The 63,939-nt window shown below is 41.2% G+C and overlaps 1 protein-coding gene across 1 annotated transcript; it reads right to left on the bottom strand.

Moving 5' to 3' along the window:
* Positions 1-11,877: 11,877 nt before the first annotated feature.
* Positions 11,878-40,707, bottom strand: TXLNB (taxilin beta). Its single transcript, XM_032185248.1, has 10 exons — positions 40,584-40,707; positions 39,978-40,409; positions 37,973-38,064; positions 32,746-32,916; positions 26,057-26,251; positions 24,262-24,381; positions 18,960-19,034; positions 14,164-14,256; positions 13,861-13,956; positions 11,878-12,729 (listed from the first exon to the last, which is right to left on the bottom strand). The coding sequence occupies exons 1-10, from the start codon at positions 40,705-40,707 to the stop codon at positions 11,938-11,940; spliced, it is 2,190 nt and encodes a 729-aa protein (XP_032041139.1). The 3' UTR covers positions 11,878-11,937.
* Positions 40,708-63,939: the final 23,232 nt, after the last annotated feature.

The following is a 63,939-nucleotide window of genomic DNA, read 5'->3' as shown; positions in this document are numbered from 1 at the left end:
CATGACAATCTGATCCTTTGGTATTCGTATGTTTTGGAAGCATAATTCTATTAATAATGCTGTTAGCACAAGACACATACTAGCTGAGGATATTCTGCGGCTCTGAGCTGAGCTCTTCCTTTTCTGTGTCTCCTACAAAACCTGCAGGCAGACAGCACCTCTGAGACCTGAGACAATAGGAAGATCAAGAAGCTGAATCAGAATCAAGGATCAACATTTTAATAACAAGGGAATTTTTTTTTTTCCTTAAAGCTTTGTTTAAATGATTGCTATGGTTACAGGCCCGGTAACCAGGATACTCTAGTTACACAAATAGTAATTGAGTTTAGCCTGCTTTTAATCTCAGTTTTCTGCCAAAGAATATATTGAACCGTGTGGGAGTCTTTCCTCATCATCGGGCAGCCTTTCCATTCAGCGCAGCCCGTGCTAGGCTGGCTGGCGGCGGAACAGGAGCAGGCCGAAGACCTTGGCGCGTGGTAATGAAGGACATCAGCAGCTAATGGGCAGTAGCAACACATTGCCTGAGCTGTAACTCACTGCTGAAGTCAGTGTGGCAGCCAGTTCTGTTGAGAGTGCAAGTCAAGCGTTGTTCCTAATGTTTCTGTAAGCAGTCCTCACTTAAAATGTGGTAGTGTTTGTTGAATTTAACTTCCCCATCAGTACCTCTGGGTGCATCTGGAAGGGTCCCTGTTCCCCTTCTGCTCCTCTTTCCTCGCACCTGGCCTGGCTTAGGGCCAGCTGTGGTAGGGCCAAGGCAATGGTTACAGCTGGGAAGAAGGGCCTGGCTCCTTCCAGACCCACTGCGCTGGCTCTGCACCTCCAAGGCGCTGAAGCAGGCGCAGGAGAGAGCCAGGGTGGGTGTGAATTATTCTGCCTCTGTGTTCTCCCTCCCTCACCTGTAATGTGCTTGTGACATGCTTCCGAGGACTTTTTATCTTAAAGTTTACGTGGAAAATGAAAGGGAAAAAAAGAACATTTAACTGCCTTCCTGCCACATGTTGACAACGTAATACCTGTTGCCCATGGGAATGAAAAGCATTGTGAGCTTGCTCAAGTTCCCCACATCACAAAGCTTTCTGGTGAGGTTTCTTCCGTAGTCATGTGCTGGAATAGGATCAGTGGGGATGCACTCCTGTGTCTGTGGTTTGACTGCTTCAGCTGAGGTGCCTGGAGGCTGAGCAGCTACATGGTAGGTGCAACAGGAGCCCAAGCCACCTTTCTACCTGTGGAGGTCTTTATAGATGTAGTTTTGCTCATTTGTGGCTAAAACAAATAAAAAAGGTGTAGTCTGCAGCAGAGCCAGGAAGCTAAGCCAGGATTTTGGCAAAGTAGCTGCCCTCTCTCTTCTCAAGTCTGTGGAGACGGTGGTGTGCCTGTTTAAGGCAGAAGAGAGTTTCTGCTAGTGCTTCAGTTTGTTAACTGCTGGACATCAGAAATTCACAGTACTAACATTGCAGAGAGTAAGTGATGTATAAATTGGGAGATTTCTTATTAACGTAGAATTCTTAATAAGAATCATAATGCTGTTACTAATGAGGAATTACACTTGTAAATCCCTTTCATGGGAAAAAAAGTCTCAGAAGTCTGATTCACAGGGCAAGGTGAGGACGTTTGGCTGAAGGCATGCAGACCAAAAGAGGTGATGGGAGAAATGACATTCCAGTTCCCCTTCTGGGCAGTGTACAACAGAGCATGGTGAGAGGGAATGCAACAGATGGGGAAAAAAAGGTGGAATTAGCGTTTTGGTGAAGACTGGGAGATGTTCAAACAAGGCATTTGTTGCCTAGATTAATTTACCTGCAATGAAAAATTTAGCTTTGGAGAAACCCTTTTCAAATCCAAGAGGCTTGCTTTGATCTCTTCTTGCTGTCATTACCGTCATTAGAGCTGGCATGGGTTAACACTGTAGTATTTGGCAGAGGCCATTGAAGAGTGCCTTGAGAAGGGAGGAGAGCCTCTGGGTTTCACTCTGATTTTGCATAGGAAGGTGGCTGCTTTCTGTCTCTCTCCTCCTCTGGGATGGCGGTGTTGTCAAAGCCTTGCTGGAAGTTTGTTATTTGTGTGGATTTTGGCACGCTCTGAGTCTGACCTTCTCTGATGAAAATGTACTGGCAAGAGAGGAGTGTTGCATAGCCCAGCCCTTCTCTGCTCCTGGGCTGAAAGCTCTGCCATTCACCACACAGGGGCCAAGTCTGTGCAAACACACACCTATCCTTAAAGCAGCTGGACTCTCCTCTTTTCCTCCTGCACTCAGATGCTTGCTAGTGGAAACATAGCTCTGGGAGCCAAGCCAGAGAGACTGGGCCAAACTCTGAAGTGGATGTGTATAATCTCCAGGAAAAAAAAAAAAAAAGGTATAACTGTAAACTCTCATTTTCTTCTGATTGCTTTGAAAAAGGTCAGGGCACAACAAACAAGCATGTAAGAACTTGAACTGGTTTAGCTGCATCAGTTTGAAAATGGATGGGCATGAACAAGACCCAGAAACTCCTGTGTTGCACTTCTGAAAACCTGTGGTGTCAAAGGGAGCCTGACTTTCTTCCCTAGCCCCATATCCCCCTCCGACTGCCATAGCTGAACACTGCACTGGCACAGTGGAAGGTACCTTGCCAGGTTTTGACTCCTGGGGTCAGTAGTGCAAGGGCACAATGCATATGAACTTACTCATAGTGTCTTAACATTTCTCCTGGCTTTTGGGACCAAGTAGCAGACACCTCACAAGTCTTACTAGCTAAATATTAATTAATTGTCACTTGCTAATCATCATCTGTGAATGAGACTTTTAGCTAAGTTATTTCAGCAAAAATTTAAAACGAAAATGTATCCAATGGTCATCATATGCTTACTGTTTAGACTCTGCTGGCTGGAGTAGCCCTGGGAGATGTACAGCCTGGCATGCTTTCTAGAATGGCTTCTCTGTGATAGGCAGGTATAACGAGACTGGCTTTTGTCTTTATGGGACTGACTTAAGCTTCTTAACCTCCGAGGTTTATAAAAGGCTTTTGCTTGCTTTATCTAGTTGAATGTAACGTGTATGTGTAGGCTTTCCTCAAGTTCTCAGTGATGCTACAGTTTGCTTTGTATTAATCTTTGTGACATTTTGCATGGCAAGTAAGAACAGAACATGTGGGAAGTTCATACACCTGTGTAAATACTGTTAACAGTTACTACTCTGCTGAGGATTTGGGATGTTTTGTCAAAGCCTCAGGAGAACTTCATGAAGTGTAGGAACCTGAGCTGGTGGGAGGTGGAATCCAAGTAACGGATGCTGTGCCACGTGTCCTTTTGGAGCTGCAGGTGCAGGGGGTGAGGAGTTTGCGTTCCTGGTAGATCTGGATAAACACATCCACTTGCCAAAGGTTGCTCCTCTAATCTGCCAGCACAGCTGCCCCATAAGTCATCCCACCAAGCAAAGCCAAGTGAAGATGATCTGATTTGCTTCAGCATTTTCATACTAAATCTAAAGCCACCTGACACAATTTTACCAAGCTGGGTTAGGAAATGATCATGTGAGCTGTTACAATAGCAAAATCAGGGGTTAGGAAGGGGAGGTGACCTCTAGAGGTCCCTATCAACATGAAGTATTCTATTATTGTAGATTTTTTATGGCTCTTTATGTTGGATGAAAGCAATTAATCTTACTGAGAAGTAAATGTTGATAAGCAAACTTGCACTCCAAATAACTAGCGACCAGGTGTGTTGTCCCAGTTTTACATGCAGGAAGCTGAGGCAGAAAGATCATTTGGCTGAGACAGGGAGGCCCTAAGAGCAGGGATTTTGTATATAATACAAAGATTGCAGGGGTTCCAGGTATGCAGCCTGGAATGTCTCTGTGCCTGCCATCTGCCAGCGCTGATGAGGCTGTGTAGGGTGCCACCAGGATCCCAGGGCATCCCTAAGTGGAGCAGCAATGCTGCAGCTTCTGCTACTGCTGCTGCCCAGGAGGTTGCAGTGTACCCCTGCAGCTGAGGTGTTACAAGGCTGGAGGCACATGTTACAGCTCTGCAGGTCTATATGCTTTATAGCTGTGACAGAACATGCTACATGAATTACATGTGGTGTGTTACATTAATATATAGTTAAGATGTTAGTATACGTTAATTCACTGGTAGCTGCAGATGGAAGCTATGTTCCATCAAGAACCTAAACTAGCATGTGTTTAATATAGATGTAAAGATAGATAATGGCAGACAAAATAAACCAAAAATGTCGAGGGCCTGAGTGGGTAAATGAGAGCCGCTGTTGTGCTCACACAAAGTAAATAGGGTCCTACTTTAGAAGGAGAAGTTCAGTCTCCCTTCTGGTGAAGCCAACTGTTTGTAAGTTGAGGTTATTTTGATCTGTATTTTAAAGTGATGTGGGTGTATTGAATGATACTGAAAACAATAGGTGAAGAGGAATGGGTTGACCTAGGCACTTGGAGAGAAGTGCCGCTGACTAAGACATCTTTGTGGTGGCAGGTACCTCTCTTCCTGACCCTACATCATGCAGCTATTTCTGTCAGCAAGACTGCTGTACAGGCTTTAGCTGTATGGAATAGCACCAATCAAGTGTGGTTTGGTGCAAGAGTCTGGCAGTCTAGCAATGGTCTAGCAGCTCAAATTTAAAACCAACATGGTCTCCAGTTGAGGTCATTCATCTGTGACCCTGATTTCAGGAGGTAACACACAAAAAAGGTTGCTTCTAAGACAAATACCATTGACCACACCATTTTTTTCCCTTTCCTGGGAACAAATGCCTCATCTTCTTTCCATTACATTCAGTCTCTGATGTAATAAAAAGACAAGTCTTTGGTGTTCTGTGGTCTATAGACATCGATTTAATGACATTTAGCAGTATGATAAGCAAAGAAAGAAAGAAACTCAGCCCAGGGTGTCTGCATCAAAGCATGATAGTTTTTATTTCCTGTACCATCAAAAGATGCAAAGAACAGCCCCAAACTGTGTAGTTGCTCACTATCAAAGCAAAATGTATATTGCATTTTCCCTGTCTTTTGTATAGCATAAGATTCATTTTTAAAATACAAATTTCCCTCTTCAAATTCAGTTTTCAGTCTACAAGTAGTGGAGGTTTCTGCAAAACAATCAATGGAAATGCTAGTATTAACTCTGAGAACAGCACTATGCTCCAGAGTTGACATCCAAATAATGCACAGCTGCATACATTTGCCTCCACTTCTTTGATGGAAAGACTGATGAAGTTCAATTAGCAGTTACTTTGACCAGAATTTAGGTCATAGCTTCACGAGATATTTTAATTTAAAAGGATAAAAAAAAAAAAAAAAAAAAAAAAAAAAAAAGAACCTGCTATGATCTGAGTTAAAAAATAGCTCTTCTTGATATGTGGGGGGAATTTTTAACCCAGATTTTTTGGGTGACCTAGTTGGAGTGCAGCCACACATCAGCACACTGGGGAGGGCAGGGGGTGTAGTGCACAGGCAGGAGCAATGCCTTGAGTGGGGCAGGAAGCTGCAAGTCACATTACTGTTAATGCCAGTGTTTCATTCTTAGTTCTGGGGAACGGGGTGGAAACACCAGGGAAGAGATGGTAGCTGCATAACACGATGGCTAGTACAACTTGGCTTTCCCCTTGGAACTTACTTAGGGTTTTCCTTTGTAGAAGTGCTGTGACACTGGAGGTGTTCAGCTTTTAACATTTTTTTCTTTCTCCTTCCTCCTCCCACCAGAAACTGAACTACCTGGCAGTTTGTAGGCTGCCCTGGTTCACAATCTGGAAGTGATGTGCAATAAGAATGATCTGCTGGGGGAGCAATTCATGACCTTTCGTGACCTGTTGTTGATACGCAGGGTCACAAGAATGCTCAAAAGCCCTTGGCTCCTTTCAGCTTCTTTGCTGAGCGAGGCACTGGCACTCTAACCACATAGTAATCCAGTTTAGGGAGCTACATTAAGAATTTGTTTATTTATTTACAAAGTAATGCCATAACCTAGTGAGAGGAGCAGGACTTCCCCCTTCATGGTGTCAGTGAGTTGTTGCATCTGTAAGCTCAAACCATCTCGTCAGACTTGACCTAGATCTGGTGTGAAATGAAATCTAAAACTAATCATATTTTGGTCTAATATTAACAAGGTATATCCAGCAAGCTTCAGTAAGCAGAATGGGTTTAGACTAGTCATTGGGTGGGAGAAGCGTGAGAAAGAATGAAGCGCTGCAGGAAGTGGTTATAGTGGTTCACGAAATTGTGCTCTGTCCTTGATTGTCTTTGAGGAAAGGATGTTAGCTGGAACACAGAAGCGCTTGATGTTTGGATGAGCTGCAAGGCTGAGGCCATGGCCACCTGTGGTCAATAAAGATTGCATCTTGGCACTTTTACTAAAATAGGTTCATTAAGTGTGACATGTTGGCCAAATTCTAATTGAGTAAATCCATTCTGACTCTCTCAGGGCCCCTGAAATATCAACTGGGTAAAATGTTCACTCACAGGAACAGAGAACTTGCTAATGGCTCAGTAATTCAGTAATTGGAGTATATTCTCATTTGATGTTAATATGTGTTGCTCAACTGGCTCCAAAGGAGCTGCTCTGACTTACGCCTGCAAAGAGTTGGACCTTTGTTTTCTGCTGATAGCAGTGCCAGAATTATCAGAGCAAAATGCAAAAAAAAAAAAAAAAAAAAAAAAAAAAAACAAAGGCAATTAGGGAATAAACTGATCATTGCAAATGTTTCTTTCTGATACCAGGCAGGTACTGGTTGGGTTCTGCTCTGAAGGTTTATATCTAATAAGAGCTTCTGCCCAACTCTATTTCTGCTGTGCACTGCTGCTGTATTACAGCCCAAAGCAGGTGGCTCTCCAGCCTGGAGTGAAGTCATTCCTCAATGCTTACAGCTTGAAAAGCATTTTAGGCTTCTCTGAGATGAAAGGCACTCCATGACATATTTTGGGAATCAATGTATGAAATGATTCATGCAAATAAGAGGGCTTTCTGAACACCTTTTTTTTTTTTTTTTTTTTTTTTCTTCTTTCATAAGAAGGAATATTTTACTATTTCAGAACTTTTTTTTTCTTGTACTTACACTTGTTTTTTATTTTTTTTTTCAGCAAATGTGAGATGTTTTCCTCATCTTTTCCTTTTCTCATGACTCATGGCTGCAAGGTGTGACATTTTAGTCCAACTCCACAATCTTTTTTTATGCTGAGCATATCGTGTTTTTCTAAGGCTGTCCTTATTTCAAGCTGGATTGCAAGTGTTTCATCTGCATCTCAAAGCTGAATCCTAATAACTTTGTCAGAGACAGACTTGCAGTTAAGCCTCTTCCTGATTTATTTATCTTTTTAAGCATAAAAATATTTTCAATCAGATATACTAAGAAAGTAAGCTACTTTGCTGGTGTAGAATTGTACATGAATGGTGTGCTTCCTGGCATCTTTCTGGCCTTTCTCCCAGGGCCGGCTGGTGACATTTCTGGGTCTTCCTAGAGGTTTGACATAGCTGTTTTCTCCTCCTCCATCTTTGAAAGTGATGCACTAAGTCTTTTCTCAGTAGACAAGACAGCATTGCACAGTGAACTGTTAGTGCAAGCTGTTGAGGGCAAGAGGAGTGGCAAACACCTTTTCTCCATCTGCCCTCCATACTTCCTTGTCCAGCCTCCTCCATTCCCTCTGTTTGCCCCTTTGCTAAGCAGAGGTAATGGTTGAAGGTTAGTGTGAATGGCAATGCAGTGTTAATCCGTGGGCCCAGGAGAGAAACGAGTCCTGTTGTAATTCTCTAACAGAGCAAAAAGCCTAAATGCCATACTGATGAGTGCAACGCTGCTCATTGCAAAGAGAGAGAGGTGGCATGAACATCATCTGTGCCTGGCTGCAGTCTGATTGACTGTGAATTTAAAGATGTTGTTAACAGTGAAGCTTATGAAAACATTGCCCCATATTATATTATATTATATATCCCTGTTCTGCGCTGCCTATATTGTTGCTGAAGTTCAGTCATCTGGATTATATATTTCCATGCCTGTGTCTACTTCTGTTCAGTTTTTGTTGGAAAAGTTAAGCTGTTTCTGAGACCACAGTTAAAAACTATTTTTCCTGAGCTGTAATGTTTCTTACTAATCTCTGGCCAACAAGATTTACCATTGCTGCGGTCTGCCACAGTGATCAGAAATTAGGTGAGAGGGCTGTGTTAGCATCATGGATGTGATTTTAGCTGTCGTCATGAAAATCCCCTCACATTTGGATAAATTATGGGTTGTTGAAAAATGTTGTTTTACATGTTCAGCAGTGGAGCTGTTAAATTTTTGAGGTGACAAAGGTCAGGCATGCAGAATAGAGAAATATTATGCTTCTTCATTTGCAGCTTTTGCAAATCAAAGGCCGTGGGTGGTTTGGAAGCACTGCAGCAATGGGTGGTTTTAGCAAGGATACAGAAGGATACAGCTACCATAACCCTTTCCTCCCCAAAAATCTGTGCTGGACGGTATGGGAAAAATTATGTGAAATAAAAGGAAGACTAAAAGAGGGAACCACAGCCCGCACCAGCATTGATGAGACTGGCAATGTCAGTAGGAGAATGATGATAGGAATGAACCATGGGGAAGTTACACGTGTCACTGCTACTTACTGCCTTCAAGTGACCACAGAAAGGTGCTGGGGTTTCTGTGTCTTGAGTCCAGAGGTAACCAAGGGATGTGCAGCAGAACTGCTGTACTGACTGCAATCCCAGAGGTTTTTCAAGATGACACTGCTACCATGCAGAGGCAGCTTTTGTATAGGGCACCAGTACAGGAAGAGAGCAAGAGGAGGCCGGCAGTCAGCATTGAAGAAGAATTTGAGAAAATGGATTCATGCACGGGAATCTGTGATGGTGATATTGGCTTAAACTTCAGTCTGATGCAACAGATAATGAACAGGTACATGGCCAGATTTTCTAGACTTTCCCTGCTGAGGAGGCTCCCTCCCACAGACCACAAGATTACAGACAAAACACCCCCCTGGTGTGACTGTAAATGCTCCGTCCAGCCTGGGGTCAGTCAGAATCTCCCCTGCAACTCTTTCTGCCATCTCTTGTGAACACGAGGCCAAGTTCTGAAAGCAGGGAGATGGCATCTCCTGTGCTTTCAGTGTTGTAAGTATTGAGTACGAAGAGGAAACTGCTGGGATAAAGTGCAGAAGCAACAGGTATGTGGGTAGAAAATCATGGAGTAATAAGAATTGCAGGTATGTGAGTGCAATTTTAGATGCAAATATTAAAAAAGGCCCAAATGAAGAAGGAGGGATTGAGTGGGAGTGATTTTCCCAGAAGGTTGTGTAATTCTTCATGAGGGATGAAGCTGTAAGAATCGATCATGACTATGTAGGAAGGTTTTATCTGTAGGATCCTCACCTCCCTGCTTGCTGAAGTTGGAAGGTATGAGATAACTATTATATAATTAAAGACGTGGCTGTAATGATTAATGTAAAATGGAACCGAGTTAAAGTTATGAGGACATGTTGATCATTATTATTATGTAATTGAATATTTGACTGTATGAGAAAACTCCAACAATTAAAGGTATTCCAAGGGCCTACTTAAAGAAAAAGAGGTTGGTTACATGCTGGCTAATACCACAATGGCAACAGAATCAAACAAGACCAAGAAAGGAAAAAAAAAGTCATTTAAATTGAATTAATTTTAAATGCCACCCTAAAACCAAACAAAACTTATAATTTAAACTAGATTTCTAAAAAATTAAGTTAATAGAAACTAAAGTAAATAAATCAAGTGAGTATAGTTTTCTGTTTTAGGATAAAGACTTGTTACAAGTTAATGTTTTCACAGGCACACAGGCTTTCATTTCAGAGGATGATTTGCTTAGGGCCTTGAAGCTGAATGTCTGGTGAGATTCCTCTTGCCTTTTTTAGACACCTAATAATCATCATTTTTAATTTAAGCTAGTTGTCTTAGGCTAGCCCTAGAATCATTGAAGAGAAATGGCACCTTCAGAGAGAAAGTCACTTTGCTCTGTCTTGGATGCCAGTCTTACTGTAAGATGACTTGCCCTTAAAAGATGCCTATTCATCTCAATTACTTATAAAAGGAGCTTAAGATAACTAAGACTTGAATAATCCACTTTCAGGTGATTAAAGACATGAAATAAATCCTGCCAGTCTTGGTATTGAACATAAGGCATCTACATTTTTAAACTGTAGCCCAAATAGCTACTTTGTAAGGCCATATCAAAACAACCTACAGTTGCAAATCATGGTCTGTATCCTTGAAGGGTTAGCTCTTGAAAAGGTTGGACTAGCAGTGCAGGCACATGTTGGCAGGAAGCAAAGATTCAAACCTTGCTTTTGGTGGTGTGCAGGAAGGACTCTGTGAATTGTCTCCCATGCTTTGCCAAAGTGGCATCTTTTCTCTTGGTTCAACTTTGGGATTTATCTCTAAACATGTGTTTGTTTGATTGTAACATTTCTCTTTCCAGCATACGGACATCCCATGTAATTGCCCTTTTCAGGTTCTTAAGCTGTTCAGATCAGGATCCAAAACACCTAGACTGAATTCGGAAGAAGGGGATGAGATACAAGAAATGTGCCAGCAGGATTTTTTAACCTTTTTCTCTAAAGCCTTCTTACTCTTCTTGCTTGAGACTGTACAGCTGTCTTGGTACGTGCACTCTCTTACCTGATTCCTTCCTCACCCTTGTTCTAGATGCCAGAATCAGCATTTCTGGCTTGGCAGTTCTGACAAGGTGGCAAAACTGTTTGCTAATGGTGTGCTGGCAGGCAGATAGGAAGGGCTGGTTAGACGAGAGAGGGGATGGGAATGCAGCTGGTTTCCCGAAGGTAAGAGGGATTCCTGCTTTCATGGTACCTATTCTCTTATTTACTTGGACAGGGTGACAGGCCTTTCTCCTGGGTGCATCAGTACATGCAGCAGGGACAGAAGAAAGTTTCACTGAACATGTGGCTGTGAGGAAGATTCACTGTTCATGTGGCTGTGACCGGGAGGGATCACACTCTCCTGAAGCACGCCCACAGGGGGTTCTTCTGGAGTACCTCCTGGTACCTTCTTGTGTAGTTTGGTTCCCTTTTCTGCCCCTGGCCTAAGTTCCAGGATCTGCATGCTACTTCTGAACTTCCAAACTTGTTTGCTGGCTGGAAGAAGGCATGCACCCCTCTGTTGCAGCTGTGATCTCAAATGGTAAAACAAACCAGAAAACTAGTTTCTGTTGAATGCAGGAGAAGGGTTGTTATCCCTATCTTTGGAATTGCCATCAGTTCAGAAGTTGCTGTTGTTTTCAGACATTTTATGAAGAATATAGAAAATATATTTTTCCTTCCCCCATTGTTCTGTTGGTAACAAAACCTCTTTTTGAGCACTAATCAGAAAAAACAAATCCAGAGTAAGGCTAAGGGTTTGTGGTTGTAGAGTCCACATAGCACCGAGTGGTAGTTTACACTTACAAAAATTCCCCTTTTGTTTTTACACATCACCTTGGAGCTGGCTGACCACATCGATGGTTTCACTATTTTACTTTATAATCACAGATTTCTTTCCCCTCATTTATTGAGATCTCTACATTTCCAAGTAGGGCATCTTTTATGCAACATCAAACCGAACAGATACAATTAATTCTGAGACTTTAAATATATGTATGAGAATTGCAATGACTTTTCAAACATGAAACTTCAACAATTCAAAATTATTTTGCTGAATGAGATGACTCATTGTGCCTGAGAAAAAAGATACTGTAATTTTGTTGTATTTTCCTGTCATTAAGAAAATATTATGCTTCAAGCAGATGAAGGACAGCAAAATATGCAGACTCAATATTAAAGGATAGTGGTAGCAAAGAGAAGCACTTTACGTTCGCTCACAGGTATGTATGAGTGTGCTTTAGCATCTACTTTTTGTTTCTTTAGAAAGAAAAAGATACCAATCTTGGGGAACAAAGTAGAGCTGTGGTTTGTGAAAGGCAGGCCTGAACACATCAGTGTCTTCAATCTACCGCTTCCATGTCTGTATCCCCTGTTTGTTCTGCAGGCTGACCTTGGGCAGACTGCTCTGCTAGGTCTTCCATACGTTCTGCAGCTTTTGGTGGACTTGTTGTGGTTGCTGGCATATTCCCAAAGGGAGCAGGTATGTTTTGAGTGGGTGTTGGCATGCTTTCAGGGGTTGCTGGCATGTTTTCAATGGGTTTTGCCTCATTCCCAGTGAGAACTGGCATGGTTTCGGGAGGTATTGGCACACTTTCTGTGGGTGCTGGCACCCTTTCTGGGAGTGTGGGCATGTTTTTGGTGGGCTTTGGCACATTCTTGGTGGGCGTTGTATTTTCAGTGGGTGCTGGCACATGCTCAGGAGGTGTTGATGTGCTTGTGCTGGGCTGCTCATGGAGATTCCCAACCTCTGACCATGGGGTGAGATGAGAGGGGAGCTCTGGCTCTGAGATGTCATTACATGTTTGAGCATCATGAGGCTCTGGGTTGCTGCTGTTGCTTGGGAGGGACTCATCCACCTTGTGGGACACCCTGAAAGCCTCAGCCAGCTCCTTTAGCATGCTATCATCAGTGGCACGCAACTCAATGCTTGCCTGCTCAGAGGAGGAAGGGTTTGTATCAGCATCATCTTCTTCTTCTTCTAAGATGTCATTTCCATTCACCTCTTCAGGGAACTGTGCTTGTTTTATTTTTTTGTACAACTCATTCCTTTCTTCCTGCAGAGCTCGGCAAAGGTTCTCTAGTCTCTGGATTTTCAGCACAAAGCACTCATATTCCTTGGTCCTCATGGCTTTCTGTGGTCAAAGACATTAGACAAAGGCATGGGCTAAGTTTGTGTGCATGCAAATCATTGGTGGAATTGGCAATTAGAAAATAATTTGAGATCTAGGCAACCCTCACAGGACTCTTTGAGGTAGCTGGCTTTCACTAATTGCTCTACAATAACTATGATCTGAGGCTGCAAGAGGAAATTCACCCCTGTTAGTATATCAAAATTCTCCATACAGATTTAGATCAATTTCATCCCCAAATGTTTGAAGGAATACCCTTTGATAACCTGTACAGATGGAAGAACATACTATATGTTCATATAGATATGCACCCAAAAGCCTACCTGGGTTTCTGGTGGGGCTGGATGTGAATTTGGAAGGGGGGTGGGGAAAAGTTGTGTTACGTTTTTATTATATTTTTCTTCTGGGTGCTGTGAGAGTAGCCTGAAAAGGAGTATTTTCTTGCTTTTACACCCAGTGAGGAACCAAGAGATACAAAAAAATCCATAAAAATAAATATAGAAAAGAGCTTCAGGCTAACCAGCAAGACCTGGCCCAAGTTTAGTGTAAGTCTGGAGTGAAACTTCAGGCAGCTTCTTATCTTATTTGAATGAGTTCCAGCATGCTTACTAATTTCCTCTGCACCGCCTCTGTAAGAGCATGTTTCAAATTACAATGAGCCACAGTGCTTGCTTTTGGCTCTTAGAGTTTGTCTACACCAGAAGTTAACGAAAGGTGTGAATGTAAAGTTCATTAGGGCACGTTAATTCCCTGGGTGGATGCTCTTATGCAAAAAGAAAGTAGCATGAAGTGAACTAATGCCAATTTGCTTCTCTGTTACAGTGTTCACAGTTATGCATTTTTAGAGCACTTAAAATTCACAGTTACATAATTCAGTTTCTCATGGACATAATGCATATTTCTGCACAGTCTAAAAGTCTCAGCAGATGTGAATTTTGTCTTTCTCTTTAAAGTGATCTTATTATCAAGGTAGCTTGGAAAAACAACAACAACAACAACAACAACAAAAAAAAACAACTCTTAGAATCAAGAACAGTTTTAAATTGACTTTTGGCAGTTTCAGATCATTGCATTTCCCAGTTAAAGCATTATATGGTGGAAGGGGTGCATCATGAGAAGAAAAAGAACACTCACCTCTTCAATCATGTCCAGTAATGCTCTGTTACAGTTCTCAAACCTGGATTTCCATGTAGCAGTATCCTTTTCCAATTTCTTCATTTTCTTTGTCATCTATATAGAATCAGGAAGAAAAGCTAAATCTCAACAGGGATCCCACACTGCAAATGTAATTAGGGCAGCCCTTTGGCTGTACTCATAACTCTGCTCTCCAAAATATGCAGAAATGTCCTCATCCCAGATGAAATTATTGCAGTGAGAAATACCAAAATTTAAAAGGAGAGAGCCAAGTACAGAGCTCAGATATGAGCAGCTACTCACTTTCTCCATCTCCTGTTTGAAAGTGGCAAACACTTCATTGCTTTTGGTCAATGTTTTCTGAAATTCTTCAAACCTTTCAGAGTAGAGAGTGATCTACATCAATGGGAAAAATAAAAACACAGAGTGATTCCAGAGACACCAGAACAGTGCACTGAATGATGATACTTCGCTTTGTTAGATAATAAAAGGGGTATTGTTTTTTGCCATGTAAATGTTTGGAGACCACGAAGCACCAACAACATAAGTGAACTGAAACTCTGTATCTTTTTAAGGTGGCAAATTATTATGATGCCTCTGTTGCAGAAAGACAATCTGAGGAAGAATAGAAAGACACAGGCCAGTGATTTTAAAAAGACCTGGTAATTATGCATGCTGTATGTGAATTTTTGCAGCTGTGGTGCCTCTGTGCAGGTTGACCAGAAATGAAAACTTCCCTAGAAGTGGAGACTAGTGGAAACATTTCCCTAAGTAACTCCTTGGAGACTTCAGGAGGACAGCATTAAATCTGAATGGATTTTCATTCCCTTGCTTTCCTCACAAGTCCTATATGCAATTGTGGCTGAGATCTGCAGGAGAAGACTCCTAGGATGACGTACTGAATCAAAGACAATGTGATAACTGAGCCATCTCTGTGGGTGCACTGGACTACTGGAACATGGGCAGGGACTATCCTGAGCTGTTCTGACCACTAATGCTGTGCAGGACCAGGCAGTGGGGTTAGCTCCAGGTAAGAGTCAGAGCTGTGCCCGAGCTAACATTAAGCCCTGCTTATCCACCTGTTCACCCAGCATCTCGATTACCTGACAAACCAGGCTGGGAGCTATGTGCCAGCCTAGCTACACTGCTGCTGACATCTGAACAATCTAGGGGTGAGGCATCCCTGCATCATGTTGCAGCCACGGTTTCCCCTCTCTCCAGTCCCCATTTGCGGAACAAGTCATGGACAGCAGTGGCATCAGGCAGCGCTTGATGCTTCACTGGACAAGACCTCAGAAGGAAAGCATTTCTGCTCTCCTCCTGTGTTATCTGACATGGGGTCAGCCCTGCTGCTGAGTGAAGCCCACCTTGGCATCATGCCACCATGATCCTGCTCTGGGTGCTGCTGACCTGCATCCCAGCACCATGACACAGGAGAGCCGGGAGGGCACCCTGTCAGCTCTGCTTTGCAGCCTGTGTGTGTGCTCCAGCTGCAGGCAAGGCCAGCAAAGGTGGAGAAAATAATTTCTTGGCAACCTCTTCTGCCAGCTTCAATTCACTTCATAAAGCAGACCAGGAGAAAAAAAAAGAAAAAAAAAAAAGTTTTTTGTTTGCGATGTGCTAGCATTTAAGACTAGTAGGGGTCTGTATTTTGCTTATCAGTTTGCCTCTGGTAGCCATGTGAAAATTCATCTGTGGCTGCATTTTGTCAGTAAACCATACTTCCATGTTCTTCTATCTAAAATCTGTGGATGTTTTTGAATAATCTGTTCTGAAGATCTGAGACTATTTTTTCAAAGTACTCTCAAAGCTCCAAAACCATGCAGGATGCTATATAAAGTACATCTGTCGGCTTTTCTGAAAAGAAGACGACCAGTCCCAGCTCAAACACTTCATCCTGGTTCCCAGGCATGCCCAGCAATGCTGAGGTGATCAGACAGTTTGTCTGTCCAGCCTGACAACTCTCATTAGAGATGGTGAAACTGGCATGGCACACACTGCCTGGGACAGGGTGGACGCAGAGGAGACGGGGACTCCAAGCAGCCAGGGAGCTGCCACCCATGGGGAGCTGATGAAAAGATTAACTGGGAGCTTTATTTCCTGTGGTGCCAGCCAACACACACCTCCCCTGGCACTACTGTTCAGTTACTGAAGAAAAGAGGATGTAGAAAGTGCTGCTAATAATGGGGTAGGCTTAGTTCTGATTTTCAGACTGGATATAGTTATGTTATGATTTATGTTCATTCTGGTTAGCTGTTACAGAGCCCCTGGGAACACGTCATTGCCATAATTGCAGTGTTGCGTGGATATGCCCGAGCTAAGCTTAAACTGGGCAATTAGGGTCTCGGTGGCTGTGAACGCTCCCTGGCTGCAGCCCTTCCCTGCCAAGTTGTGTAAATGCATGGGAGGTTAATCACTGCCGAGCTCTGCGCTGCAGAAAATGGAGCTCGCTGACATACAGCGTACCCCTGAGTATTTATGTGAGGCTGTAGCCAGAGCTGGGACACGTGCATTAACAGAAACTCGGAGACATTTACTTTAGCAGCCTGGGTGGGACCTGATACCAAGCAGGCCATTTTCAGCAGACTGGCTGTCCCTATAGAGTAATGCCTGGTGTGAGGTGATGGAGCTGGGGTGGGAGGCAGCCCAGAGCCCTTGTCTTGAAAAAGCTCACCTCAGTTCTGTCTCTGCTTTTCCCTCCCAACTTTCACCTATTGTTTAATTAGATAAAAAAACCTGTCAGGTTTGAACAGGGCCAGCTCTGATCTCAGCTGGGGCCCTAGGCAGTACCAGGGCACAAAGAATAGCTGCTGCACTTTAAATTTGAATAATAAATGAATGAATGTTTTTACAGTGGCTGGGAGCAGGCCAAGGGAGCTGTCTCTTACAGGAGCGTGCACTCACGCTCCATGGTCTGGAAGACAAGGGCCAAGCAGCAGATGAGGACCCCTCCAGCCCTTTTGTGAGGTTCGTGGGCAGAGCAGAGGGAGCACTGCTGCAAGGGGCAGCTGGTGAGCACATGGCTTCAGGAAATGGTGGTGTTTGCACGTTTCCATGCTCTGAGGCTGACCCTGGTATGTTGCTACAGTGAGGGCTCCCCTTCATCTCCTTCACATTCCTCTCAGCTGACATAGTCCTGTAGTTGTGTTATGCTGGCTACCAAAACTGGAAGGCCTTGGCTGACTTTTATCGTCTTGCCTTGTTTCAAAACATGATGCTAAAGAAGTCCACATAAGCAATGTTCCTGGGGAGGGTGTGCATCTTCTGGGAGGTGCCACCACAGTTTGGGTGTATTCCTTGAGCTGGCGCCAATGCCCTGCAACCATTTGGAGGGCTGGATTCGGCTGTCTCAAACATGTTGTGCTGACCAGAGACAGGACTGCATGAAGCTGTTGTCCTCAGGTTCCCTTCAGCTCAAGGAAGAACAGGGTGTTCCATCACCTCCTCTACGCTGGAGCGTTATCTCACTCAGCACAGCAGGCAGCAAGAGCTATATTAGGGCTTCTAATTGCCTCATTGACCAGGATCTTCTCGTAAAGTCCATGCAGTCATTTCTCTATTGGTTGTTTCATGCTGTTTGCATCAAGGAGCTCTTTGTGTTTTTTCTGTTCTGCACCTGTACAGCACCTTGCACAATGGTGTCTGGTCCGTGTGGGAGGCCCTTTGGTGCTGCCAGGCTGTAAATAATGCTAATTATTGTTATTATTCCCAGTAATTCCAAATGGAGGCTGCTGTGTAAGTGACAGAGTGTGCATGCGTGAACAGAACACCTAACTGCATGTTTCATTTCAGCAAGTGAACCCCTTAATTTTCATCTAAACAGGTCTTCAAGGGGCACATGTATTATCAACGCCTTTGCACACTTGTTTGACTGGATTTTTCTAAAAACGATTTTACCATTTCAAATGTATGCTTAATATACTGTTTTTTATCGATATGTTCACCTTCATTAAACTGGCTACAGAGGTCTGCCTGCATGCAAAACTCTTTTTAGTTGACCATAAAAGTTTAATTAAAACCACTCTGAGAAAATTGGGACTGTGTTTGGGACTGACGCAGCCAGAGGTCTTTGAGGTTTGATTGCAGAACCTGTCCAATTGGTGTCAGCAGCAGTTCACCTGATATCCTTCGGTGTGCTACCTGCTTATCTTAGCCTTTGAAACACTACATAAAGGACAACATATTTCCGGGTTGTCATTTTAACAGTAGCCCATCTTGACTGATCAACAGGTAGGAGTTAGATTATCTACAAGAGCTAAACTTGAACAATTTAGCAGTATGCTGAACTGTGAGCAAGGGCTTTGAAAGTACTTGCTGGTGGGTGAGGAGCTGAGTGGCTGCAGGACTGACTGCCCCAAAACTCTGCTGGGAGGGACCATCCTCACAGATATGTAGATGAAGATAAGAATCCATGACAGTTCCTGTAAGTGCAGGAAAATCTACTGGTGCTGTCTTGGTTTGTTGTGAAAGTCTGTCATATCACCTAGCTTTCTCATTTGTATTCAAGGTTGAATTACTGCATTGCTTTTAAAGTGAAGGGGGGGAACTTTTTTCTACCTATTGCCTGTCTTTTGCTCCAGCCTGACTTTTAATATAATTTGGGGAAGTCACGCTATTTTATTGAATGTTTCAGAATCTAAGTACTGAAAGCCTAGAAGCTCCTTCGTATAAACCCTCTGTATGCAAAGTTCAAGCTAAAGTTAATGAAAACTCTGCTGTCACACCCCCATCCAGAAAAGCGCATAGCACATAAGCTCGTTTGGTAGATATGTTCCAGTATATGCTCGTACCTCAGTGCTTTGCTGGTTAGAAGCATGCCTGAAGGATAGTTCTGGTAAATAATCAAGCCAAGGCACCCACATTGTTGTGGGGTTTAACACTGTAAACACTCATAAGTACCACAACATGATCTGCAGCATGGGACATTGCCTTAGAGTCAGCTTGAAAATAACCTGTTGCCTTCACTGTAGCCTGCGTGATGTCAAATGAGACTAGAAGGAATACACAGAAAACAGTTTGTATACTTTACCTGAAATGTGTCTCATGGGCTAAAAGTGGGCAAACAAAGGCACACCATGCAATCACCTCTCCTACGTCACCTGTGCCTGCAGGACAGTCTCTTGTTCCTTTAACATTTTGGCCTGGAGCTTCCATTCTGCAGCTTGGTTCAGGAGCTGTGTTTTGGGCAACAGAGAGAAAATTGTTAGATCCCTGTTTTTTCAGCTGAAAATCCTCAGCCTCCAGCTACATATGCTTCTGTTGCTGCTACCTTGGTAAGGAATAATTTAACTCTCAGATGAATGTAGGAAGAGGCGACAGGCAAGATCGAATATTTATTGCTATCCTCAGGAGAGGAACGGGGCATTTTGTTAGAAAAGACATGTCTGAATATTAGTTTAAAAACTGCTTGGAATGAAGCGTGTAGTACAGTATGCTCTAAGAAGTATGGTATTTAAGCATATCTTCATGTGACCTGTAGAGTGTGGTTATGACACCTTCTGGCATTGTCATTTTAGCATGGCTCAGGCTAAATTTCAGCTCTCCTGTGAATGGTAGACTCCTTTTTGCAATAATGATCAAGACTTAGCATACAGATGTGGTCAAAGTCAGGCATGTCTCAAAAAATCTGCTAGCTTCCAGAAAGGGAATGCACAGTAAATGTCATGCAAAATCAAGCTCTGGTGTCTGTTATCTTACAGCTCCATTTGCATTGACATGCCATCAGCAGAAACTCCCAGCTGAGGGTGATAAATGCCTCACTTAGATCAAGGAGGCAGCCCAAGAAGAGTTTGATTGCAGTTTCATCCCTGGCAGCTCCTGGGAAGATGTTATCTTCCCAGGCATTAGCAAATCTTCAAGGCATTAGCAAAATGACATTGGGACATGTAGACTGCACATTGGAGGTTCAGCTGAGGGTGAATGAATTGTAGGAAAAGGTGTATGGACACTTCTACAGGTTGCAGTTTGGAATCAGCACTTCCAAACGATTCTAACAATTGGTTTATTTGAACCCAGGGAACATTTATTGAAGTGTTAAAGAAACTTCTAGTGCCTAACAATCATGTATACAGTGTTACTTTTACTGGTTAGGCTAAATGTATTTCAGGAAAAAAAAATGCTAATGATAGCTTGAGAAATGAAATATAAACAATTTCATTTGCCATGGCATTTTCTTCTGTTGGACTAAATTGTACCATTTAAAATGGCACAGTTGGGCTTTGAAAATATATTGAAAATTACTTTATAAGTCAATAGAACCCACTCGTACTGGAAGGGAAAGGTGAGTAGAACCACATGCAGAAAATGTATTTGATCCTAGTAAGAAGCTTGATTCTAAATATTTAGTTAGAAATAACACATGTAAACTACTTGAATGTCACCTGGCAAAAGGGCTGAGGATGTATGCTATAAATGCTGATTAAACAATATAATGACTTCTCTCCTTCTCCAGCTATTTGTGGCACAGAAACTGCATTACACTTGTTGCATATATATACATATAAATACGTAAGCTGTAAAAGATCCATTTTCTCCATCCATTTGGCCTTTTGATTCAGAACCACTGAATTATAAGCATCTACAATTTTGAGAATAAGAATGATTTGCAGCTTACCCATGCATTGTATGAAGAAATACCATGTGCTGTTAGTTTTATATTTGCCTCTTAATTATTATTTTAAGAATTTAATTTAATGTTTGTTTCAATTGAGGTAAGTCAAATTCTGAGTTTAGATCTTGTGGGCTAAAATTTCAAGATTTCAAATAGGTCATGTCAGCATGTCCTAGCTATTAAAATGATGTGATAGGAAGAGGCCTAGGTTAAATGGGTCTCAGCATTTGTTTTCGTGGGAGGATGTTCCTTGCACATAAAAATATTTTTTAAAGTTTGAATGAAATCTGTATTTTTAAATTTCAGGTTTCTGTGATACCTACTTGGTGATTTTTTTTTTTTTTTTTTTTTAATTTTATTTTCATTTGAGGATTTATAGGGTGTCTGGGTCGAATGTTTATTGGAAAGTTCTTTGAAGCTCTTCAGAGCTACCCAGTCTCCAGGACAGTCAATGCTTCCAAGAACTTGGCTTTTATTTGTATTCCTTAAATCTTGTCTTAAATCTTATCTTGTGTGCCTGGGATAATGAAGAGGTCTTGTCTCCCCTGCCATGTCTTCTGCCACAGTATGATAGATGTGAGATGGGCAGAGAAAGCAAAGTTGCTTCTTTTGCCTACTAATGAAATATTTCTTCTCCACTATTGACCCACATAGCTTCTGTAGCTAGTTAAAATCCAAGAGTTAATAAACTCTTCTGTAAGGGAAGCAAGCCACAGAGAGGTTTGCTCAAATTAATGTGCACTCTTATGCAGCTTGGGGTCATCTACAAACACCAAGCTGAGAGAAACTGCACCAGGAGAACTGACACATTTATTAATTGGCTATGAAGTGGTAACAAGGAGGCTGAAGTATAAAGAAATGATTAAATACTGCATGTGGTGTTTACAAAACAGAACTTCTGTGAAGCCTGGTGTTGTTAGACTATATCATTAGAGCTACGATAGCTGCTGGAGACTCAGGCAGTCACATCATGCTCTGGTCTGAAAGAGACAGTCCCCAGGAACACACATTCTCACTTAATGACATGGACCTAGGGGCTGGTTTAGTGAAAATTAGGTTTCCCTTTTTTTTGGTGCCAGATTTTGCACTATTCCGATTATGTAGAAATCTGATCATTGCCTTCCAGTCACACGCCTGAAGGCCACAGATGCTTTAAACTGCAGTTAGCTACAAAACAAAGTTTGCTTTACAAGTGCTAAAAATGTCTTGTATGTCAAGGAAGTCCCAGGTAGTGCTGACCAGTAATGGGATGGTACTAAAACTGCATCTTTAGGTCAGGCTGACCGTTTGTGAAGGCCACACAGCAAAACAAATGATTGCTGCTTACTCAGGGAATCACATTCTTGTTGCATGTGAAGAATGAATTGTGTGAGAATGAGTCAATCTGCCTGTTGAGCTGTGATATCCAGAGGCTGCAGGAGAGGACATCTCTCCCTGAATGAGGTAAAGGAATTTTTTATAAGAGCAAAGATTCCTACATGGAAGAACTGCACAGAAAAACATCAAAGTGAGCCTCTAAGGAGAAATCAAATTGATAAAACAGTATAAAAATTCTCATTTAAAGATATTTGCAAAGTCCTGCAGCAAACTGATGCAGAAGGATGTCAAAAAAAAAGGTATGCAGAGAACTGTTATGTACAGGATGCTGGAGTGCAGCAAGGCTCTGACTGCACATTTGAGCTGAAGAGAGAGCAAGCTAATGAAAGGACTCAGTCAAAAACACCTTAATTTCATATATATATATATATATATATATATATATATATATATATATGTGTATATATATATATTCATACCCCCACATGATAGCTGGGTGGGTGGGAGTAAGAGCTCAGCAGTATGACTGAGGGGGTGAATGTGTAGGCTAGCTCTCAGTGCTGGGCTACCTGTGATGAATTTTGACATACTGGTCATGCCTTGTCTCATGGCATGGCTTTTGGCCAGTCACTTAAGTTTTCCAGCTAAAGCTACCTTGCTCTGAGGTGATGTTAGTAATATATCACCAAGCTACCTCAAAGGCAGAGTTTTGAGCATTAGCTTGGAAAGTATGAAAAAAAATCTTTGAACACAGTGCATATAATTATACACCCACTACTTAAAGTCTTTGTATCTTGTTTTCGAACCTGTTATTTCATAGGTGCTAGTCATACATTCAGCACAGCCACAAAGGAAATCTCCCACTCCCAAATGTAGATGAATAAAACGCAGAGGGAAGATTTGGCTACAATCAGGGCCAGGCACTGTAGCAGACAGCAGCAAAGCTCATATTCTCTGAGGCACTGCAAGAATGGTCATTGGTACAAGGCTGTGTTTGTGAACTTTCCACAAGGTCACTCTGTCTTTTGGATTTTATTTTATTTTTTCAATATTTGAAATCTGGGACTTGGTAGCAAAACTCACAGTGGCAGTAGTAAAGTAAGCCCAACTTTGCCTTGTCATTTTGAAGGATTTCTTAGAAATGTTCCCTTGGGTTTGAACCTGCTTAGGATGAACTGTCATGCATTAAATTTTGGACTTTGGCTTTAAATAGACCCCACAGTGAAAGGGCACTCAGCTGGACCATACATTGTCATGCAGAGACATGTGTATGTGCACCCGGAGAAGTTCCAGCTCCTCTTCCCCCTCAGTTTTTTAGCTGGCAGTAGCGTTTGAGCAGGAGTGGGTGTCCCAGCCACAAGATCCGTGCAGAGAAAGAGGATAAAATCTCTTATGAACAACTTTTGGTGAGAGGTGTTTGCTATGTTTCCCTTGTGTGCTGTCCACAGGGCTTAGAGCCCCACAGTTTCATCCACATTTTACGGCATTTTGGCTATGCTTGTACTAATGTATCTCTTTTCTGACAAAAAAAAAGGAATAAATATTCCTTCAGAGCTCTCTAATGCAGCTCCTGAGCTAGCTACAGGACTGGTAAGGACTAAAGGTTTCCTCAAGCTGCTGAGAGCCTGATGCTCCCCTGTACGTAGCCTCAGCTGCTGCCACCACAGAGAAAATGATCTGGGTGCCAGTGGTGAATGCTGGTAGATGTTAGAATTACTGTGAAAATACCAGGCAGCCTGAGGAAGTGAGTTTTGGTCTGCCTCAGGCACAAGACATGTGAGGCCAGGGAGGGGTGTCCTCCCCCTGTTCCAGTTGTGCCTGTGGGGACATCCTGCCTAGAGCTGCTCTTTGCTGTCCCCCTACCAGAGGTGTCCCTCCACCAGGCAGGGAGGAGCAGCAAATGAGTCTGTGAAATGAACCTGGGCTCTACTGGACAGACCAATGTGGGGAGGGAGCCTCTGCAGGAGGGAAGGGGGCCCTGATGCTCCCGTGGTCTCTTCCATTGGCAAAACCAGACCCACAGGAGGGCGTCTGGGGAGGCTGAGTCTGGGGTGGGTACCAGCCTTCTGCTGATTTAATCACATGTCCTTGTTCTTCTTGTTCTTGTTTAAATGTGCTCATTCACCATGTGAGGAGCTGGAGCATCCAATATCAGAGCCGTTTGGAAACTAATGGCATCATCTGACACAACATCATGATGAATCAACTGTGCAGTAGCGATGAGTTAGCTGGAGCAGACTGTGCTCTAACCTGCTGCTCACAGTTTGTTTCAAAGGCTGTAAACACTGCTGAAAGCAGTCTTTCAGAGGCTGTTCTTTTACATCAAGCACTAACAATAGCATTAAAAACTTCTCTTGTGTTTCTCTACTACTGTGTCACAGCTTTGACCTGAAGAACTGACACATTAGTGGAATATCATGCAGGGCTCTTTTTGGCCTGAAGCTAGATAAAAGACAAGTTAGTGAGATAGTTACATATTCCTTTTCTTTCTGGTGTCGCTCCTCTGCTTCCTTCATCATTTCCTGAGACTGCTCCAACTTGGCATCCACCAATTTCTGTTGAAGTTCCCTGTGCTTGAATATTTTATCAAGGTGCTGTAAGAAAATAAATTCTGCTGAATGTGCGGGCTTAGTTATGTACACAGACCTTCGTGCTCATGCATGTACAGCTATCTACCGGAACAAGACAAGACAAAAATATTGCAAAACAGGAAGACTCCCAACCCACTGCAGTTACAAAAAAGCTGTGGTGCTGATAAGAAAAAAACTGTGCCAGAATTTGCATAGGAAGGGAAATGTGTTTACATGATCTATTTTGATTTGTAACAAAAAAAAAAAAAAGGGGAGGGGAAGAGAGAGAGAGAGAAAGAAAAGCCTCAGCATCTTTGCCAGTTTTATGATCTAAATATAAAGTCATCAATATATTCCAATATGATTAAAGATAAAATAATTGGCCATCAATAATTAACATGCAAGGAATGGACTTTTTTGGAGCTGCTAAGGGGCCAGTCGATCTAAATCACCGTGCAGATAAATGTGTAGACACATTGCACCTGCAGTACTTGGGAGTGTATGCACATCTCCTACTGCCCTCTCTGTAAACACATGCCCTGTACATCTCATTTGCTCTGTCCTCACATGCATAATGTGGGTTCGGAGGGCTTGGATAAAGTGGGTGAGTGGGGATGTGGAAGAGATCAGACCTGACGAACCATAGGTCTCCTGTGGCCTGTAAAACTTCTGGCTCCATGGTGACCTTCAGGAGTTAAGTGTTGCTGATAGCCCTCCTAACTTGTGCTGCATTTAAATAAGACTAAATATTCTGAGCACATCCCTCTGCTTTACATTTTCCTTTTATAGAAACCACAAGACAGGAATGTACATTCCCTTCGTTCAACATACGGCTTCATACAAGATGCAACAGATTTAGAAATGAGTGTATTGTATCGGGCATTCCAGACTGTAAAGACAGGTTACTTATGTTTTATTCAGCATGATAATGTTGTCTGGTTGCACTGAGACTCACAATCAACACATTTAGAAACAATAAAAAGACCCACTGTGATATGTGTTAGCATTTTCATAAAATCAAAACAAAAATAGTAGCTTGGGACTTTTCCAGAGTTTTTTTGTTTTGGTTTGTTTTTTTTTTTTTTTGGTGTCAAAATTATCTGACCTACTCTAATATTTACATTTAATGCAATTTTTCATCTGTCTGTTATCTGCTAGTTTTTATGGTAAACATTGTTCCTGCAAAGAAGGATATATTCCAAAGCAAAGGGCCCCTCACTCTCTTTTGTTATTAATTTTCTGCTTCTAGGAAGAGTGGAAGCATTCAAACCAGGACTCTTCTCATCAACCTGTGTCTTGGGGGATCAGAAGTGCATCTGGCATACCAGTGGACCAGACTGCAAAAAGATGGTGCTCAGTGGGGACTTGGGGGGTCTTGGGGAAGCTGTGAGTGGGCTGGGGTGCAGCTTAGCAGGTACCCTGCTGCTTGGGCACATTCATCCCTCTTCCCACCCATCATAGGCAAAGATGCTGTGGGTGCTGCAGGCAGGGTGCTGGTCTGGACAACTCTTCACCCATGTTCACCATATGGGATCCCACTGGCTCATTGCATGCATAGTCCCAATCAGACTGCAAAGCACAGTGGAAGTCGCCCATGAGATACCCAAGCGATATCATGCAGGGGGACAGGTTGGCAATGCGTTCTGCTTTCCTCTGGGAAGCTGGGTTTGCTGCCTGTCTCCGTGGGTGTTGTGCTCACCTCTTCCCGCAGCTCATACTGGTCAATGATGCTTTTCAGCTTCTCTGCCAGCTCTGTGTTCTCCTGGCAGAGCTTCATGTTCCTCTCACTTTGCTGCTCGATCTGAGCCTGGATTTCACTCAGCGTGCCCTGGAAATGATTAGTAATTTCTTTCCTCTTCTCATCTTCCTCCCGTGCCCTCTGAATCGTTTCCTCCTGTTAAATGGGAGAGAAGGCAGTAATGTAAGATGCATAACAAGCAGTTCCAAAAAGATACTGTTTCAGAGTAGCATAACGCTATTCTTTGAAGGGTTTATACATCTTTGCATTCCTCTTTGGAGATTTTCTTGCTTTCATGTGCTCCAGCATTAGGCATGATTCTAAATTTACAGAGCAAATTATACAGCAGTCTTGAAAAAATTACAGAACTAAGAATTTGCTTTTATAAAGATGGATGTAGAACAGAGTTTCAGATCAAAGTGATCCTGGAAAAGGGGACGTTCATGCATGTCTTAATTCATGACACTGTAGCACAGCTTTTGCTTTGGAAGATATTTTGTGGAAGTAGTCAAAAGCTCTTTTATCAGAATGCTTTTTGATTGAATTATGAATTCACCCTTTAAAATGCCTTCATTTAACTAGAAACCCTCATATCAAATTTAAGGAATTTGGTATTTCCATTTATTAAGAGGAATTCCTCATTTTCTGTAGAATCCCTCCCCATTCCTCACATTTCCCACCCTTGCTTTCTAAGTGTCACTAATATTGGGATGAACTTACTAGGTGGTGGAATCAAGGAAAGCTTGTGGGCTAGTTCTTAGAGAGTCAAAGTAGAGAATCAGAATTTGTCTTGGAGAAAGATTGATGGATTATGTTTTAACCAACGGTTGAAATTCTGTTTTGAATTTCTCTTTATATATAAAAGAGAATGTGGAAAGAATCTAAATTCTTTGCTTTCAATGAAGAACTGTGCACAAGTTTTATTTCCTTTTACCCGTTTGCTTCCAGGGCAGTGTGCCCTTCTGAGGAATGTAATCCTCATATGCAGTGGCAAGTACAATATCTACTGTCATTACGAATCATGCCAGAACCATTTTAAGAAACCTCTCCACAGCATGCAAATGGTATACTCTAATAAGGTTTCAATTGGTGTAGTCATTTACATAAAAATCTCTGATAACACTACATATGAATATTTTCTGTAAATAGATCTGAAGAAGGCTTTCACTAACTCTAATGAAGTATAATTTATATCACAAATGTGACATAAAAGGTGTTGGTTCAGGTCCTGCTCTTAAAGTAAGTTGAATACCAAGTGACCCAATTTCTGCTTAACATGCAAATCACAAGACTGATCTTGAAAAACTCCAGCTCAAGGTAGAGGACGTTTGTCCTTTTGCTGCTAGGAAGCAATAAAGATGACAGTGCTTTGGATGACAGGAGGAAACTGTTGGAGCTATGTGTGATAATAGTACGGTAGTGGACAGAAATCACTATAAAACCCAGTTGTACTCTGAATTTTACAAAAGAACATGCATGTGTGTTCACTAACAGTGTAAAACATAGTGTGAGCAAAGAACTCTTAAGGGGAGGAAAGAATGACAGAGGGAGCTGGGAAAATGGCTCAGAGGTTTCCTGGTTTAATACCTAGGGTGGAAATTGAACACACAAAAAATACAAAGCAAGATGAAAGAGAAATTCTCTAATTTTTATTTTTAGAAATTGGTAAGAATGATTTTTAGTTATCCTGAAATATTTTGCTTGATGAGAATTTGAGCTGTGTTCTGTTTGTAGTTTCTTTTTGTTTAACTCTTTCAAGGATGATTTTAGAACAGAAATGCTGTTCCAAAATAGAGAGTTTAAAATGCTACTTAGAAAGTGTTTTAAAACAACAGTTTTAGCATTCCCAGAAATATATTTATATATATATCTATATGTCATCCTTTTTAATCTTGTTTGAAACTTTTATTCTTGTTTGAAACTTTGCCAAATTGAACTTGAATTCCTTGATGGGTTTAGTCAGAACTCCGTTTTACCTTTAATACACTGTTAAAAAAACTGCTCATGGCTCTTTCTTCTCCATTGCATAGGTACAGCTCTGAGCAGGGAGAAGACTGACCAGGTGCCTCCACTTCAAGTAGTCAAATGCAAGAGTGAAAAACTGAACGTGTTTGGAGTCCTATTCCTGTGGCTTCAAAACTCCCTTCCCCCAAAATACTTAATTGTTTCAATGGACCAAACAGTGTTATAACACAGTGTCACTGCTGTGATTTAAAGCTCACTGGAGTAATAAATCCATCTGAATATAAAATAAAAAAATGGTGTCTTGCACATAAGTCACACTGAACGGCTCTGTTACAAGGTGAAATGAGACATCCTAAGAGTAGCAATCATGCAAATATTTAGAAAAAGAAAAGTGCATGTGTTACGCAGAAGATCTTATTTTCTTCTTATTTTTCTTTTTTTTTTTTCTGAGTAGAATAATTATACAGAGAACAGAGAGAATACAAATGTTCATGGTTATAAATGCTGAGAATGAAGGTGCATTTTGTTGCTGGGCAGCAAATTTCTCTTGACCTCGTCTCCTTTGCAGAACAAGCCTATGGGGGCTGGGGTGTGCCCTGGTGAGTTCCTCAGAGTCCCTGTACCAAGGAACAAAAGCCCTCTGTGCCTGATGCTGTGCCATACCACGGAGCTGCCTGTGATGCTGCTGCTCCCGTCTGATGCTAGACTGTTGCCTGGGCCTGAAGTAATACAGGTTCAGCTTCAGAGGTTTGTCAGCAGTACTGAAAATACCATGGGAATAGTGATGAGTGGTGGAGGTGTCTACTTTACCACTGAGCCTTTACTAGCTGTGAAAGCTGAAGGCTGAGGTTGCACCGGAGCCAGGGAGGGGTCTGGATGCCCATGCAGCCCTGCTCTCCTGCCAGGTCCCCTTCACACACCTCACACTGACAGACTCCGAGTCATCAGCATCACAAAGATTTTATTGTCACAAGGCCACAGCTGTTTCTTTAGACCTGGCCCCCTTTTTTTTTCTTTTTTCATTTTTCTTTTTCCAGTAGGTTCCTTAGTCCTTCCCATTTCAAGACTCCATACATACTGCAAAGTAAAATCCTTGTAAAAGTAAGGTTGTCCCCTGATGGAAGATAGAAGACTGCCCTCCATCCAGTGTTATTTCTGCCACAGCTGAATTAGCTGCACACAGTCTGGAGCTCCTGCCCTGCTTGGTTATAGGGAGCAGAGATGAGAGCATTTGGGGTGGTGACTTCTCAGCATCACCACAGTGAATTCATAATGTGTGAACCACACTCCTGAACTCTCTGTTTATTTCTTTTAACAGTTTTAAATTAAGCATTCGGTTTTAGTGAGGGGGGGGGGGGGGGGGGGTAGGGAGGGGGTAAAGGGGGAAAGCATTGTAAATTCTTTTTAGATTTCTGGTTGCAGAAGACTATTTCCAGCCACTAACTATTGTTTCTTTCCCTCTGCCCTTTCTTAATCTTTGTACTCTGTATCCACCCTGCTCCTGCACTGCTATCACTCTCATGTGTTTTACTGCTAACAATGTAAAAATGCATTGAACAAAACCTTGTAAAATTAAGGCAAGGATATTTTTGCATTTTGGGATTTAACACTGGAATGTGAAATAATTTGCAAATAGAAGGGCAATGTTATCTCTGGTCCTCATCTCTCTCTAGGGCAAATCAAGACAACTGTTAGCCTGCTGAAGCCATATCAGCAGAGATGATGTGAGTGCAGACTCCTCATTTTCAGTGAACTGCTCTCCCCACTCTCAGGCAGCATGGTCTGAGCCTTAGGTCTGCAGTTTGGAGCCGAGCCCATAATCAAAACTGTTGATTGTTGTGACATTTGTATGAAAGTCACTGCTTAATGCTGGTAGCAGGAAGGACAAGGGACCTGAGTTATGTGACTACAAGACACTAAGTAGCCACCAGACTGTCAGCTAATTGGCAGAACACTAACACAATGCAGAGAAATGAGATGCTATTGCTCTTAGCAGAGCTATTCTCCACTGCAGTGGGAATATGTTGTTACTTCACGAACATTTATTTTGCTTTTCTTGGAGGGAGAATTAAACATCTGTTTTCTGCTGTGAGCTGTAACTGTGAGGAAATAATCTGAATAGCTGGACTGTACGTAAGTGAAATTTTGAGGCCAGTATCTAATACTAACCAGAAATTCTCTTCTCTGATCTGCATTGTGGATTTTCAGCACAGCTCCGCATTGCATATTCATCACCACTTGGCTGCACCAATCTCCAATTAATGGGAGTTCCACACACCAGATGAGTGAAGACGACATTTACATGACATGATGTGCATATAATGTACCACATGGCAAGTCAGAGGATATTCGTGATCTGGATAGGCCAGGCTTCTCCTTTGCTCTTAAAATGACACAATCTCCAACAATTTTTATTTTCTATTCCTTTGGAACATAATCAGAAAAGCTAATTCCAAATGTTAAAAAAAAAAATATGAATCAGCTTCTCCATCCTGATAAAGCCAAAATAAAAATTCCTTAAGCATGGGTTTTTAAAAATAACACACAATAGCCCTGTTTTGAGCCCACTCAATACAGTCATAAGCAAAAGAAAATTACACTCATTTAAATAAACAGAAGATGAGATTCTGGATATTCACAGATCTCCAGAAGCTAAAGCTTAAAGGCAGATATTCCAAGAATTGTGGTAAAATTGTTAGAGAGACAAAACCAAATAAATATATTGAATGTCTTTGTTTATTAATTTATTCTTAATGCATTCTGCAAATAAGTTTGTTATACTGTTTTTACTTTTTTTTTTTTTTTTTTTTTTTTTTTTTTTTTTTTTTTAATGCTGAAGACACAAGAAACAGAGGAAAGCCAGTATTCAGTGTTTCTTAAAGGTTCTCCAGCTTCTTAGAAAGAAATGCCCAAAATTCAAGCACTTCTTCCTAAACTGAAATATCAGCTTAGGTACCTTTCCTGGCTCCCCTGGCTTAAGTACAAGGGAAAAAAATCAGAACTGAATGAATAATTGATGATTTTATTTAAGGGACTTAGTTGCAAAGCTGCAGCCCAACAAGTGGGAAGATGTTGGAAAGAGACTTTCCTAAATGTAAAGATGAAATGCATGGCGAACTATTTGTATGCAAAGAGAAAGAAAAACTGTTATTCTCTACTAGTGGGATTAATAAGCATATGATAGCTGGGAGATAGTGCAAGTCATTCAACAAGACCTGTTTCAGGTACGTTTTCTGAATATAATTAGTTTTTCCCTATACCTTTTTCCACTGATGGGCATATGATTTGATTGCTTTAGAAAACTCAGTTAAGTCTATACAGAGAGCTGTAGTCTTAAATCACTTTGAAATTGGTTTGTATTTTTGCTGAGAGATTTTGCCAAAGATGGTCTGGTACATCAGTGTGGATCGATACTGAGATACAGCTTAATATACACCAGGTTTGCTACAAATGATAGGCAAGAATTTATTTGACACTGACAGTTTTGAGCTACTGTAACTGAGCACACGGAGGTATGCTTCCTGTCTGTTAAACTACTTTACACCTACTCATGCATAGCTTGTGTTTAGACAAGGCTCTTTCCTCTAACAGATATATTCTTATCAACATATAGTAAAAGTTAAGGCTAGCCCCTGAACACCCACTCCTGAGCTGGTGGAAGTGAATGAAAAACTATTACAGTTAATAGAGGTTATATCAGGTGAGGTTTTTGCTAAGAATTCATATGTTTTATTCTACTTGTAACTATACCTCCATAAAGGATTTTGAATAGAGCAAGCAGAGGCTTTTTGTATAACACTACTTTCACTAACATATTTTCAAAAGTAAAAAGAAAGATCACAACAGAAACATATATCTTGAACCTAGAACTTTTCAAGAACCATAATCAGATTATAAATTTCATATTTAAATGGCATGGTGCACCAAGGCAGATGTGGTATATGGTGCACCAAGGCAGATGTGGTATATGGATCCCAGCCTCTTGACACTCTTGAGGATTTCCTTTCTGAACTGGTGCTTGTAATCCAGACAACTTCCACAGTGTCAGCATCCTTGGTGTTTCTAGGCTTGATGTCTTGAGGAAAATGTCCTGACTGACAGACATCACAGATCACTTGAAAATGCCCAGGTACTCAAATAATATGAAAACAGCTGCTGGCCTTCTGTGAGTCCTGTACAGCAAATCTGGTGTTCATATAATTCTGGCCACACACCTGTATTCACATTTGCAGTCTCAGTGACTTAAGAAGGTGCCTTCTGGAAGACGCAGCTGCTACAGCTTAAAAAACACCTTTCCCCAGCTGCCTGCTCCACAGTTGGCCCTTCCATGCCAGCAAGTTGAAGCTGAGCTGAGAGCTGGGGCAACATGGACACTTCTTGCAGCTAGGGCTGGTGCTGGGTGACTGACCCTGTTGGGAGGGAGAGGGTGACCTGTCACAGCAAATTTGGCGTAGCTGATCTGTTGGCACTACTTATTTTTCCTGTGCTGGACTACCTGGTAACACCAGAACAGGTTACAGCTAATGTAGGTGAACTCAAAATCACAAGATCAGACTGGTTGAGGTTGGAAGGGACCTCTGGTGGTTACCTGGTTACATCACCCTGGTAAAGAAGGACCACCTGGAGACATGGTCCTGGGCATCTTTCCTCTCTCTGCTGGGCATCTTGGTAAGGCCAGCACTCACCTTGAGGTTTTTGTTGTGCCTCTGGAGCTCCCGGCACAGGCTCTCGAGTTTGCTGCGGGCAAGGATGGCTCGGCTGTGCTCACTCTGCAGCTGGTCCTTCTCCTTGGTGATCTGGGCCTGCCTCTTCTGCAGATACTTGAGCTGCTTCTGCTCAGCACGATGTTCTTCAAGCTGGGCAGGGGATGGGGGTTAAAACAGATGAAGAGGAAAGAAAAGAAAAATAATTTATTTGAAGGGCAGCTGTGAGATTTTATTTTTGTTTTAGTGTTAAGAACAAGAACAGTTGGTAGCTCTTAATGCAATGAGATTTCTCCAGATCATCAAGATAACTCACTAGTAGCTTGTCCTGTTTTGCAACTTCATGAAAAAGAAGTCCCCAGTTTTCCTAGATAACCAGAAAGCTGTTGAAAACAAAACAAAACAAAACAAAACAAAACAACAATGACAACAACAACAAAACAGCAGAAAAGGTGCTGGACACCAAGGATAGAGTCTGTGTGAGGGCTTTGCTGCTGTTGGAGGCAGAAGTCTTTTTGTGGTTTAATTCGTCAGGCAGCTAAACACAACACAGCTGTTCACTCACATTCCCCACAGTGGGATAGGGGAGAAAATTGAAAAATGCACAAACTTGTGGGTTGAGATAGGAACAGTTTCTTGTGAACCCCAGCCTCCTACCTGGCAGAACAGTATGAGAAGATGAAAAGTCCTTGACTTGTAAGTGCTGCTCAGCAACAACTAAAAACATCGGTGTGTTATCAGCATTAAATCCAAAACATGGCACCACACCAGTTACTAGGAAGACAATTAACTCTATCCCAGCTGAAATCAGGACAAAGCTCTTCAGGGAAGAGTTTTCCAGAACAAACTGCAGACACTTCCTCTTTGCCAGGCTTTTCTCACTTGCAGACATGTGGGAGTATCTGCCATTTATCCCCTCATGGGGGTGGCTTACAGTGAATCAAGCCTCTTTCCAGCTCTTTGGCTCCATGTAATTGCTGAGGAAGCTATGGACAGTCCATGCAGTTCACTTAGGAACTGTTTCTGTGGATGCATAGCTCCTGTGTTCCCGGAAGGGCTGGTGGGGAGAGTGACACTGAAGATAGGATGAGAGGGAGCAACAACCTTGCTAATGGACTGGTCATTTCTTCTGATTCATGCCTATTATTGGAGAAATTTGCTGCACTACAAGTTAACCGTAACAGAAACGTCAAAGAACTGTTTCAATTCTGAAGCTTCTAAAGATTTCTTCTTCCATTCCAACCCACAGTAGCCCTCCTCTCTGTATTAAAGGCATGAATGCATTGAGACATTTCTAAAGTCCAGATGTTTTCCAGTTATTCACTAGCTGCAATATGCAAACTTTAATAATAATAGTTATTAGGATATATTATGTAATAATATGGTATCACTGGTATTAATTATTAATCCCAGTATGACTGGGAAAGTTTGTGAGTGCAGAGGAGCAATGTGCAGCTCAAACAAGGCAGACGACAGAAATAATATGTTGCACTTTCTCTGCCCAAGGATCTGTTTTCTGCAGATGTTCTGTAATTTATGCTTACAGTACAGAGCTCTGTGTATTATCAATCAAATCACAGCTAGTCATACCACAAACCAATGCAATCACCAGCTTGAAGTATATTTACAGTTTACGCTCAACTTTCAGCATGTGTTTTGTGTATTTTTACCCCAGAAGATTAGAATAGGGGCCTCTACATCTAATCAAGCTGCACTAGCTGAAGTAATTTTTCTAGTATTGTACGGGAAAAAAACAACTCTCTGTAATTAAGGCTGAGATTTGCTTTTTTTTTTTATAAGCTTGATTTTGGCCCCTTCCCCTTTCCTTATAAAAACACACACAAAATGTTATTTTTGCTTCATTTTGCATGTGCTGTCTGTGCTTAGCAGTTAATGCTTTGTCCAAATTTTAGATGATTCACTCAAGCTGTGCTTGAGGTAGGGGGCTTAGAATGAAACTGATCTTAATCATGATAGGAAAAGCCTTCCTAGCATTTTTTTTTTTTTTTTTTTTTTTTTCCCCCATAAAAATGACTTGCTGTAGAAAATTATGTTTGAAAGTTCTCAGAAATATCTAGGATATGACATTACTTTTGCACTGAAGAAGGATACTCACAAGTAAATAGGAATGACACAAGAGCACTAGAGTTTCTTTTTGTTGTTGTTGCTTTGTTTTTTTAATTGATGAAATATTAGCTAAAATTAACTTCAAATAGAAGAAATTCTGATTTTTGAAGGATGACATGGTTAGATGAACTCTCAGTTTAGGGGGAAAAAAAGTTTTATCTTGATTCTGCCGCAGACTGACAATACTTATGTCTATGTATTAGTGTATAATTGCTGCATACAGAACTTGAGAGACACTCAGGGCTTCTGAAAATAGGAAAGAATGAGGATTCTGCTCCAGAGATGGTGCTGAGTGAGCGCTTGCAGTGTGTGGGGCCAGTGCTTGAGAAGGGTGTGTGCTGCAGCGGTGGTGGAGATGACTTGGGCATTGGTTCTTCAACCCAAGCAACACTGGCACAGGTTGCCCAGAGAAGCTGTGGATGCCCCATCCCTGGAGGTGTTCAAGGCCAGGCTGGATGAGGCCTTGGGCAACCTGGGCTGGTGGGAGGTGTCCATGCCCATGGCAGGTGGGTGGGAACTGGGTAATCTTTAAGGTCCCTTCCAACCCAAGCCATTCAATGATTCCATGAATTCTATAACAACTGTTTGTAGGCAAAAGCTAAAATGAAGCACAGTCTGCTCTACCAACACGAACCACTCTGACTACATCGGTATCAGTAAATAAAACCTTCTCTGGCAGAGAGTAGTGTGGTTCAGCTTGTGCCCAGGTGACTAAACTGCCTTTCCTCCCTGTCCCTGCAGGTATGGCTTTATTCACACCAGCACCCAAGCTATTCCCTGATGCTACCCATTTTCTCTTGTACTTATTGCTATACACCCTGCTAGGGCTTATCCTAACAGTTAAATAGCATATAGCTGGGTGGCTGTGGGGACATGCTGCTACTACATTGGGTCCCCATGTATGAGCAGCATCTTCAGCCATAGCCACCAGCAGCACCACCTAATGCAGCCGAAGCCATTGCCAGCACCCGGCTCAGCCTGGCATGGCACTGCACTATCTCCAGAGCTGTGCTGCAGCAAGTGCTTCTGACACCACATGGTTCATTGGACCTGGAAGCTGATTCATCTGGAAAAGAACTCAGCAAAAGCAAAAAGTGACCTTCAGTGTGTGATGGGATTGGGAAAAAGGACAGAGTGGCAGCTACTAGTGCTGACTGCTAACAACCTGTTAATCACACTAGTTCCGCACTGTTCCTTAGCTGTGCTGAATAAGCAGTGGAAGGTTTTGTTTGTTTGTTTGTTTGTTTGTTTTTCAACAAGCTTTTAATTATATAAATTAAACAATTCATTTTAGTGATATTGCACAGAATATCAAAACTGAATACACAGTATTTTTGTTTTAGCACTATCCTCCTGCATGGATTATTGGCAATATGGGTTTTCTTTTATAAAGTATTCCATCAATGTTTGAATGCAGTGGAGAGTACATCACACAGAAAGTCCTATTTCAGTTAACTTGTTAGCATGAAGTCCCTTTAGGCAAGGGCTAAGCTCTGAACTTCCAGAGCCCAATTTATGAAGTCAGGGAATTTTAGATTAAAAAAAAAAGGAAAGCTGAACTTCATATTATGATAAGACTTGAACACATCTGTGCATAAAACTGATTACAAAGTCAATGGCCTGTTTGGCACATTTTTCAGTGCTCAACAAAATGTAAAATGCTGCAGCCATTTCATTTGTAAGATTTCCATTGCTTATGATCATAGAGCCCTTTAACTACTGAGACGAAAATCCTTCATCTGAAAATAACCCATCTCAAGCATGGAAAAAAACAGAGAAGGGGAGTTAAGTAGCTGGCATTATTACAGGGGTTCTATTATGGTGGCAGAGAATTTGACTGTTCATTTCACTGTTTTGGTTTCTCTGATGATTAGCTTCAGTTCCCTATTTTCTACTCTCTAACATTTTGTACTAAGCCTCATGCTGCTTTTTTGTTGATCAAATCACTGATATGTAATGTAAAGCAACACCTGCATGCAGAGGTATGCAAGGCACCTTGCAGAAGGGGAAGGTGGGAGCGCCAGCCATTCTGAGCTGCTGTGGGCTGGCAAACCAGAGCCTGAAAGCAGGGCTTGTGCTCATCTGCAGCACGTGGGTTGGTTTGGTGCTGTGAAACAGCTTCACATCTCTATTTTTCTTAACCTTGCAAATCTATCCTGTCTTTCTTAGCTATCTGGACATGTTAGCAGTGCTTGAGTGCCAGCTTGAAAGCTGTGCTATATGACTTGAGCCTATTGCATCCCTACTGCCTGCCAAAAAAAGGCAGTTTTAATATGATGTATGATGTATGTACAAGGAAAAGGAGGATTGTATTATTTTCAAAAGATGGTGATAGAGAAAAGGCTTTTTTTTTTTTTTTTTTTTTTTTTTTCCTATGTTGAAATATCTAGGGTTTCAAAATTCATTGGCCTATTCCAATACCTGTTACATAAAGATTTGGTATTATATGAATTCCAGTGAATACTCTAGGGATGCATAAAATGAATATTTAGTCTAAAATAATCATGGATAATCTCTTAACAAAAACAGTTTCTACAACAGAAGAATCATACAGGCCTTGAAGAAGGAAGAGATGTGTAGAGGATTAGAATAAAATCATCTTCTCCTTGAAAAATGAATTATACTTACAGTATTAAAATATATATATATCAACTTATGAAAACTATATTAAGAATAATGGTGAATAAACAGATTTAACAAAGAGGTGTTTTTTGTTGTTGTTGTTATGGCTATAATCTCTCATTTAAGTGATGAACCTATGCCTTCAGTTAAGCTTAATTCTACCAGAATTGTTTACACAAATTTCCCTTTAAGTACGAATATACTGCCTCATCAACTTTTTAGCCCCTTCCAAATTTAATCCAAAGTCCAGCTTGTTTTCCTTACTTTTTACTTTTTTTTTTTTTTTTTTTTTTTTCCCTCCTTCTCACTCATAATTGGTTATTTAACATTATGACAATTATTTTTGGATAAAATTAACAGGAGAGATGCTACTACAATGTGAGGTTTGACCATGCTACATGGCATGTGTGTTTATACTTTCCTGTATAGACAGTTATGAGAGGACCAGTGCTGTACTAACCAGCTCAGCATACTTCTTAAACAACAGGTCCAGCTTCTCCTCTGGGGTACTCAGCTTGTTCAAGCTTTGCATCAGCAGGGTAGCTTCCTTCCCTTAAAAAGAAAAAGAAAATATTTGATGGTAGATGTGGTTTGTACCTGATGTGCTGTCATGATTATTATTATTATTATTTTTTTTAATACATGAATCCGTAAAAACTCACAGTGTTTTGGAAGGAAAGGAACTGTTTTTGCTATGAATTTATTGTTTGTTCCCCTGTACAAAAAAGTATGCTGGAATTTTCTTCCATTTCAGACCTCAGCAATGTGCTGTCTTCTAGCAAAATCATCGGCAAGTAAAATGACTTTTTCCTGTGTAATCTGTTTTTCATTTCATATTTTAGTAACGTGACTGGATCACACATATGGTACACTTGACTCAAATAGGATGCAAAGGGCCTGGCCCCAAAGATCTGTTTGCAGGAACAAACAGATAAAAGCTGGTGTACTCCTGTGCTGCTCAACCCATCAAAGATACAAGGAAGATTAAGTTAGGTACAGAGACTATGGTGCACATGGACAAAAACAGATAGTGGTGGGTATTGCTAACCAGGTGTGGGCTGTATGAGTGTGGTGTAAATTAGTTCCTTCACTTGGTATAGAGAATATGGATACCAGAGACAATGTATTCACAGTCCAATAACTATATTGGCATACATAGTTAAATCACCATGTAGCCACTTGGGTATTGCTTCAATGTTGATGCCATTGGTATTCATTTCAGCCCTCAGTGTGAGCTGGAGTTTGAACAGCACTTGGTCTTAGAATACAAAATGTCCCTGGCATCCCTTGGAGATGAGGATGGCTGTGGTGCAAAGGGTTTGGCTGAGCTTTTCCAAATGCACCTCTTTCCTGAAGGCTGTAAGGACAAATTGCTTTCCGTCTTAGGCTGGATCTGTTCTACTTGAAGTCTGGTGCAGTCCAGAGGTACTGCCTGTGGAGAAAACCCACAATTTCAGACTAAGTTCTCTCTACAGTTCTGGTATAACTAAATGTAAGCTAAAAACAATCCTGGATTGAAAACTGTTGCAAGTGGAGCTGGAGAACTGTGCTTTGATAGTGTTTCCACTCATCTTGGAGAGGTACCACTAAATGCACCAAAGCCAAGGTCATAGAAACAGGAACTTTATTTCTGCTGGATATTCAAGGAACTTGAAAAACAAAAACAAAAACAAAAGCAAAAACCTGTCCTCCTGTCCTGCGTTTAGTCCCTTTTCTGTAAGCACCTCCTGCAGTGAATTAGTAGGATTAGTCTACTGTTGGGTTTGAGTTTTCAAGCATAAGAGAAGTATGAAGATCGGCAGAAGTTAAGTGTAGGAAGGTAAACAAATTACACATTTGCCAGACTGGGATGTAGCTACATTGCTCTCTAGTGGCTGTCCAGCAGAAAGGACAGATTTTACAAACTTATTAAGACTTCTTTCTAGCTCAGCTAAGAGAATCCTGCAGTGGCCAAGGGGCTCAATGACTGTGAGAAGCACAGTGGCAGTGAGAAGACTGATGGAAGAAAAATAACCTGAGTGTGAAAGTGAATTTGTTCTGCAGATTCCCTCTTGACCACTCCATGTAGTAGCTCTATTGGCAGTTATTAGCAGTGAGAAGTCATATCTGAGGAAGCAGGGGAAGAAATAAATGCACAAGGGCATAAACAAGAGATCAGATTTCTCTTTCTTCATGAAGCAGTTTTCTGCAGCGTGTCATCAGACTCACAGTTTTGGCTACTAGTTTGGGTGGCCTAGGAGTCATGTGATAAGATCCTAAGCTTTCCTCTTTGTAGGATTTATGTCATACAGCCTACTGCATTTTTTTTTTTTTTTTTTTTTTTTGGGGGGGGGGGTAATTATCAAATAGAAAAGAAGTTATAAAAATTACTGTCATTTTCAGGAGTAGCCAGAAGTCACTATCAGCCACAGTAGGTGGTTTTGTTTCTGTTTGCAGAAGGGCTATGTATGTATATAAGCACTTGCCTAGACCTTTCAGGATTTTCTTCTCCAGTTTTTGCTCCTTGCTAGTACTGGGCTCCTTTGCTCTAGAAGCATCTCCAGGAGCTGGCTTTTCTTTCTCACTTTCCTCATTTGCATCCTCATACTCGGCATCCTCCAGGCTGCCTGATTCTCCCTTCTCAGGCTTGTCAGTTACTGTTGCAGTGCTTTCCTTCTCCATCAGACTTGCTGCAGATCCATAGGTATTAATGATGTCCTCCAGCTGCCGGCTCAACTCCTCTGAGATATCACACACGGCCACCTCAGGACAGGTGTTTGGCTGGTCCATGGGGGCCTGGGGCTGTGAGCTGGGGACAGGTTTCTCCTTGCTTTGCCCCTGGACATCTAGTCTGGGTGAGATGGGAGCTTGTGGCTGCTGCTCAGTGGACTGGTCATTCTCCATGCTTGGTGCAATACCTGATAAAAAGCAAACACAGAGTTAATTGAAAAACAGAGGAATTAGTCTTCTTGCTGATTACAAAGCTCAGCCAGGATGTGAGTGATTTGGTGTGGAATTTGGGAAGGCAGATCATCCTCTGGCTCTGGCTTGATGAATACATCACATTGAAACGAACCACCAAGGTGATTTACCTACAGGGACAAAAGCAAATTTTACACCTGCCAAGAAGAGAAGCCTGCCCAAAGCTAATACTGAAAAATCAAAACCTCTTGTTCCTGTTGCCAGTGATAAAGCACAAAATGGCACCAGAGCCATTCATACTACTTCCCTCCCTGAACATACTGTTTGCCACTTCCTTGTTTTTCTAGATTCTTATTTATTTATTTTTTTTTACCTGCTAGGCTGCCTACCCACATGGGCCTCTTCACATCATATTTGCATCAGTTTCATTTCCTGTTTCTTACCCATCTGCACATCTTAAATCAATAATCAGGAAAAAAGGAAGAGTTTAAATGAAACTAAAGAACTGAAAATTGTACTGTACTCTTCGAGGGCCCAGCATGGTGCTTGATCTATGAGTAGCCTGGTCTGGCACTGCCAAAGTACCAGCAATGAACAGTTCATAATAAGATAAACAACTATAAACCACTTTTCTCTTGTACTTGTGGTGTGCTGCTGACAGCTTGTCTGATAAGGTACAAAATACGAACTAAATAACAGGATTGTAAAAACAACCAGGTGTAACATGGGTTGATAATCTATGGTGGATTCTGGTGTGAATTTCACATAGTTAGCTCTGAATTTGCAACGGGAACTTTACATTTTCCTATCCCTTTGAGCACTGCAACTAGTACTTACTTCTGCTCAAATAAAGACTGTGCTAATTACTGCCATGAATCCTTTCTCTCTCTTTTACAGTCTGATTTTATTCCTCCTTGTAATGATATGATACATGATAGTGTCAGTCAGGTGGGTAGTAGAAGTCAGGTAGTGTCAGTCCCTGGTAGGGACTAACGAGAGGAAGATTGCTTTGTTTGTTCTGTTCCACTGTCTACGGTACTTTCTTGTTTTTGAAAAGACAAGTTGTTTAGAAAACATGGAACTGACAGAGAAGCATTTTGTTCCTTCTACAGTTGGCTGTAATGTATATTTTCTATGGTGTCTGAATTTCTGCAGCTTTCAGAATGATAAACAGTCGGCCAAAGGCAAAATAAGATGATAAGAGAGTTGTAATTTATTGTAATATATGACATGGTGTTTGTTATTAAACTCTCCCCAGTCAAAGAGATGCTTGGTATTGCAGTGATGACCGTTACTAAGGCAATATTTTTCAAGATTCAGTTGGTGAGCTATTTAATCAGGATAATGGATATGATATCCAAATATTATGTTTTGTCATCTCTAAAGCAATTAATTGTGGGACTATATTTGAAAGCTTTGAAGTGTGTATATTTGAAGCTCTGTGTGGGGCTCTGGATGGGCCTGAAAGCCAGTATATAAGGAACCATGACCTGACACAGGTAAAACACACCAGCAGCAACGGCTTGGGAAGGCAGATGGCCCCGATCTCGTGAATCCTGTCAGGCAGACGCATCTGATACCTTCCTTCCTACTTTTGTCATGGTTGTTATACTACCACAAAGTATTTGTAAAATCGTATCAGTCTGATTTGATATCCTGTTGACTTTAATTTACACTGAAAGATTAGACCCCACATGTGCAATTTAGGTAAGTAATTCCAGTTAGCAAGAATGTTAGACTAGAGTTTGTGATCTTATTTTAACTGGAGTTAATTGACTGTCAATTAATTCCAGTTCAGTAACATTATGGTAAATGCTAAGCTAGAATTTCCACAAAATATGTGTTTGTTTCTGACATGTTTACACTAATATTTACAATCTGTTCTCATTAATTTGAGCTAATTGGCAATTGGCAATCAAGCAGCTAGAAAAACTAGAATCATCAGCTCTTTCTTAGACAGAAAAAAAGTTTCATGAAGTACATTCCCAATCTAAACTAAGTAGTTTTGTAACATGTTCATCATGGAAGGAGAATTGGACCACTAAATGCTTAATTTCCAAATATGAATTTCTCTTATTCCTATCTCCCTCTCTTTGTAAGAAGGCACAGGTTGATGTTCCTGTGGTCAGGGCCCTGTGCATCCCTGAGGTCTTATTGGTGAAGTGAAGGAGGTTGGCTTTGTCCCAGCTCAGCTCTTCTTCACTAGAAGATCTTGCAAAGAAAGCCAGAAGACAGGACCTGCCCCTGCTTTCCCTCGGGACCTGCTTTTCAGCTGTGGCCATACCACTGCCCTCTCCATCGCAGTCAGGTCCCAGTGACATCCATGCCCATTTTGAACCTCCATTGGCTCCAGCCCTGGCCTGGACCCAGCACCAGAGCTTCCCAGCTGGCCAATGGACATGCCTTGTCACTGTGAATGTGTTGGTGGATTTGCAGGGTGTATCTGTCCCAGACCACCCCACAGACCCAATCCTGACGCTGACCTGCTGCCCCACATCCTGGCTCCTTGTGGGTGAAGTTCCAGTTCCCATCGACTATGTCATTGTTCTGGCTCCAAGCCCCTCCAAGTCCTAACTCATGAAGCAGTGCCGTCTGGCTTAAGTTTTCCTCCTAAGAGAACCACTAAGTCTGCCTACAAACACAGTAGGCTCTAAATCAACAACAGTGATCAAGTTATAAACGGTGTTTCTCAGTAATAAATGAAATGTGGGTGAGTTGAAGAGAAACTTGATGTTTAAAACCAAGGACACAAGTTATTTAAAGGTTGGCCTCACAGGAAATCTTTCCTAATATAATCTATATCATTCCTGACTAGAAGGGGATTCATTATAATCAGTCTCTGAAGCCACGGCAATTTACAGTTGCTGAGGTTTAGGCCACCAGCTTGGAATGTTAAGCAGACAGAAACCACAGAAATATGACGAACCACAATGACGAACCTTTAACTCAAGGGTTCCCACCTGCTGGATCATACTGGGGATCATGTTTACACAGACAAGTAAATATTTTAATGTTTTTGTTCATGCTCCTTTTAGGCAGATCAGAGATCTAATAACTACTTTCAGCACAGAGACAATGTCTGTTAAGTCTTCTGCACCTTGTTTTGTGTAATGGCTTCCATAGTGTCAGAGTTTATATTTAGGAAGACAGGGCAGCTTTCATCTGCTGAGAACAGCTTTTGTTGCTGGGAAATTTTACTGCATTTGGCCCCAGTCCTCCTCTTGCTCCAGCCAGCTTAACCTTGATATACATCAGGAATCCTTTCTTATCAGGCCATTGAAAACTTACGATGTCATTCTCAGTACAAGTGTTTACATTAAGTGCTGTCTCAGACACAGTAATGCCTAAAAATTAGGTGACTGAGCCAGCAGAGAAATTCCTTGGCTCCTTGGCTTCAAACAGACTGATGGAAGGGAAACACAGCCTGATTTAAATGACCCTCCTCTTGACTTTTGTGACTCCTACTACCATCACTGTTGTCTCCACACACCTGAATTTCTGACTGGCCCTTAAGCTATTTTATGGTGAGGGGGAGGACTGACCTCTGATTGAGTCTGAGTGTTGGGTCTTGTTTACTCTTTTCCTCCTGTGTTCCCAAATCCTGGACTCATTCCACGACCCTGAGATCAGTATCTTTCTAAGCCCTAATTTTGACACAAGACACCTGTAGTTTCTACCTACAGGTACTCATTTTGATGGGAAAGTACAGTTAATACAACCATACAATATGTTTCCCCTATATCAGCCTTGAAGTTTTTAGCTTGAGATAGCCATAATGAATTTCAAACCCAGATCCCAGGTAGGTGTTTCACCTTGATTCTTGGCCTAAATTTAAAACCCTAAGTCTGTCACTCACAAAGTTAGAGAAAGTCAAGGTCGAGTCTCTGGGGGGGGGCAAATTGCAAGTCACTGCTGGGAGGAAGTCTAGGCATTGCAGTTAACTGCACCTCAGCCCTTGACTGCCCTGACCATGACTCAGGGCCTGGCTCCAGAAATGGTCCTCCTCTCCACCACTGGGAAGCACACTGAGAGCTGACCATGGCAGAGCCTCTTCTCCATTCCCCTCCTTCCTGCGTTAAATGTTTGGCATAACTCAAAACAACAGTGGACCTCCTCAGGACACTGCCCCTGTCTTGGGTGGGAGGTGACAGCTGCCAATCTCAGGCCGATGCCTTTCTGTAGGAGGACTCCTGGCTTGTACTGAGACTGGTGCCTGGCACAGCAGCAGTCAGCAGGCTGACCACAAAGACACACAAATGGGGTAAGCATACAGCATAGCCAGAAGCAACAGAAAAAAAGTGTGCATATTCAGTCTAGTGTCATGTTGAGTTTCTTTGCATCTGACCATATCCATTAGCATTTCACGTTTATGGCACAATTTGTGTTCACCATGCTTTCATATCAGCCTGTGCTTCGACATCAGTCTGTTTTTCCAAGGCAAAAGGCCAGTCAGCAAGAGCCCACACATGACTTAGCAGAGACACAGTAGCCTTGCTGCTGCTGCTGATGGACAAACAACCCCTACTTCTGGACAAACAGCTCCCAGGCAACACACCGCATCAGCCCACCTTGCACTGCTGGGGTGGGTGCTGCCACCGTGACGGGAAGCACTGCCCCAGCACGAACAGAGCACAAAATAAACATCCTGAGCTTGGGCTTGCATGCTGTTGCAAAGTTTTGTTTATCGCTTTTAAACAGAACGTTTCTCTTTCCTTCTCTTGGGAATTTTTTATCCTTCCCTTCTTGCAGCCTGAACTTCTGGAGGGTTTACTACATTGCCTATATTTAGCTCTTGCCTCCCCATGTATCCAGCAGAAAGACACATGGCACCTGCTCTGCAGCCAGAAGTTATTTTAAGCACTTCTAAAATGGGCAATGGTATTTAGCACTTTATGCTCAAAATTCACATACTCTCACACATAAATTCCCCAAAAACAAAGTGTTCCACATAATTACACCAGACAGCATATGCTGATAAAGCCTAAAGCTTTACCTCGGTATAACACCAGACTGAGGTACAGTAACACCTCAAAACAGCAAGTATTAAACCCTGGAATGGCCTTCACTGCTGTAGCTCCAATTACCCTCCAGAAATATAGAAGTGCCTTGTTATAATCTAGACACTCTCATATATATTACTTCTGAAAGTTGTGACAAAATCAGCTTTATCAACTACATGCTACACTTGGATAGATTTATAATTTATGTACAATTTTCTAGTACAAAACCACACAAAACTTTGGTAGTGTGGTGGCACATTTTCTTACAGGCATGGAAAGAGACCAGATTTGGAGACTTTCTGATGCCACCTGCCTCACATCTCATGTGGCATCCAAGTCTCGATCACTTAGTGTTGTATCAGACCAGCCCTTACTCTCACTCAAAAGCAAGTTCTACCAAAGTTGACTTACTTACTTTTTTTCTTTTTTCTTTTTTTTTTTTTTTTGATCACTCATTAGAGAAGCATTTATTAACTTCACATTCACAAACATCCTCACATACTCACCTATTTTCCTCACATGCCACAAAATGCCCAGGTTTTTAAAACTATTACAAGAAAATGTGGGCTGACTGTCTCGAAGGGAAGTACTTAGATTAAAGTCCTTGCATCATGCCATCAAGAAGTGACAACGAGGAAGCTGTTTGTCAGACTTACCAGAGCAAAGAGAAGAGCTGAATGGAGAAAAAAGTCAGGCAGAAAGCTCAGACAAGGGCACAACAGCCACAGGACACTGGTCCTATAATCCTACCACCAAGAGAAGAGGGACAGGAGGACCAAGCGAGGAGGGAAGGACAGAATGACACAGCAGGAGCAACCGCTGCAGAGACTGAATGCACGCTCTGCAGGGGACTGGCTCTGATAGGCGAGCAGGGAGGCTGCCTGCTAGTTGGCAGTGTAACCCAGTTATGTTGGCTATTCCCTTCTCTGACAGAGATAGCACAAGAGATCAGAGACTCAAGCCCTTAGAAAGAGATAATACAGGAAGGATTCATATACAGCTGCTATCCTTGAAAGCTAAGTCCAAGTCCTTCAAAGATTTGATGTGTTGTGCTCTGTGAAATTTGTCTGTATTGGCTGTGGACTTGTCAAACTCTGTTTAATTCTTCTATCTGCACCAAAAAGACTTGGTTGCCTTTCTACTATATGAGCTTACACCTATGACTGCTCTTTGTAACCCGGGATTTGGACTGAATTTATTATAAACCTCACTGATTCTGAATCATAGACTCACAGGCTGGAAGGGACCACTGGAGGTCTCTCATCCAACCTCTTGCTCAAAGCAAGCTTAACTGTGAGTTCAGACCAGGTCTCTCAGGACCTTATATCAGTCTTTAAAATCTCCAAGGATGGAGACTACATGAGCTCTCTGGGCAACCTGTTCTCCAGCTTGACTGTCCTCATGGTGAAAAAGTTCCTCCTTATATCTGAACTTCCCATGTCTCAGCTTCTAGTTCTCCCACCTTACACCCTTATTAAGAGTCCATTTCTGTCCTCTTGGTAATCCCCAGGTAGGTACTGTAGGGCTGCAGTTTGGAGTCCCCAGAGCTCTCTCTTTTCCAGGCTGTACGTCCCACCTTACCCAGCCTCTCCTCATGGGCAAATAACCCAACCTGGCCACCACAGTTTCCCTCCAATAGATGTACCCATTTCTGCCACTGGGGCAGCAACACTGGTGGACCTGGCTGGTGTAGTCACCCCTCTGAATCCATCAGTTCTCAAATAAATGTTTTCATTGCTGCCAAGGTAACCTGTCTGGCCTACTTTATGCATGTTACCATGCCAGCTCACATTGGTCTGAAGTTGTTTATATAAACAGCAGAGCACTCCCCAGGGAGTTCAGCTGCATACTGTTTGTCCAGTGACCAGCATCTCCCAGTTCTGTGACCCAAAGCTGCTCAGGCAGCATCTTGAGATGCCAGATGGCCTAAGGACCGTCTGCTGTGCACTCCCCAGGGAGAGATGTAGGTCAGTTTAATGCACAAAAATGCAAACAACTGGGAAGTGATAGGCTGGTGCTGGAAGTGGCAGGCAGTGCTATGAGAAAAGAAATGTGACTTTGGTTTCAGTTGAAAATAATAAAGCTAAGAACAATGATAGGACAAAAAATATGTGTATACTACAATGATTTGGAGTAATTCCTTAAACTGACCCAATGCTGACTGTTGTGCATCACTAGAGGATCCAGAAATGTTCCATAACCATATTTGATTTATAAGGGATATAAGAGAAAACTGCACTGGGCAGCTCATTATCCAGAAGAGCTGTCTCAGAAATGTTCAGTACATTAGGAGCATCCCAGTCTTTCACTACTGAGGTCTAAAGGTGTAGTTATATTTGTAGAAATAGTTATCTGCTTGGAAAAGGCAGCTCATATTATCTGGGGATGTGTGGGTATTGTGGTTTAGTGAAAAAGCAGTTCTTCAAACCTTCTTCAGACACTAGTGGTGGCTCAGTAGTGCTCTTGAAGAAGTCACAGATTTAAGGACAATCAAAAGGAGCTTGCAAGGTCAGGGACTTCTGCTGAGGATCTTTTGGACGGGTTTGGAAACTGGCTGGAAATGTTTTGAGAGAAGATAAAACTCTGGTTTGTTATACGGCAGAGTGAGTGAACAGAATACAAGTGAAGATAAGAGTGTGCAGTCTCCTTGTTTTGCTTCTGTCTTGACTGGAGAATTCTCCTGTTGCAGGCCCTTGTTCATTTTTCTTTTGAAATAAAATCAGCTCCAGGGTTTCTGGGATCAAAATGCACAAATGATTTACCAAGGAGCTAAGCAACAGCCGAGCTGCAGAAAGTCACTCAAGCATATTCTCACTCCTTGGCAAACATAAGGCAAGACATGTTCAGCTTCACCCTCTTTCACTGTGGTTAAGGCTATTATGTGATAGCTTGTGTTTGCAACCGACTAACAGCATGTACACGGACCGTTTTCACAGCTCAGATGACATGCAAGTATTCAGTATGCAGTGGTAACTTGGTTATGTATCTGAGCCATTAGAAAGTATTGATAATAGGAAATTAGTTGAGACCATCATTATAAAAATTAGCCACAAGAAATCCAAAGCTATGTGTTCTGAATTGTTCCTAAGTATCCAATAAGGAAAACAGCTTCTGGTAGTCAGGAAATGGAACAGGGCAAACAAAATCCTTGTTCCTGAGTACGTGGGTAGCATGTATGTGCAGGTCCTGAAGATTATAAGGGATCTGCTGGATTTTGGCCTGTGAATTGAAACAACCACCTTAAGAATGAAAAGGGGAATTCAGGCACTGAGAAATTTAGAGAGCGTGTTGAAACTGTCATGCAGTCAATGTACATGCTGAGAATGAAGGCATCCTGAATGTGCATGCTGGGACGGTTACATCTGATGAGCTGAGACTAAACCTGAGGAGAGAGCATGATGCAAACACTCTCTGTAAAACCTGCACTGCTTTTGAGGTTTCTGCTTTTGGAATGCCTAGGGCTTTTCATGTCCCTGTTTAGGGTAAAAGAAAGAAAAGCTTTCTCTAATCCATGCGAAAGAAGAAAAATGTACCTTCCTCATTTTAAAGATAGACCACTTCTTGATAATTTCCTGTAGTGAGGCTGAATTTTTTTCTTTAATTGTGTTCTGCCAGATGGCTTACACATCCATAACCAGCACTGTGGCATTTTTACTGATGTCACTGGTAATGTTACACAGAAACTGCTCACCTTGTAGCCTGTGTCTGGATTAAACATAACCATCAGCAGTATAAAGCTACTGAAGAAACAGATTTCCCAGGGGAAAAAAAAAAAAATCTAATAAGTAATTTTTACCTACACTTATCATTTGCGTGATATGACATTCAGTGAATTCAGCCTTACCAAGTTCACCATTAAGTAAGTCACTGCTGTTGAAGATTTTTGATTTTCTTTCCATATATGTATATATATGTATATATATACTTTTTGTCTTTCTTTCCACAGGCTGTTTTACTTACCTGCAACATGCAGCTCTCACCTGCTGATGCTCCCCTCTCCCACCAACACTAAAGACATTGGTATTGAAATGCCTACTGCGGGGGACGGACGGACGGACGGACGGACGGTTATTCATTTGGTGTGCCATGGGAATCTTCAGGTTCAAGACCTAAGTTCAAATGTAGAGTCTCCCTCTCAAATGTTCAAGGGCTTTACAAAAACGTAGACTCTGTCTGCAGACAATACTGTGTTGGTTAAAGTCACTTAAAAACCTTTGAGGGTTTTTCTTTTTCCTCCTGAATGAAAGTTTATCTACCACTTAAGCCCTAATATCCCCTAGAAGCCATATGGACTGATTTGGCCCGCAGGCCTGTCTCTTTATAGAAGGTGAAGAGGCTGCATAGGGTCTCCTGCCTTCTGCACTGGCCAGAAGAGAGCATTTGCACCCCTTTGCAAATTATAGCTGCTTGCTAGCAGCACAGGAAAATCTGGAGACAACTGTTCCTTATCAAGTTGTATGGGTTGTTGCAGACTGCAGAGGACTGCCATGGCCTGGCACTTCAATGCCAAATCTGTATCAGGGAGAGTATCATTTCTGGATTTTAGCAAGGAAACAATATGGAGGAGTTCTTCACTGCTTTCCTGCTGAACAATTTTTTATTTATTTTTGGGGAGATACAAGTATTTTGAATTATATTGTGCCTGGGCAGAGTAATTTCCTGTAATACTACCACTTCACCTAATTATATTGGAAATAAAATTGATCCATTCTGTTTAAACATGTACTATAATATACTTACGCTATTATATACTTTCATAATATATTTATACCAGGATAATAAACCATAATATGTAGTAGCAAGCATGTATGTAAGATATACAATGAAACTATAACATAAAGTAGTTTGGAAATAGCTCTCATAAAGGTCTTGAGAGATCATAGTGATATGTACAAAAAGCGTACTGATATGTACACAATGGTCTAAAAGTCAGAATCTTGCTGAATCTGGCAGTGTTCCCCTGCTGTGGAAAAGTAGTGTTGTGAGAAGAGTCCTACAAGGTCCCAATGCCAACTCTGTCAAGACTGATCTCCGCTGGGTTTAATTTATTTCTATAGAAATGTTGTAAGCATCTGGACTAATCAGACATTTTGCATGGTGATCTCTTGAGAATCATTTCTCTCTTGATTAGTCCTTTGTCGAAAAAAAAAAAAAAAAAAAAAGACACACCAAAACTAACCAACCAACTAAAAACAAACAAACAAACAAAAAAAACCCACCCTATTTTCCTTTATTTACATACACAAAGCAGGTACTCCATACTGCATCCATTTCCTACAGATTCCCTCACTCCAAATCAGTCTCAAAAGGGTTGAGAGGTTATGATTTGCCTCCTAATAAGATTTTATGTCCTGAAGGGTTTGTCATATACCTAAGGTTTGCCAGGTTTTCTCTTTACACCTCAAAGATCCTGGCCACAAATTGCAGTTAATAACACAGGCAAATTAGCTGACACAGAAAATCCCAATAGGCAATAGACATAACTATTTTAAGCAAATAATTTAATTCTTGATCTACATCAGAAAGAATATAATTTCTGAATTTTAGCAAGGAAACCTGTCTAAGAATCTGGAGGAATTCCCCATGGATTGCCTTTAAACAGTTTTTGATTTATTCTTGGAAAGATTCAAGTCTTTTGAAACCTTAAGAGCAAACAAAATCAATTATCAGGGTTTCAATTTTCTCCAGGCAATTTCCACTGCTTCAGCTTGCCCAAGAGATAGAGTCTCCATAAATATATTATGCTATGCACTATTTGAAGAATTTGGCAAAGTGGAGAATAGCTTCACTTGAAAAATCACACTTGAGGTAAAGGAATCCCTCAGGTGAGGCATGCAGTCACACCTGAATGCATCTCTGCAGTTTGGAAATAGCTCTTCTCCAATATATACAGATAATTTATTGGGAAGGAAAAGAACAGTATTATCTGTTTCCAGTTATCCTGGTACTGCAGTGAACTTACTGCTGATTTACACCATTATAAGCTAATACATAATCTACTATGAAACTTCAAAAAGGTACTGAATGCTGAAACTATCTATTTTTAATTTAATCTAATTTAAAAATGATGCCCCTCCAGCTAGAAATGACCTTCTATCAATAGACAGTGGGAGCAGAGTTGGGCTCAATCAATTGTCAACCCTGAACATTTTGTGATCCTGCCAGGGGAAATCTCTGGGACCAATTCAGATGCAATCATGCTGTAAATCACATATCAAATATAATTTGGAAGTCTTTTAAATGTCAATGGTACATCAGTTAAAGATGAGTTATAGAGAATAAAATTATCTATTCCAGTAAGATAGGGTAAACTGACTTGCCTCGTATAAGGTTGCTTTTTCTCTTTCTTTTCATAGCCCCTTCCATTTGCTGGTAATGTTCACTTGCGCCAGTTTTGCTATCAATATGCAACATTTTTTTTTTCCTTTTTTAGATTGCTGCTTTAACTGGCTTGTAAAAATTAGAAATGGAAAAGACTTATTAAAGGCTCGGTCCTGCAGCTGCTCCGTATGTGGAGCTCCCATTGATTTCACAAGCAACACCTGCTGGTGAGCAGAATAGAGAATAAAGCAAATTAGAAATTGAAGGCTAGCTCTCTCAGCTGTACAGGCTGTACAAGGGTGGTAAAGCATTTCATAACTGGATCCAAACATCTTTCTCTGGAAAGGACAAGGTCCGAATTCTGCTGACAATCCTAAGTAAGCTGTGGGTGTGGTGGGCTGAGCAGCTAGCTAAGAATACAGGAGGGAAGAATGGAGACTGACACAATAGGAATGACACAGACTGAGATAATACTTTAATGAAGCTTGGAAGTGATAGGGACATTTGTGCTGAAAGATAAAGGCATGTAGAAAGAAGAGGAAAAATAATAGAGGCAGATAGCGAAATAGGTCATAATGAGACCCTTATTTTATAGGATAATGACAGAGTGGCTGATGAACTGTTATTTCAGAAGGAACCATGCAGTGACTTGCAGAGCTGGCAGTACTACTGTGTAATGTCTAAAATAACCATTGTAGATGTAAATACTAATGACCTATTTTAAGACATGCACGGAAGGAGAATCACTGCATGGAAAATGTGAAGGGATACAAAAGGTATATTGGTATTAACAGTTCAAAACTATGAAATGGTTTTAATTGTATGTGTGGATAAGTTTTTTCTAGCCGTCTTCTAGCCATCTTCTTAAACATGCCACATTTGGGGAACTAAATAAATAAAGACAGAGGAAGAAAAAATATCCCAACATCTCTTGGGAATAACATAAATAAGAAAACTGGGGAAGAAAATAAAACCCAACATCTGAAGGGGTGAACAAAGAAAAGATAGAATGACTTTCATATTTTTCTGAGCTGAAAGACAAATATGACAAAAGCAACAATGTCAATAATTTTGTTAGAATAGAGCAAATCTTCATTTTGTGTAGATAAAAAGTCTATGTAAATCATATTTATTATGACAGATAAATTTGGTCCCCAACTTAGATCATAGGCTTGAATAGGAGTATACAGATAGATACCTTCAGATATGCTTTGGATACCTTCACATATACTTCCAAAACTCTACTAATACATGGATTTTATTTTTGTTTCCCTCTTAAAACATTTTGAAAGACATGTTTTTAGATTTCAGTGCTTCTAAATACCCTCAGAATTATTCGGACAATGGGTGTGTAAATCGGACACACCCAAACCAGTTGGAGTATGGAGAATTGCTGAACAAGGGAAAAATCAACTATTTATCACCCTCCTTGGAATCAAAGAGAACAATTCTATTTCACTCTGGTGCTCTGAAATCACCTTCAGCCATCTGCAATATTGTCTGTGTTCCTATAGCATCAGACATCATTAGTTACTGTTTATCCTATTATTATTTTTTTTTGATGTTATTTATTGTTTTCTGAGTCCAAAATGTATTTTACTACAGATCATGGTTGTCCATGGTTAAAATATTTAAAACAACCTTTTTAAATTAAAGATATAGGAACAAAATTCTGTGGCAGTGATTTATAGTTGTGTAGTATCTTGCATGCAAGCATCCAATATAATCTATTAAGCAAGTTCAACCTCAAGCAGTAATGAACAATAAAAAACACATTGTACTCATTATTTGAAAGGCTAAACTGTGACAAAAAGTGTTACATGTTAATACGCAATAAATAAAGACTTGCCCAAGGTCATGCAGATGGGAACAAGATGTGTTCAGATTTTTTTCTACTTAAATTGTGGTGTGCTTGCTTTATACATGAGGATTGGAGTTGCTCACTTGGAGTGAAGGGGTGTTCCACCTCACAAAAATGGTCTTTGTGTGCTTTTACTAATTGCAAATGGTTTACATTGGTTGTCAAATTCACAGGGTCTGGCTGGTCAGCTTGAATAAAGACAGTCTGAAAACCACATTGCTTTGTACGAAATAGGAGGGCTAAGCTAGGTAAATGATGTGACTGGTGGGCCTAAATGTTAGTCAGTATAAAGTAATATTACCTACACAAAAGAAATGTCCTTCACATGACCACAGAAAATTAATCTTCTAATTTTCATTAAATTCATATAACATCTAGAGATCTCTGAGTCATTTTTTGGGGTTACACCTATGACAACCTAGCCTGGTCTGTCATATATTCTGATAAACTGATTAACTGATAAATACATTTTCTCATTTTTTTCCCTTAACATTTGTTCTTCCACCTGTCTTTCCTGCCTTATAGGATAGCCAGTGGGCAAGTTCCCCAGTGCCAGGGCCACCCTTCTGTCACAAGCATGTACTGTACCAGCACCATAGGCTCCAGCTCCCTGATTTGACCTTTAGGCTCAGGAGCAGCACAAAATAACAGCAACTGCAGCAAGCCACTCGTTCTCCTTAGTGTTATCGTCTATTGCTCAGTGAAATGGTCCTTTAAAATTCTTAAATCATAAAGTTAGTTAAATTATGAAGAAGAGGGGGTAGAATTAAAAACTGCACTTACAAAAAATAACAACAAAACCATGCATTTATTTAAAAACAAAAAACAAAAACAACGCCCCCCCAAACAAAACAAAACAAAAAAAACAGTGTGCACTTGTATTAAAAACTGCACTTGGATTTGAATTCATTCTATCTGCACCTCTTCCATGCTAGCTGGACAAAGTTTATTCCTTTAAAAATGCATCATGATCAGCAACTTTTTCTACAAACCTGCCAGGCACCTTAAGCATTGCATTTGAGAACATTATAAAGCTAGAAAATACATGCACCCAGAGTTATTTTGTACAGTTTTTCTGTCAGAAAGAGGTCAGTGGTGAGTATTCCTCTATCCTGATGTTTCACACAGATCTTGGGACTAATTTTGTCCAATATAACCTGTATAAAGCAGTCTGCCAGTGTCCAGCAGTACCAAGTGGACATTTTTTCCTGGTATTAGAGAATTCACATGGAATATGTGAATTCTCCCTGTGTCTACACAGGCTAGATATAGCAGAGAAAAATACATAATCCTTTCTCACAGTGAGATCATCCCATAGAGTAGGCAGGAAGGATAGTTACCATTTGTAAGTTTGTGGACTGTTTCACCAGCCAGAGCATGGAAAAGAAAATAAGTCCTTACTCCTATTCTTCTTTCTAACTTATTTGTTAAACAGACATAAAAAAGAAAAAGCTATCAGAGGGCATGTTGGACAAGAAGCCCTTGAGAATATACCAGCTACCCATGTGCTAGCCAACACCAAACAAGAGCATACAGATCCTTTATATCTGGCTTGCTCCTTATATGTCACCAACTAGTGTTTGTCTAGCTGTGTCCTTACAACACTTTATCAATTTCAAAGTCCTGTTCTGTCATCCTGTTCCTTCCTAGACTGTCAGGTGTCGAGGATACACACAGGTCATCAGTCTTCCAGGTAACCTTGATCAAAACGTGGAAGAAGAGCAGAATACAGCATTTCAGAGTGATCATCCATCTCAGGCAACAAATGCTGAGGAATCATGAACCCAGTAACTGCTGCACAAGCAAGTATAAGCTGGCAACTTGCCTTTTCAAAGGAAAGTATGAAAATCCTCTGATAACAATGAATGCTTTATTGGCAACCTGAATAGTTTGGAATACTAAGTAAGACATACATCTACTCTATTCTTCATTAATTTAGCAGAACAAGCAGAAAAAGAAAGTATCTATACCCCTAAGTTGTGACATATGTGAAAGTGAAGACCTCAGCATGCATATACTTAAGGTTCCTTAAAAAGTAACATGTAATTTCCTCAGAATGAAAGAGGATGGCAGACGCCACTGACCAAAAGCAGTTTGGAGCTCTCCACTTTTGTAGGAAAACAAAATGACCACCAACAAAAAACACAAACATTTTAGGAAAAAGTTAGTCAGTCAGATTTAGTAGAAAACATCTAACAGCTTTCCATCTACCTTCCTTTCCTTTTCAGTAACTACAGGCAACCTGCTACTAGGGTGATGCAAACAAACAAACAAAGCAAACAACAGCAACAACAAAATTAGTAAAAAAGACATTTTCAGATAATTTCATTTTATGCAGAGGAAAAAAAGTTCCACTAAGTCAATAATAGTATGATTATAAAATAATTTAGAACAATAAACTAATGACAGAGGAAAATATGGATTGAAAAATATTCCATTCTATTCCTGATGCAAATGCCACACTAAGAATATACTCAAATATATGATATTATACATGAATTCAGTCAATAAGGACCTTGGATTGGCTCCTGGTCATCATAGTAATTGTGAATCCTGACTTAATCCAGGATTTTGATCATAATTTTGATCATAACATGAGGTGTTGGAGTTATAGAGGATGGTTAATAGCTCTACCTGTGTGCTGTGCTCATGCAATGTTTTGGCTTGAGCAAAAAAGAGACTAGTTTTCACCAATACAGTGTGCCCTGGCCAAGTCATGAATAGTCCACTTAAAATGAACAATGGTTGCAGAGCACTTCCAGGCCCACTGACACTGGTGGGTGGCTTAAGGGGACACTGAACAGCTGTGTTAGACTCAGAATATGCAATGCCGTCTTGTCATAAAGTACTCCAAAAGGGACCCTAAAGGTATAGCTTTACTGGGTAATCTGCCAGCCAAGCTTTGATCTTTGACTTGGACACCACTGGCCAAGCTCAGAACCCAGAGAATCATCTATCTAGATTTTGGTGATGAAGTTTATCTGGGAAAATCACAGAGGAATGATGATCTTAATTCCTGTTAATCTTCACAATTCACAAATCAAGATCACTGTCTTTTGAAAGCTAACCATAAAACAAAACAATAAAATAAAACAATTATATGGGGAACAAGCCTCCTGAATTTGTCTTGCACACCAGGTCTTTTCTTGCTTTGCCTTCTCTCCAATCAGAGCAATGAGGAATGAGGAAGGATACCATTCAGGGTAAAGCTGTTATGTACAGCAAGAGGTAGAGAGACCTGAAAAAGAAGCAAGGAAGCAAAATGTTATCCCTTTCTTCCTTAGGTCAAAATAAAAACTGAGCGTTAGTTTAGGGTTTTAGAAGTGCTTCACTTTACTGGTTTCTCTGAAGCCACTCTCCTCATTGAAATAGAGCCTCTGGTAATAGCATCTGGGGAAAAGACACAACCAAAACCAAGCCTTCTAAAAGGTTTCTATTGTCTTTTCTACATGCCAGAAGGATCTTTGGATTAGAAGGTTAGGAGACAGGGTTCCTGTGCACATTAATCTATTTTTGTGATGATATTGCTGCATGCTTGAGATGCAATTCTCGCATTAGGTGAAGGCTCTACTCTATAAGCATTTATCACTTTTCATTCTGACTACCTTCCATTCAGTTAAAATATATACTATAAATCAAATTAAAAGGCTTCTTTTTTAGACTTTAATCAATAAGAAATGCAGAGTTTCAGCTACACCTAGTGGACAAAAGCCAAGTACTGCAGCCTTTCCGCAACCATTAGCTCATCTGTCATGTTAAATTACCCCTGCTTTGTTTCAATATTTAAACTGTGAATTGAACCTAAACACCTCCAGGTAAGTATCAACAATTTAAATAGCTGCTTTGAAAAATCCGTGTGATTATCTGCACACCGTTGTCTTTAATGTGAAGTGCTTGATTAAAAGTTCTGGCAAAGAGGACCTCATCTCAGGAGGTGAGAGCAAAGGAAGGGAAAAACGACCCTGACATGGGCACTGCTGCTTCCATGGAAGCACAACCGGTCCCCATCTGTGCACCAGGGGACAGGGCGAGATGCCCGTCAGTCTGCTCTTGGCCTTATTCGGCAAAGTCACACACAAGGTGACCTGTGGTAGATCAGCTGTCACCCTCCCCTGCAATCCTAGGGCACAGCTGCGATGAACCACCACACAAGCTCACCGTGCATCCCAAATGCAAACACCGCCACCTCAAAACACTCTCAATGGCTTGTTTGTGCCCTGATTAAACTGAAGCGAGGACAAGGGAAAACATAGGCCCTGTGATGCTTCGGGCCACCAAAAACCAACCTTGCCAGATGAGACTGAAATACTGGGTTACAGGGGATTTAAAAATAGAGAAAGTGTTTTTTTAGAAGGATTGAGCCCTTCAAGTCCATGTTTTGGATAAAACAGCTTTTAGCATGGTGACTGACTTGGGAACAGGACTGTTTCCCAGTCATCTTCTAGCAGCAATGATGCCCATCCTTGAGAGCAGAGCAGCCAGGACATGTTTGCAGGCTTCATTGGCTTCATCCAATGGCAGTTTCACTCATACACCTCCATCAGAGTAAATTCAGATTTATGTTGTAAATACTGATCTGTGAGGAAGGCTAACATCATTTTTTTTGAATAATTCTACACTTATCTGGGGTACAATTTTGTGCACTGTCAAACATTAAAAGCAAAACTAGGTTGTTCCAGTCATAGGCACCTTTTTTCTTGGTGTTGTTGGTTAGCCCTGACTGTTTTTTAAAAACTTTCTAAAAACTTTCTCTGTGGTGATTGTAACTATTTTTCTTTCTGCCTACCACTTAGAAATGCTTTATACTCATCTCCACACCTTGTTCATACCTTGTCCTTCATCTCCTTGTTGGATCACATGCTAGCCTTAGTGCAGCCTGCAGATAACCAACCCAGCAGCCTGCCTATAAGCAACACAAAATATAACTATTTAGCTTCTGCACAAAGCAGACGTGCAGAGGCTTGATGTAATTTTCTATCTTTGGACAATTCCAGGAATCCATTCCTGCCTTCATAATATATACTTTATGGCATACAAAGCTGATGGAGAACAGATATATCTGTTTGTAGATGGATATAATATCAATTATTGGGCTAAATAATGTAGTTTGAAGAAAACAGAAAGATTTTGAGTAACTAGCCTTTAAATACTTATCTCAACAAAGGAAGAGGGGAAAAAAATCTGAAAACCTCTGTGTTACTTATGTTTAAGTAGCAGCAGATAAGACATTTTATAGACTTTCAAGAACTCCACCCTCTCCTGGGTTCATGTTAGCTAAGTAGGCTGCAGCATAAAATTCACGGAGCAATTGTTAGGAGGCTCAGTGTCAAAACTGCAGATAAGTAGGTGCAACTCCAAAATCTAATTGTGATGAGTATCTCCTAAATATGTAGCTTTTGTGTTAAGAAATGCTATGTACACACTCTGTTATCTTCAGCCAGAGTTTTAGATTGACAACTCTGAAAGTTTCTTTTATTTTACTTTATGACTGATAAAGTAGGGAATATATTGCCAGATGAAAACTCTAATAGACAAAAATAACAAAATGTCCTGGTAAAAGAAAAAGGTGAGAAAAGTTATTTTATGAAGCTTGATAAGCTGAAAAATCTTTTGCTTATTTTTAATATGCTAAATATATATCTTTCAAAATCAGTTACACGTTTGTGATGAAATTGCCCCTCTGTAGTTTTTTACTGGGGGAAGGGCACAGCAGATGGACTGGGACTGAAATACCTGATCTATCTCTATTAAAAACCTGGTGATGCAAATTTATTTCTAAAATGAGGCAGAGCAAATAACAGAGAACCTACCATAACAGTAGCTCATCTGTTCAGTCATTTGATGTATCTCGTTATTGTTGCAGCTACTGCAACAATATTGTTGCAGAGACTCTGCTTTATCTTGTAGCATGAGCACAATAGTGGCACCATATTGAAATGTGTAAATATATTTTAAGAAACTATGTAAAACACCTCCTCTGTACTGACAAAATGATGCACTTAGAATACACAAAACCCCGAGAAAATGCTACTGCCTTGAGTTCCCAATTCCTTTGATTTGTCATCTTAGTTTTATTGCATATGCAGTGTTATCTGACAAATATATTTGCCTGAATATTAAAAAAAAAAAAAAAAAAAAAAAAAACCTTCGTCATCATTTAAACAGCTCTTGTCAATGTTACTTAGTCCTTGTTCACACTTCTTCTATCCTTCTATCCCTAAGAGTGATGATACAGAAATAGATCAGGTTAAGGTCAGTATGTGTGGCCCAGATCTGTAACACAGGCATTTCTTATTCCTGTCCACGGTAGCACTGCAGCAAGTATTTCAGAGGAAATGAAGGCTTCAGAAAGGATAGCCGTAAGGTCATGGGCAAAAACTGCTTTTTCTGACATCATTTCCCTCCTCTCCGTGTCCCTGCCCACCCCCACTTCTGCACAGGTTTTGAGCTCAAGGCAGAATCGGTCCTTTCAGTACCAGCTCCCACGTTAAGCCCTGCTGGGCAGCACAGCCAGGAGGGAGCGGAGGCAGAAGGCAGAAACGGGAGCAGGACGGCTGCTAAAGTAGGACAATGATGCAGAAACCATCCATGCCATGGAGAAGCGTAACCATGTGGCACCACAGATACATGCTGTAGCCTTCGGCCAAACACCAGTGATCCGCAGTGACTTTGGCATGCAACTTCCCTAGCAGATCTGGTGTGTGGAAAACATCTCCTGGGGGAAAAAAAAAAAAAAAAGGAAAAAAATGAAAGAAAAAAATAAGTAAAAAAAAAAAAAAAAAGAAAGAAACAAATAAAAGGAACGCTGCAAATCCAGATGTTGGAATTTTCCAATCCCCCTAGCAAGACAAGATAAGCAGGGGATAATCCTCGTTTATATAACTTTTTTTTTTTTTTTTTTAAATAAAACCTGAGACCAACAGGCATGTTTTCACAAGGTTTGTTTGCTTATTCTCTAAAAGCCACAGTGCGAATTTTCGGGAGGCCCCCCACCGCCTCGGGCAGCCGCGCCGCGCCGCACCGCGCCGGGTACCGGGGAGCGCCGCAGCCTGCGGCCACCCCTCGTCCATCCTGCGGGCTCTCGGGGCAGGTGGTGCCGGGGACCGAGCCCTCGAAGCCCCCGGGCCCCTTCTCCTTCCTCACAAGGCCGAGGGCCTGGCCCCCGAGCCCGGCGGCGGCTGCGCGGAGCCCGGCGCCGGCGGCCGCCCACACGGGGGCGCCATGTTGCCGCCGCGCAGCCCCGCGCAGGTGGCTGCGGCGGAGCCGGGCCGGGCCGGGCCGGGCACCCCCGGGCCCATCGCGTAATGGCGGCCGCAGCGGGCCCCGGGGCTGAGGGGGGGAGTCGCTGTCGCCGCCGCCCGCCGCAGGGGCCGGCCATAAATTCGGCATTCCCAGCGAAAAAGGCAGATGACGGCGTCCATCGGCACCTATTTTTCTGCCTGGCGTGGCGGGGAGGCTTAGGGCTGATGTGCGTTCCAAATAAAGCCGCACGTCTATTTATGGAGGTGGCTTAAAGAGGAGCAGATCTCGTGTACCATGGTGGAAGTTTTTGAAAAGCAGCCAAAGTACAGAGGTCAAGTTTCCTGTACTAAAAGCAACTTAATGGGACGCGAGGCAGCAATGTCGTTTGCGAGTATCTGGCGGTAGCTGGAAAACTGGGTCATCATGCATTTTTCGCTAACCACCGGGTTCAAATAATAAATTATTTTAACTTATTTATAAACAACGTAGAGGCTAGATAGGATCAACTCAAAGGCCTGTTACTGCTTCAGCTGTGAGAGCCATTGGGAGCATCGCCAAGGGGTTCAGCTCGGGAAGATTAGGGTCAGGCCCCCAATATTGTTTGGTAGATGGTATTATGAATAAGAATATACAGAACCATGATATCCACTGGGATCTGACTCTTCATTAGAAATTAAGGGACAATGTAGCCAATATGATTGTTTTACAGATTTCCCCAGGGTCTACTTTTAAGAAATCGCAAAAATCCTTGACAATGCCTTGCTCAAAGCCAGCGCTTTCAGTAGCTGCTGTTGTTCAGAGGCAGCGGCTCTCAGGAGTTTTACAAGCAGTTGTACACAAAATAGACTTTACCAGCATGCCTGTGAAACTGCCTGTTCTTGGAAAAGATTATATGGAAGGATTTAATGTTGACAGACTTAAGTAGTGATGTCTCAACTGTGAAGAATCTGTTGCTTAACCAACTTTATGAAGCAAAAGCACTTTATCATTAAAATTAGAATATTCCCTTTTGTTTTAGGAGATCATGTAGGATTTAAACATCTACACAATTTGGTATGCACAGAATTTGATAGTCTGTTTTGCAAGAAGTTGATTAGAATCAGAATCACCCTCCCAAACTCTAGCAGAAGAAAGCGATGTGATGTGTGCAGATCAAACAGGCTTAAAATGGAAAAAGGATTTATATAGTGGCAAGATGGGCAATGGCTCTTAAAACTACACCTTTATTCTTCTAAACACTCTTTTATGTTACTGGTGAGTTGATAAATTAATATTTACTCCCATTTGATGTTAAATTTACTGTCATAAAACATTAGCAATCACTGGCTGAAACCAGATGGTTGTTTTTTAAATTCTTGGGTACTGAGAGTTGTCTAAGAATGGGCCGTTACCAACTACAGAGATCATTTTATCATCAGATTTTCCCAGAAGTGTACACTTCACAATTTTTAATTTTGTTAATACTTTAGTACAAGTATTATTATTATATTATTTTTTTTAACATAAAATGTATTAGCTCCTTCATGTCTGTGTTAGGCGAAGAAGGCCAAGTATCACTTTTCTCACCAGCTGGGACAATTTTAGCAATAGTAATCAGTTTAATTTCCCAGCTTGATTCAAAACATTGCTATTTACGCTCCCATTGTGTGGTGATATTCTCCCCTGTTTACGTGTCCAGGTTTAAAATTTAACTACATCCACCATGCTGTTTTTCTTCCTAATAAATTCAGAACACAAGACTGAAAAATTAAGCAAAAAGAAAGCTCAGTGGTATTGGTCCTATATTGAGCTTGGGAAGTGAGGCTAAATGGGATTACGTGTATTATCAGGGTCCCGATCCTGCAGTCCTCACTAAAGTAATAACTTCTATGGGAGTTTTGCCAAGGACTGAGTGGGGCCAGAAGGCTGCAACAGTTGGCACTTAAGGAACAAGATGTCAATTGCCTTATAATAACGGGCCTTTTTTTTTTTTCTCCCAAATATTCAAAGTAGATATTTATAAATTTGTCTCAGTGGTGTTAGTTGGTAGCAATTTCTCAGAGAAAGGTTTTAGAGATGTCCAATGGTGGAATACTTTTAGGAAGACGTGCTAGCTACTGCCTCCTTCACCTAAGTCACTAGAAATGACACGTAGTCCTGATGCGATGCAGATCTGGATTGCACTCTTCTGTGCTAACTATCTCAGGGGAGAGAGAAAGGAGGAAGCCCACCACCCTCTTTTCCCAAGTTACAAATACTTACTGTATATTAAACACTCATTTTCTTTAAATAGTTCTTCCAGGTGAGATAATAAATATACAAAAGAACAAAATCTACTATATAAATGAAAGCAGATTTATAAAATTACAAGTTTAATAGATAAATATAATAAATACTTTATGCATCATAACTCTGGACAACTACATTTAAAGCAAGTATGTTGGCAAGTCACAAAAGTTGCACCTCAGCAACTTTAAATTTCATAAAACCACACTGACAGGCATATTACAATGTTACGTATGAGGCTTTATGCTGTAAGTATGTTTAAATCCCGCTCACCTACTGAGTTCACCATGACATATATATGGGCGTAGTATACTTTATATGTTGGAATGTCTTTTTGAACACCGACATGGTAGTACAGATAGATGCTCTACTTACCAGGGACAGTGGGGAGAATTTTGAAGAAAAATACTGGTAAATGACTTCTAGAAAAACTAAAGCATTTCTTAACTTTTTATTGACATTGGCAAATTAAAATAGAATAAATTAACAATATTTTCTCAAAAAAATGTTTTGTACAAAAATACTGTCAAAATTTCCTGAAAAGCTTTCAACACAGTAGTATCTTTTCATGTACTGAATAAACTATATTAGCACAGTGTCAAAATGCTGAAGACAGAAACAAAATAAATCTAACTAAAAAAAAAAAAAAAAAGACCTGTGAAATGTTTGCCACTAGTCAGCATTCCATCCACACCATATTATTGTCTGTACATATGGGGGAGGGGGAATGGGTAGCAGACTTTTAAGTAACAGTATTACTTTTCCTGATCTGGAAAGGTTTGGCCCACATCTGTTAAGCTTCCAGTTGAGCATATTTGGAAAAAAAAAAAGAAAATT

The sequence above is a fragment of the Aythya fuligula genome, chromosome 3, assembly GCF_009819795.1.
Source record: "Aythya fuligula isolate bAytFul2 chromosome 3, bAytFul2.pri, whole genome shotgun sequence".
NCBI lineage: Eukaryota > Metazoa > Chordata > Aves > Anseriformes > Anatidae > Aythya > Aythya fuligula.
The sequence above is the reverse complement of the archived record's forward strand: the minus strand, read 5'-3'. Positions and strand labels throughout refer to the sequence as shown.

Excerpts from the sequence above, each read along its gene's own strand:
- TXLNB (XM_032185248.1), bottom strand. The coding sequence starts at position 40,707 with ATGGCTCTGGTGCCATTTTGTGCTTTATCACTGGCAACAGGAACAAGA. Across the intron at positions 38,065-39,977 it reads GAAAATCCTGAAAGGTCTAG|GGAAGGAAGCTACCCTGCTG; the intron begins GCAAGTGCTTAT and ends TTTCTTTTTAAG. Across the intron at positions 24,382-26,056 it reads AGTATGAGCTGCGGGAAGAG|CACCTTGATAAAATATTCAA; the intron begins GTGAGCACAACA and ends ATTTTCTTACAG.